At 46.0% G+C, this 61,489-nt stretch overlaps 2 protein-coding genes and 1 long non-coding RNA gene across 3 annotated transcripts in view; 1 reads left to right on the forward strand and 2 right to left on the reverse strand.

Annotated features, from left to right (window-relative positions):
• Positions 1 to 11,168, reverse strand: part of PIWIL1 (piwi like RNA-mediated gene silencing 1) — a 15,122-nt gene extending 3,954 nt beyond the window's left edge. The window contains exons 1-16 of the mRNA XM_083373880.1: positions 11,070 to 11,168; positions 10,689 to 10,812; positions 9,326 to 9,451; positions 8,345 to 8,559; positions 7,506 to 7,627; positions 6,891 to 6,971; positions 6,266 to 6,463; positions 5,566 to 5,677; positions 4,858 to 4,984; positions 3,871 to 3,988; positions 3,509 to 3,623; positions 3,176 to 3,363; positions 2,440 to 2,512; positions 1,519 to 1,719; positions 993 to 1,096; positions 154 to 224 (exon numbers count right to left, since the gene is read on the reverse strand). Coding sequence (XP_083230006.1) covers positions 154 to 224; positions 993 to 1,096; positions 1,519 to 1,719; positions 2,440 to 2,512; positions 3,176 to 3,363; positions 3,509 to 3,623; positions 3,871 to 3,988; positions 4,858 to 4,984; positions 5,566 to 5,677; positions 6,266 to 6,463; positions 6,891 to 6,971; positions 7,506 to 7,627; positions 8,345 to 8,559; positions 9,326 to 9,451; positions 10,689 to 10,812; positions 11,070 to 11,150 — 2,056 coding nt within the window. The 5' untranslated portion in view covers positions 11,151 to 11,168. The remainder of the gene's footprint in view (positions 1 to 153; positions 225 to 992; positions 1,097 to 1,518; positions 1,720 to 2,439; positions 2,513 to 3,175; positions 3,364 to 3,508; positions 3,624 to 3,870; positions 3,989 to 4,857; positions 4,985 to 5,565; positions 5,678 to 6,265; positions 6,464 to 6,890; positions 6,972 to 7,505; positions 7,628 to 8,344; positions 8,560 to 9,325; positions 9,452 to 10,688; positions 10,813 to 11,069) is intronic.
• Positions 11,169 to 30,856: 19,688 nt separating this feature from the next.
• LOC310646686 lies at positions 30,857 to 43,363 on the forward strand. Its single transcript, XR_014493744.1, has 3 exons — positions 30,857 to 30,918; positions 37,026 to 37,108; positions 43,244 to 43,363. It is a non-coding gene; the product is annotated as an uncharacterized lncRNA (long non-coding RNA).
• FZD10 (frizzled class receptor 10) lies at positions 38,579 to 40,345 on the reverse strand (the record flags this gene model as incomplete). Its single annotated transcript, XM_083373625.1, has 1 exon — positions 38,579 to 40,345. One exon carries the CDS (start codon positions 40,343 to 40,345, stop codon positions 38,579 to 38,581), a length of 1,767 nt encoding a protein of 588 aa, XP_083229751.1.
• Positions 43,364 to 61,489: the final 18,126 nt, after the last annotated feature.

The raw sequence follows: 61,489 nt of genomic DNA on the forward strand, positions 1-61,489 counted from the left end.
CCGGATCCCCAACTCAAAGAGCTCAGCCTTACCATCCCTAGACCCCCCCAAAAGCCAGTTTTTATCAAGACGGTCGTGTTTCAAATGTAGAACTGTTGTTTCTTTAGACGTGTAAAACGCCCAAGCGTTGGCACGTTGTCGCGGTGATTTTACCTTGTAGGCACACTTTGAGTCCATCCACAATTTCTTGCCCACGATCTTGAAGCACACAGCGTGAATACCAACTGTCAAGGGAAGACAAAAAGGCTCAGATCCCCAGAGACGTCCTCTGTCCTTCTGCCAATGACTTACAACCAAAATTGGGACCAGAATTCTGACCTTAAGTGAGAAGCACCTATGTGACTGGACTTGATTTTACAGTGGTTACTGAGCAAATAATGTGGTTGTTAAGTCCGAATCACCTAGTCGTAAGTCCGATATGCCATAGGCTCCTTGGCACAGAATGGGACAACTCGCCCTGAGACAATTTAACAATTCAATTTAATTGCTTAAACTAAATTTTTTTAAAAAAATTGTTGTCATGCACACTTCACTCTGTCCCTCCTTTGGCATCTTTTAATGACTCTATTCTGTTCCACCATTTCCTTGATACTGTCCCACAGCAATTCGGCACTGGTGAGTTGGCCGTGACGAATCATCTCTCTCTCCTCTAAAGCAGCAAAAACTGTTGCAAATTAGTCACGTGACCACAGGATGCTGCAACCGGTCATACGTGTGAACCAGTGCCCAGAAGAGGGCCATGTGATTGCAGGGCGGGAGGCTGGACATTTTACAACAGCCGGAAGTGCTTTTATACTTGCCAAGCACCCTTTCTGAGGCCGTTGTAACTCTGGATGGTCGCTAAATGATTAGTTGTACAGTAAGTTGAGGACGGCCTGAACACAGCAAAGCCATCCCCGAATGGCAACGCAGCCATTTGTGTGGATCACGTTTACAGTACGTTTTCCTAAAAGGACGATGTGTAGCTCTTGAAAATGTCTTAGCAATCCTACCGGGTCATTCCATGATTCAAACTCGCAACAAATGCCGCCACTGATCGCCGTCCAGCCGAGATGTCATGGTAACAGTCGATTCCCACAATCATGAGTTGTTTCATCTGGAATATTGGAGGAAGAAAAAGTGAGCTATTCTTATGAGAGAGCTGGTCTGGTCTACTGGTTAAGGCACCAGGCTAGAAAACGGCAGGCTGCGAGTTCTAGTCCTGCCTTAGCCTTGAAAACTGGCTGGGTGACCTTGGGCGGCTCCCTCTCTCTCAGCCCAACCCACCTCACAGGGTTGTTGTTGCGGGGGGAAATAGGAGGAGGAAGGTGGGTTCGCCACCTTGAGTTATTTGCAAAAAAATAAAGGCGGGGTATTAATTAGTAAGTCAACACAACTTGTCAATGAACTGGGGCAAAACACAAGGCATCCCAAAACAAGCTAAATTAAACTTTCATGTGGGTTTTTTTTAACAGGGCTGCTAAGCTAAACACCGCTGGAAGGGGGAAAAAGAAAAAAGAAAAAGAAAAAGCTACTTACTGGGATTTCAACACTCCAGAGTTCGCCCCCCATTTTACAGTTCATCTGTAAGGCAATTTTGGTGGCTATCGCCATGACAGTTTGCGGCTTGCTCAAGGTGCGGGCCAGGACACACTGGCTGGGAGTGGGACAATCGGTACACAAGTATTTCTTGATTGCATCGTATTTGTCTTTACGGTTACTGGACAGGAGACAGACCACCTTGAAGGAGAAGACATTTTTTTAAAAAAAAATCCCATTTATATCCCGCCCTTCTCCGAAGACTCAGGGCGGCTTACAATCTAAAGCACAAATCAATGTGCTTAGCATTCGATGCATCCCAGTTTTTACTGAAAACCTCAAGCGTCTCTGTTCTAGCTTGTTGGGAATCCCATCACAGGCTACGTTAAGCAGAGCTACCGTAGAGAAGCCTGCGTCATCTTTCACCTTTTACACGGGGGTGTTAAGACAACTAAATCTGGGACGTGCTGGATGACCTTTGCTGTGCTACCTTTCCATCCTTTCAAAGACGATTCAGATGCTCCAGTTAGAGAATGTCATCCTATTAGCATTTAAGGAAAGAGCAAAGTCCTGATTTCTGGGGGTTTCCTGAGGCTGCTCATAGGCCTTCTAGAGGAATCACCCCCCCCCACTCCATTTCCCAACCATCTTCACAGGCGCCCTCCGAATCTTACAGATCATATTTAATCCTGATCTTGGCACGAGGTATCAACTGGTAAGAACAGTGGGACCTGTCAGGGTTGCTGCCCCATTTATTCCTAGAAGCCAAACTCCAGAGGGTGGTTTAACCACTGGCACAAGGGTTTAAACCAGAGCCAACTTGTGGTTCCCTACATCCTGCGCTCAATGGATAATCCTGGGTAGTACGGGATCAGACAAACCACGATAGCATTCCAGTTCACGGGAACACATTGTCCATACCATCTGAGTATCGGAGGTAATCTTCTGCTTCAAGGTTCTCAGGTACGCCTCTGTTCGGTCCTCAACTTCAGCCCTACAAAGAAAGGCCATTTCACTGTAGAAATTGACGTTTTCTCAACCTGGACAACCTGAAGGCGTGCAGGGAAATTTGGGAGCTGAAGTCCACAAATCTTTAAAGTTGCCTAGGTTGAGAAACAGGTAGATCCTTGACTTTTGACCTGCAGCTGGCACTAGAACTCCTGCCATTAAGTGATGGGCTCATTAAGTGAGACTTGCCTGATTTTACAACACTCTTTTGCTGTGGTCACTAAATGAATCTAGCTCCCTCCCACCCCACCCCCGTTGGTGGGAACTGGCTGGAAAGGTTTCAAAGGCTGCTCATGTGACCCTGCCACCCGAATTTTGATCACATGACTGTGGGGCTGCAGCAATGGCCATAAATGCGAGGACCGGTTATAAGATGCTTTTCTGAATGTAGCTGTCACTTCAAATGACCGTTAACCGAAGGCTTGTAAGCTGAGGACTACCTTTCTTCGTTAGCTGCCAACCTGGCTACTCTAGACAAAAGTTACAAACCCCACCTCCAAAACACGGCACTCCTCTCCGAGAACTAGCTTCAGCTGGGAATTCCCAGAGGGGAAGGGGAAACCGAGTCGCGGTTTAAATTGGCGGCTTTCCGTTTCTGAAGCCCCTGCTGCTGCTTCTGGCGAAGAACCCGGGACCGGGCGGTGCTTACATGATGGCTTTGTTCATTCTTATGCCCATGGCGGGGGTGACTTTGAAAAGGTTTTGGACCAGAACGTTAGCAGCGTCGTAATTTCGGCGGGTGTAGATCAGCAGCCAGTTATCCAGGGGTTTCACACTGGTCAGGGTAGCGCCCCTCGTTTCCCTGGACCAGTCGGCCAGATGTGGGTTGTAGTCAAACTGAAAGGAAACAATCCAGAGCTCAGCACTTAGGAACTGGCAAAATCTCTCTCTCTCTCTTTTTAAAAATCTATCACGTTTAACCTGCCTGTATTTGAGGGGGGGAGTTTGTTTTAACGCGCTTGAGGAAGGAAGGGTTACCTACCATTTTCCCTCCCTGACGAATTTTTTCGGATTGGACCACTCGCCCCGAAAAGGAAAGCAGTTTAGATTCAAAGCTTAGCCCCCAATCCCGTAGCTCTTTCTGAACATTGTCATCTCTGCAAAAAATAAAAATAAAAATGGAGCTGGTAGATCAGGGGTGTCCAATGTGGGCAGCCTGGAATCGTCAACTCCCTGAATTGAAGTCCACAAGTCTTAAATGTTGCCCATGTTCGACTCCCCTGCAGGAGATGGTTGTTTATTCATACAGACTCTGGTTTATGCCACCTTTTCCCATCTTGATTCCTTCCCTTACAGATTTTTTTTTTGGGGAGGGGGGTTTTTTGCGAGATTCTGGCAACCTACTTATTAATGTAATTGATGAGCCGTCCAACTTCACGCATTCTTTGTTCTGGCGCAAGCCTTGTGTGAACAGACAGATCTTTCATTACGTTAAAATCGCTTCGCATCTTGTTAGTCAGGCCTACAAAGAGGAAAAAGTAAAACGCCCAGAGGGAGTGGGGGGGAGAAACATACAATAAAATCAATTTCTGTCACCAGCACTCAGACCCAACTCATTTATTATCCCCCAAAAAGAACTATTCTAAAAGTTAAAACATTCCCCTTTTTATAATTGTCAAGGCGGCAGCAGCTGGAGATATAATGATCATTTTCGTTAGAGAACTCTCGGCGTTACATTAGGTAAAAAGAAACTGCCTCATTTCCAAATAGGAAGCTGAAAAGGACCATAGAGTTGATAATAATAATAATAAGAGTTGGAGGTCTTCCAGTCCAACCCCCTGCTCAGGCAGGAAACCCTACACCATTCCAGACAAAACGTCGTCCAGTCTCTTCTTAAAAACTTCCAGTGTTGGAGCTCCCACAGATTCTGGAGTCAAGTCGTTCCACGGGTTAATTGTTCTCACTGTCAGGAAGTTTCTCCTTAGTTCTAGGTTGCTTCTCTCCTTGATTACTTTCCATCTGTTGCTTCTTCTCCTGCTTTCTGGTTCTTTGAATAGGTTGACCTTCCTCTCCGTTGTGGCAGCCCCCGAGTTAGAAGAGGGGGGTCAAGCTATTCTCCAAAGTACCTGAAGGCAGGAGAAGAAGCAACGGATGGAAACCAACCAAGGAGAGAAGCAACCTGGAACGAAGGAGGAATTTCCTGACAGTGAGAACAATTAATTAGCGGAACGACCTGCCTTCAAGTTCAACCCCTTGCCCACCCCAGAGATTGTCCAAACTTTTCTTGAAAAGCCTCCAGCAATGGAGTGCCACCACTCCAGGAGGCAGGCCAAATTCCGTCGACCAAGTACCCACTATAGGAGAAGAAAGGCAGTTTTTGAACGATCAGACCTGTAAGGTAGCAGAGTTCAGGGATGAGTATCAGTGGTCCTGCCAAGGCACCAGACGGGCCTCTTGCCCTCTTGGGTTGGCTAATCAGAACAGGCTGGCTCAAGTCGGTGATTTCTTGAGTGTATTGCTGTTTTGAAAAGCAGAGAAACACTGTTCTGAGATCCGACACACAGAAGGCAGAAAGAGGCTTCCTGTTGCAAATCTTAAGGCAAGAAGCAGCTTTGTGAGAGAGGAAAGCGGGTTTTTTTTTGTAAATTGCAAAGAAAAATTTGCTTTGGGAAAGGAAGATCGACTCTGTGCTTCAACCATGCCCTTGATCTAGGTCCCCCTTTCCCTTTCTGGGACCCCTTTTCAATGAGGTCGCATGGCAAGATTTTTGTGGGGGAGAGGGTAGGAGGAGCAACTATGCTTTTAAAGCATTTTTGGGGTGCCTGGAGGTTTAAGCCCTGCAATTCAGTTTCAACAACTGTACAACCTGGTAATCGAACAGAGAGCATTGCCAAGCCATTTAACATTTCAAATTCCCCGCGGGCCGTTTTGAATTACAAATTCAAATGATGAATGGGCTGATCAATGCCTTTGACTGAGCAAAAACCTAGCCTTGGCATTAACACATTAGGGATCTGGCCCACTTAAAAAAGGGGTGGGGAGGGGAAACCCCACAACCAGATCCTTTTCATTCCCACCAAAACCTCAGCTGCTCCGTACCATCTTGTAGTAGTCCACAAAGCTGATCATGCTTCCGTCTGATTTTTTGAAGGAACTTCGAGGATTCGACTCCCAATCGATATCGTCCACCCGGTAGGTTTTGTTGTTATACCTGGGCAGAGGGTTGGACAGCTTCGTTGTTCTCAATTACCTTAAGTCTCAATCTGAGTTTCTTGACCGCTCTGCTCGCAGCCTCCCCGGGTCGCCCCATCGCCACTGGCGACCTCCTCAGCTGGCTTCCAACAGGTCGAGTCAGTGGGGGGAAGCTAGATTTGCTTAAAGACCGCGTGACTCACTTAACAACCTGCAGTGACTGCCTGAACCGTCGTGGCCAGAGAGATGGCAAAATCAGGAAAGGCTCACTTAATGATCACCTTGCGTAGCGATGGAAATGTTGATTTCCCCCCCTGGCCCTTTCCCACTGTGGTTGTAAATCGAGGACTAACCGGGAAAGCAAAAAGTTTTGATCTACACCAGAGGTCCCCAACCTTTCAGGCACTGGGGACCCATTACGTGGAAAGAGGTTTTTCCACGGACCAGAGAGGGTGTGGTTTTGTGTGCTGCCTGCATCCCACAGATGGGGCTTTCTTTGTTTGTGTGGACCAGTTGTTGGCAAGCCATGGCCCGGTACCGGTCCATGGACCGAGGGTTGGGGACCCCCTGCTCTACACCATTAAAGTCAAAAATTCATCGACTTTACCGGGTAAGGACAATCACACCGATGAGTTCCTTCGTGCAGATTTCTCGGAACCGCTCTTCTCCAACCTGATCGTACAAGGTGTACATAAAATCCAGGACGGTCTCGCTCCGGAGGACCTTGTGACTCACGTCTGTGCAAAGCATGATGCTGGTCTCGTATTGCAGAATGGAAGTGGTGAAGCCGGGCCAGATCATCAGCCTGTGGGAGAGAGGGAAGAAATTCAGATTTAACCTTGCAACGCCCCGTGGCTCTCTTTGAAGCAAACAGCAAACTCCTCGCTCATCGGAAACAATTCCTGCCACGCATCGGTCTGCCAAGTCCCAGGCAGAAATCCCTTTTAAGTTGGCGGTCGGTTGGCTTATGAGACCAACATCCATGCGCGGGGCTTGTCCCCTTAAAAGTAATTATTTCAAGACACACTAAGGAAAATCAGCTTACTCGGGTTTGTAATCCCAGACCTTTTAAATACAAAAATGCTGCGGGCATCGGAATCATCACCTAAGGCAGAAATGAACGCTAATCTTTGTTAGGAGAGGCAGAATGTAATATCTAGAAGTTTCCAAAAGAAATAAGGGATTGAGTCTGGTCCCAACTGTGGTCATAAAGGCATTTCCAGGTTTGTTACCTGTGCTTAGGAATGCTGATTGGGTCACTTGGGTTGTAGTAATTCCGCCCAATCTGCTGCAAGTTCATTATTTTCAACAATCTGAGGAAAAAAAGCAGAAATGGAAAAGTAAGATCGTACACGGGGCTCTTAGCAGGAAATGAGTCTGATTTTGGCAATGGAGGATGGCTTTATTTTCTTCTCCTCTACCACGGGGAAGAAATCATCTTAATTACAATTGGAGGAATCACACCCAAATTTGAGCTCAGGTGCTCGTTTCAGATGATCGATCAACAAATTCCACGCCCATCCCCAAAACCCTCCAATTAACCAGGATGGGGCACGGCAGCAGCGTTAGAGAAAATGTGTCAGACTAAAAAAAGCTTGTCTGGACCAACTGGGACAACCCTAACCCCCTCAAAAAAAATAATAAAAAAAAGTGAAAGCCAAAATGTTTGCAGACCCTTCCCCACATTAATGAATTCTAGAAATTGTCTAGTAGAAATGTAACTGATTCCTCATACACTTAACAAAAAAAAAAGTCCTGGGTCTCTTATGCACAGATCCTAGTAATCCCAGCTCTAAAAGAAAAGAGAAGAAAAAAGCCATCAAATGCTTTTTGAAGTAAAGGCTAACCTTCTAAATATAATATTGTAGAACTGTAGGCAAGTTGGCGAAGTTGATGGAAGCTCATTGGTTAAAGTGATGGTGATCTTCACAGTCTCTCCCTGCCGTGTCTGGCTTAACACCTCCGTCACCTAAGAGAATCACCAAGAGTTATATTTTTTAGGCTGGGGTGATTTTAAACTCCAGAAGCCTTACGAAAACTGACTAGAATCAAAAAATGGACAAGAATACTTCCTAATTTCTAAATGCTTCTCATTCTATCTGCAATTACCATCCTCAATGCCACCACAACCGTGGTGGCCCAGTGGCTAAAATGCAGTATTGCAGGCTAACTCTGCCCACTGCCAGCAGTTCAGTGTTGACCGGCTCAAGGTTGACTCAGCCTTCCATCCTTCCGAGGTTGGTAAAATGAGGACCCAGATTCTTGGAGGCAATATGCTGACTCTGTAAACCGCTAAAGAGAGGGCTGGAAAGCACTGTGAAGCAGTATGTAAGTCTTAAGTGCTATTGGTAAGTGGGAAGGGAAGGGAAGGGCTGTAGTGGCGCAGTGGTTAGAGTGCAGTATCGCAGGCTAACTTTGCCAACTGCCAGCAGTTTCATCCTGACCAGCTCAAGGTTGACTCAGCGTTCCATCCTTCCAAAGTCAGTAAAATGAAGACCCAGATTGTTGGGGGCAACAGGCTGACTCTGTAAACCGCTTAGAGAGGGTTGTAAAGCATTATGAAGCGGCATGAGAGTCCAAGGGCTATTGCTCAATCTCAAAGACTCGATCTCCATAATTCTAAATTGCCACAGCCAGTAGAGGCTGTATCTGAACTATTCAGACTATGACAGAATATTGCCGGTACCTTATTTTCCAACTTCTTGGGTAAGAACAAAATGGACCCATCGAAAGCATGTGTCTTGCCAACCAAGTTCTCATGTTGTAACAGCAAGGCTGCCCGAAGACGACGGGCTTCCATCTGTGGGTTGTAGTCAATGTGGTACTGGTATAAAGCCCACTGTGGACGAGAAGTCAGCCGGAAGTGGTTGGCGCTTAATCTGATTACACTCCCCGACATACCTGTGGAAAGGTATCCATTTCTGTCAGCCATTTATTAACAAAACAGAATCACAGAGTTGGAAGGAACCTTGGAGGTCTTCTACTCCAGCCCCCTGCTCAGACAGGAAACCCTATATCATTCCAGACAAATGGCTGTCCAATCTCTTCTTAAAAACCTCGTGTTGGAGCATTCACAACTTCTGGAGGAAAGATATTCCACTGGTTTACTGTCCTCACTGTTAGGAACTTCCTCCTTAGTTCCAGGTTGCTTCTCTCTTTGATTAGCTTCCATCTGTTGCTTCTTGCCCTGCCTTCAGGTGCTTTGGAGAATGGGTTGACCCCCTCTTCTTTGTGGCAACCCCTGAGATATTGGAAGACTGCTATCATGTCATCCCTGGGGCCTGACTAGAAGACCTCCAAGGTCCCTTCCAGATTCTATTCTATTCTATTCTATTCTATTCTATTCTATTCTATTCTATTCTTATTCCTTTTCATTAAACTAGACATAGCCAATTCCAGCAACCATTCTTTAACAAGGATTTATTAAACAAGCATTTTCAACAGGTCTGCCACAGACTGCCGTACATTCAAACCATTAACAGTAAGAGCACATCAACTGCTAAGGGTGGGAAACCTGCATTTCCTCATGGAGGATTAACACATTGTTGGATGTTGTTACAACTGGAAGGGGCTGGAAGCATGCTTCTCCCAATAAAATGCCTCAAGCGTGACAGAAAGGGCACTCAAGAAAAACATGGGCAGTTTTCCTAAGGATCCCCTACAGTACCTGTTTTGGATTCTCTAACATGTTCCATTAAGTAACGGGTGTTTACACCAAGGTCATGGTAGTCTCTGCGGCGTCCACCTCGTTCTCCCAAACTCATTTCTTGAAAGCCTGTTGAAATCTGAAATTCTGTAAAGTAGAGGAGGGAAAAAATAGTCATAATCTGCATTTGTGCTTAATTCTGGACAATCTGCACCCTGATCGGGCAAGTGAGCTGCTGCTGCTAAAGGAGATCTAAAGCAGGGGTCTTGAAACTTGGCCCTTTTATGACTTGTGGACTTACCTGGCTGAGGAATTCTGGGAGTTGAAGTCCACAAGTCATAAAAGGGCCAAGTTTCAAGACCCCTGATCTAAAGTGACCCACTGGGGATGACACAGAAGTTAAGAAACCCTCAACAACGTGATCACAAGACTTGCCACTTTGCAACCCAGAGACAAAGCACCATATCAATTCCATGGCTGGTTAGGTCAGCGCCTACAGCTGCTTTTTTTAATAGGGAGGCATTAATGAAGAACTCAACAAATCATTTATAAGATTATCATCACTGAAAGGAGAGGTATGCGACTCCTACCAGATTAGGGTTTGGTTTTTATAAAAAAAAAAAGAGTGCACTAAGATTGAGAGAAGAGAATATTTGTAGCTCAGGGCTGAACTGTGGGGTCCTTGGTGCCGAATTGGATGGCTTTCTTCAAGACGTTTCATTACCCACCTAGGCAATACCATCAATGCTAGAAGGGAGTGGGATCAGCAAGCAAAAGAGGAGGAGGAGGAGGAGGAGGAGGAGGAGGAGGAGGAGGAGGAGGAAGACTTGAGCTCCTTGGTGCTCTCTGAGCCTGGCTGTATTCCTGCAGATGTTTCATTACCAAAGCAGGCAGTGCATCATGGCTAAGACTCCAGTAGGAATGCATACAGCGACCCAGGCAGCAGATCAAAGAAACAGCTGCACTCCCCCCACCTTATTTCTACTTCAGCAGCGCAAATTCAAAAGAGCCTTGGTGGAGCAGTGGGCTAATGCCTCCTTAAGTAACACCAGCTGCCTGCAATTAGTGCAGGTTCGAGTCCCACCAGGCTCAAGGTTGACTCAGCCTCCCATCCTTCCGAGGTAGGTAAAATGAGGACCCAGATTGTTGGGGGCAATAAGCTGACTTTGTAATAATGCCGCTTGGGGTATGTGTGTGAAAGCCCTAATAAGCAGGCATATACATAGAATGAAGGCTACTGCTAAGCTTGTAAGCCGCCCTGAGTCTTCGGAGAAGGGCGGGATATAAATGGAATTAAAATAAAAAAATAAAAATAAAAAAACTACGGTTCGACTCCAGGAACATGGAAGGGACCATATTCCTGCACTTGAGGCACCAAGCCTACCTTCCGATTTCAAAAGCGGGGCACCTTTTGGCTGGCCGATCCTAGCCTGAGCCCCATTTCCTCCTTCAGCTTGATGGGCTGGAGGCAGCTGGGGAGTTACTTGGCTGTATCCAGGCGCAGGAACCTGGAAGAGGCAAGGCTGGCTTAAAAAGGGGGCTGCTCAACGTTGAAAGACAACCCGCATTATGGTAAACGTCATGAACCACAGAGGCCACAGGTGACCCTCCAAAACCAGAACTATAATACTCATCATTCCACTGAACAGGCTAGCTGGGACTTCTTGGCTATGTAGTGTGGTGATTGGAGGAGCACCAGTAGCCCCGTCCTGCCGTCCAAGAGGTAAGTTTTTTTTAAAATTTCCTCATTTTTTTAAAAACTTACAGGAGCTGCTCCCACTGCAGATGCTTCCTGACCACGGGCTCGCCCTCTTGCCCGAGATCTTGCTCTTGCTCTCCCAGTCATTGTCTCACTGAACAAGCTGTAACGGCAGACAAACATGTTATTTTCATTCTCTTTTTTTCCCATTTCCAGGGATAAAAGAAATACAGCCTGCTTTAAACTTGAACCCGTTTCCAGTACATATTTTCCGGCAATGCGATTAATACATCAGGGGAATCTTCCCCATGGTTAGAAAATAATAATAATAATAATTTAATTTGTATACCGCCCTTCTCCCGAAGGACTCAGGGTGGTGAACAGGGCAATACATAATAAAAAACCAGGATACAAAAATTAAAAAGTAATTAAACTACAATGCCCGTAATAAATTAATACATATTAAAAGTTAAAACCGATTATAAAACCCAGCCCCAACCCATCAGACCAGGCCAGATTGTTCAAATAAATAGGTTTTTAAATCGCGCCGGAAGGAGCGAAGGTCGGGGGCCGTCCGGAGCTCAACCGGCAAGCGGTTCCAAAGGTCTGGCGCGCCCACAGAGAACGCTCTCCCCCTGGGGGCCACCAGTCGACATTCTCTGATCGGTGGCACCCTGAGGAGGCCCTCTCTGTGGGAGCGCACTGGACGGAGGGAAGTTGACGCCGGCCGCAGGTGTTGCCGTAGGTAATCCGGACCCATGCCATGTAGGGCTTTGTAAGTCATCACTAACACCTTGAACCTCACCCGGAGAGCAACCGGCAGCCAATGCAGCTCGCGGAGCAAAGGTGTAGCATGGGAGTATCGGGAAGCCCCCAGCACAACTCGCGCGGCTGCATTCTGCACCAGTTGGAGTCTCCGAGTGGACTTCAAGGGCAGCCCCATGTAGAGAGCATTACAGTAGTCTAGACGAGAAGTCACGAGCGCATGAGTGACTGTACGCAAGGCATCCCGGTCTAGATAGGGTCGCAACTGGCGCACCAGGCGAACCTGGGCAAAGCCCGCCCTAGTCACAGCTCCAATATGCTCTTCTAAAGAGAGCTGTGAATCTAGAAGGACCCCCAAGTTGTGCGCCCTATCTACGGGGGGTAATAGCTCACCCCCCCATGGTCAGAGATGGAATAACCGGAATTTCCCGGGATGCTAACATGACCTCAAAGGTGTCCTTCTTAGCCCAGAAGTAGAAGCCAGGATTTGAGGCTTATGGTTCCCTTGTTGTTTACTGCAAGCCCCAACTAATCCACGGGATTCCAGAATTGACCCAGCAAGATCCAAAGCAGTTTTTATGCAAGCTAAAATTCCAAGGTGGGTTTTTGAAGCTGCAAACCCCGAGGGGCTCCCACTGTTCAAGCTAGATTCAATCTACAGCATATATTTATGCTCATATCAGATGTTTGATTTGATGTGAGCCAATCTGGAGATATCAATCCAGACATCCATAAAGGATAGGAAATAAATAGGAAACAGTCCCAGTTGAATGGCAATATGGACTTTTGCATTCCAGATACGGCAATTCTAATAGGGATCACTCAGACACAGAAACAAAACCCTGGAACACCCCAACCAACATTCTTCCCTATTTTGGACTACAACGCACCTCATTCCCAAACAACTAGGATAGCTCATCTATTTTTTAAACAATGCTTTCCATTGGTCTTATGATATACCCCATGATGAAGTCTTATTATCTCAGTAGGAGGAAGACCTATCCTTACAAAGAAACTTTAAATAAATTCTTCACTGCAGTCACAGGTAAACGAAGTCTGTTTTCAAAAATACACACAAAATAGTTAACAATGATAACCTCTCCAAAGAGAATAACAATTGTTAGTAAGTAGGAACTACCACTAGTAGCTTATAGCATTCTTCCCAATGATTTGTAATGGGGGGGGGGTGTTTGTTCCCACTTTTCTCACCTCTTTTACAAAGATATAGACCCAATTTAAGATTATTCTGGATGAACCTACTTTGATACATTTAATAAACCTAGTTTGATTCATTTAAGCCACTCATTAATGACATAATATTGATGACTGAGTTAATATTTTAATTATTCTAGTGTTTTCAAGACTTTCTATAGACTCATTAATGACATAATGAGTCTATAGAAAGTCTTGAAAACACTAGAATAATTAAAATATTAACTCAGTCATCAATGACCCATTGAATTACACAATGAACTAATGAATTTTAGATTTTAGGATCATTGTAAACTGCTCATTTATTTTTTAATAAGTCTATTGTTAACAAAGTCTTAAAAACACTAGATTAAGATATCAAGTCACTCATTAATGACCCATTAACTAACAAACTAATGAATTTTATATTTTAGGAGTTATAAATTATTTGCTCATTGACTAATCATTTTTCCACTTTTTTTCTGTTATGAGATTATTTTTTAACAAATAGAAACCTAGTCTTGAAAACACCAATATTCCATTTGCAAGCGTTTTCGGTTTTTTTTTTCTCCACTTCATTTTGTACACACAAGTTGCATACACATTTTTTACTCTTTTTTAAAATTTAAGTTCGGCTTAACTGAAGGCATTTTATGGGAAATAAGTCTAGCAACCTTTTTAATTATAACGTAAAAGACATTAGAAAAAATATATCTCTCTCTGCTCCCAGCCTTGCAACTTCATTAAACACGAGCAATTAATTTTCGATATATCCACATTCATGGCACAAATTCTTAGCCATTCTTAAGTCAATTGAGTACTATGAATAAAATAGTAAAAAAAAAAATGGGTCACTAAAAGCAAGCACCAGCTAAGGAATAAAGAGAGCAATACTGCAGCAGACTTTTTAACAAAATAATATTGAATTCAAACAAGCACTAACCAAAGAAAGCTTCAAATTAAAAAAAAAAGAAGGAATAATAAACTCGTTTATTTTAAACGGCGCTGGCTTTTCCCTCCAACGGTGAAAAGCCGCCTCACCCGGAAGGATCACTCCGCGCTCTGTGCCACGTGACACGGCTTGTTTTCTAAGCCGAGGCGCCGGAACTAATTTCTCTCCCGCTCTCGGAGGAAGACGGCACGATGCGTCCCTCGTGACCGTTGCTTCCAAGAGCGCGCTGGGCTCCCATTGGCGGAGCGGCGTCTCGTGTCCTCCCTCCCCCCTCCTCCTTTTTTTCCGGACGGACCCGAAAAAGGCCGAAGCTCCCGAGATTCGGAAGCTTTCCGAAGAAGCCCGAAAACTCCCGAAGGCTTCTTCAAAAGCCAAGGTGGGAAAACTTTTGCTTTACAAATTTGCTTCTGAAGAATTTTTTGGGATGCGCGGATGAGGCGGGATTGGATTCCCTGAGGAGATATTTGTAGCTTTTGGAATAAAAAGGTAACTTAGGCTGGACCATTTACGATGGGCTTGACAGGATGAAGTGGAAAATACTTCAGGGATGCTGGCTTGTCATTAACTAGGTTAATGACTGGTAGTCCCTGACTTACGACCACAACTGAGCCCGACATTCATGTTAAGTGAGACATTCGTTAGGTGAGCTTTGCCCTGGTTTACGACCTTTCTTCCCACCGTCGTTAAGCGAATCCCTGCAGTTACCCATTTAGTGACTGGGTCGTTAAGTGAATCCCATTGACCATGCTTGTCAGAAGGTCGCAAAAGGGGGACATGTGACATCCCGGGACACGGCAACCGTCGCAAGTACATGCCAGTTGCCTAGCGTCTGAATTTTGATCACGTGACCAGGGGGAGGCTGCAACGGTCATAGCTGTGAAGAACGGTCATTAAATGAGCTGTTGTCAAGTCGAGGACTATCTGTATTGCCAATTTGGGTGGCAACCTCCAATTTTTATTCCCACTATTATTCATTTCAGTCTTTCCGTCCTCACAATAGACAGGGGGTCCCTACGATCGCAGTTGAGCCCCAAACTTTCTGCCGCTAAGCGAGACACTTGTTCCAGGGAGTTTTTGTCCCGTTTTAAGACCTTTCCTCCCACCGTTGTTAAGTGAATCACTGCAGTTAGCGACACGGTTGTTAAGCGAATCTGGCCTCCCCCCATTGACTGCTGGTTAGTAGGTCGCAAAAGGGGATCACGTGACCCCGGGACGCTGTGAACGTCATAAATACGAGTCTCTGAATTTGGATCGCGTGACCCTGGGGAGGCTGCAACGGTTGTAAGTGGGAGACACGGTCCAAAGTCCCTTTTTTTCCAGTGTTGTTGTGACTTTGAAGAGTCACTAAATGAATTGTTAAGTTGAGGACGGCTTGCACAAGTGTTTTAGGCTACTTTGTAGGTTGGTGTTATTTTGCCATCGTGCGTGGCGTCATTTTTTGTAAATTTAGAGAGAGAGGTTATTTACAAAGTCTCGTCATCTCTGCACTGAAAGACATTTTTTTGGTTTGGTGTGCTTTTTCTGCACTTGAATTGGTTCAAGTTGCCTTTTCTCAGTTTGTATTTTAAGGTTTTGGGTTGTTTTTTTTGTATAAAGTTTTTATTGCTATTTTTTCTTCTCTACATACATATGTTAGTTTTTTCAAACAGCGTGCGAGCTGGGTTCGTAACACGCCTCAAAACACTCCTATTCCACCAGGCTGACCTGGACTGACAGGCATTTTAATTAATTATATTGACAATTTTGAATTTATTTTTAGTTTTTAATTTTAATTTATTGCACAGATGATTTTAATTTTATTTTTATCGTAATTTCTGTACTTATTATATGTTTTGTTGTTAGCCGCCCTGAGTCCTTCGGGAGATAGGGCGGGATATAAATCCCATCAATCAATCAATCAATAAATAAATAATACATATACAAATTCTACTCTTTGGTTCTCTCTTCCAACCATTTATAAAATAGATCCCAGCTTTTAATAGTATTCTATTTCTTCTTTGTCTTTTAATCTCATAGTTAATCTGTCCATCTCTGCGCATTCCAATATATCTTCTTTATTACCTCTTCTTCTGACGGTATTTGTTCATTTTGCCAGCATTGCGCATAACTTATTCTTGCTGCAGTTAGAATATGTAAAACCAAGTCTAATTTTTTTTTGTACTATTATTTTATTATTATTTTATTATACCTAATAAAAAAAATTCAGGATTAAATGCTACATGTTCTCCTAATATTTTCTAGCCAAGCATGTATTTTTTCCCCCAATAAGCCTTTACTTTATCACATGTCCACCAAACATGATAATATGTACCTAAGTTATGTTTACATTTCCAACATTTGCCTGATACATTTTTAAACATTTTTGCTAATCTAGCTGGAGGTAAATGCCATCTATAAAACATTTTATACAAATTTTCTTTGTATACAGTTGACATTGTCAGTTTATAATGTCAGTTTATAATTTATAAATAAATAAATAATAATTTCTCTCCCACAATTTTTGCCATTCTTCTAGTTCTATGTTATAACCAAAGTTCTCCGCCCACCTTATCATTGTCCCTTTAATTTGTTCACTTTCCATCTCTAAAGTTAACAAAAAATTATACAATTTTTAGATTAATTTCTCATCAGAAGTTAATAATATTTTATCAAACACATTTTGTTCTTTATAAAAGCCATACATTTTCATATCTTTTTCATATCTGTTTTGTATTTGTAAGCATGACATGTTGATGCCCTGATGTTCCAGCTCTTGTTTCGATTTTAATGTCCCATCGATATTTAAAATGTCTCTATACCCCCAAGTTTTTTCAAAATCTAACAAGTTTACATGTGAAAAAGCTTCAATTGTTGATAACCACCCTGGAATTTTTACATATATTTTCATTTTACTTTTCCCCCATACTGTTATCAAAGCATTTCTAATACAATGGTTTTGAAAATATCCATGAATTTTGTTTTTCCCATACCACAAAAACGCATGCCATCCCAGCTGTAAGTCATGTCCCTCCAAGCATAACAACCTTTTATTCCTAAGCATTATCCATTCTTTCACCCATGTCAATACAGATGGCTTGATAGTACAAAGCCCACTCAGGTAAACCAAAACCTCCATTTTCTTTAGAATCTTGCAAACTTTTCCTCTTTATTCTAGCTTTTTTTTTCCTTGCGATACAAACTTCAAAACTAAAGAATTCAACTCTTTCAAAAAAAATTCCCCCAAGTTTTATCGGAATTGTCTGAAACAGAAATAAAATCTTAGGCAATATATTCATTTTAATTGTAGCTATCCTTCCTAATGGAGACAATTTTAAATTCTTCCATTTTTTTCCAGGTCTGACTTTATTTGTTTCAAGAACCTTGTATAGTTATCTTCTTTTGATGTTGAGCATTGTATTTTAAGGTTTGATGTTGTGGTAATTCTACACCAGTGAAAAGTCCTCTGTAACGCCCAAATGTCTTAACTTCTTTATTTACCTAAGTAGATCATTCCTGATCATAATAAAGGATGCTAGCTGGACAAATTATACAGTATGATAAATAGCTGGACAATTAATAAAGTATAATTAGCGGGATAGGTTAATATAAATTATGAGCAATTGTGGACGTTCCATCACTGGAGGCTTTTAAGAGACTGCACTGTCATTTGTCTGAAATGGTCCAGGGTCTCCTGCCTGAGCAGGGGGTTGGACTAGAAGACCTCCAAGGTCCCTTCCAGCTCTATTCTGATTCTGATTCATTGATTGATTGATTCAGTCATTCATTGATTGATTGAAATATTCTGGGTCTCCTGCTTGAGCAGGGGGTTGGACTATTTTGATTGATTGATTGATTCATTGATTGATCGAAATGGTCTGGGTCTTCTTCCTGAGCAGGGGTTGGACTAGAAGACCTCCAAGGTCCCTTCTAACTCTATTCTGATTGATTGATCGATTGATTGATTCATTGATTGATCGAAAGGGTCTGGGTCTCCTGCCTGAGCAGGGGGCTGGACTAGAAGACCTCCAAGGTCCCTTCCAACCCTGTTATTCTATGTTCTATAATTATGGGGGTAGATCAACATAAATTATGATAATTAGATGGGTCAACACCATAGGTTATGAGAATTCGCTGGGTTTCCTGACTTTGTCAGTGTAGTTTTGGGATAGTTTAAAAAACCTTGTGAACCGCCCTGAGTCCTACGGGAGAAGGGCGGTATATAAATCTAATAAAATAAAATAAAATAAATAAAATAAATAGTTTGAATAGCTGAATCTCGGTTCTCTTGTGCTGCTTAAGACCTGCAATAAAGTCCAGAATAAAGTCACTTCTGTCCAGCCGGACAGGTCCATGGGTCTCCCAGCAGAGGGCAGAAAATCTCCAGAAATCTTTCTTGCAAGCTGGAAACCTCAGAAACCTCAGGATACTGGTCTTTGCTGTTCCTGGATTTGGGGGACAGTGGGTCCCCCAAATCAGCTTTTCATTTGCTGGTCAGCTGCCCCCTTCGGAGCTGGCCAGATGCTTATTCCAAGGGCATCTCTTCAGCCCCTCCCTTTGCAGTTTCCTTTCCCAGTTCTAAAATTAAACCTTTCATTTTTAGGAAACAGCAACCTGCAAGGAAGGAAGGACCAGCTTCCCTGCAGCCCACCACTTCAAATTAGGGCTGGGCTCTGCACTTTCCCCCCCCCAAAAAAAAATTCCTGGCAATGGTCCTTCCCCAAGATTTGGAGCAATTTTTAGGGGGCGATGGGAAAGAAACAGATGTGGAAGCCTTCCTTCCAAAGCTCAGTATGTTTGTTTCTTTGTTTGCATCCTGCCTTTATTATTTTTAGAAATAACTCAAGACACAAATATATTCAACACTCTTTCCTCCTGATATTTCCCCCCCCCCCCACAACGACAGCCCTACGAGGTGGGTCAGGCTGAGAGCTACAAATTGCATAAGACCTCTTGGGCGGCACAATATTCTTGAGTTTTTGCATTCCCGGCTGTCAGTTCATCCTGTTTATAAACTTTTCGAAGTTTGGCTTTATCTTATTGTCAGGATTTCCAGGTTTCTTAACATTCCCCCTTGCTTGGTTTTCCTTTCTTTCTTCCCCTTCCCTTTCCCCCCCCCTCTTACGCCTTCTCTTTCATCCTGTCTGCTGATGATAACAGAATAACAAGAGTTGGAAGGGACCTTGGAGGTCTTCTAGTCCAACCCCTACTCAAGCATTCTGGACAAGTGGCTGTCCAGTCTCTTCCTAAAAGCCTCCAGTCATGGAGCACCCGCAATTTATCATAATTTATCTTGATTTATCCAGCTAATTATAGGACATAGAATAACGGAAGGGACTCTGGAGGTCTTCTAGTCCAGCCCCCTGCTCAAGCATTCTGGACAAGTGGCTGTCCAGTCTTTTCCTAAAAGCCTCCAGTGATGGAGCACCCGCAATTTATCATAATTTATCTTGATTTATCCAGCTAATTATAGGACATAGAATAATGGAAGGGACTCTGGAGGTCTTCTAGTCCAGCCCCCTGCTCAAGCATTCTGGACAAGTGGCTGTCCCGTCTTTTCCTAAAAGCCTCCAGTGATGGAGCACCCGCAATTTATCATGATTTATCTTGATTTATCCAGCTAATTATAGGACATAGAATAATGGAAGGGACCCTGGAGGTCTTCTAGTCCAGCCCCCTGCTCAAGCATTCTGGACAAGTTTACTGTCCAGTCTCTTCCTAAAAGCCTCCAGTGATGGAGCACCCACAATTTATCATAATTTATCTTGATTTATCCAGCTAATTATAGGACATAGAATAACAGAGTGGGAAGGGACCTTGGAGGTCTTCTAGTCCAGCCCCCTGCTCAAGCGGGAGAAAGCCAGGAGAACCTCAGGAAAAGTCAGGTTTGTAAACTGGTTTCTCGTGATTTGCTCCCTCTGGGGTTCATTTTTAGTCCTGCTTTTTACAATCTTTTGATCTCCATGCTTTTAAACTGTTCGGTGCCAAAAGGTTTTATTTACGTGTTTATTAATTAAATTTATACACTGGCCATCTCGCTGTTGCCTTGACTCTGGGTGGCTTCCAAAATGATAAGCAACTTCCTGGAAGTGGCATTATGGGGTTGAGCGTGCAAATATCAAAGCAAAAAAAAAACAAAGCTGGATTTTTTTTTTCTCCACAGGATACATGGGATAAATTTATCCCTAATGCTGGATTTCTGCCAAATTCTTTACTTTGGGAGCTGGATTCCCAGATTAGCCCCAGATCTAATCCTAGAATAAATTGTGATCATTTTATTTCCTATAATAAATTTTGTAAAGGATGCTTTGCTTGCTCTGGTTTCTATGCCCACCTTCAGGAATTTATAAACATAGATTCCATGGGTGAGATAATGGCTGTTGAAGGGCATTTGTCAAAACAGTTGTGTAAAGCACAGGAAGGCTGTTGTTTAAACAATTTTGAAAACAAAACCTTTGTTCCCATATCTTTATTTGCAGAGTCGAGGGCGCAAGGGTGGATCTGAACAGCAGCCTGGTTTAAGAGAATTTTAAATCTGTTTTCAGTCCAGATTTATTAACTGGATTCTCGTGATGTGCTCCCGGGAGATTCATTTTTAGTTCTGGTTTTATCACCTTTTTATCAATAGCTCTTAAAAACAGTCTGGTTCCTATACTCTTAACTGTGAGCTGCCAAAAGCTTGTTTTATTTACGCATTTATTTAATGCACATGCTGCCCGTCTCATTCAGTGACTCTGGGTTGCGTACCAAAGGATCCAAAGATACCACTGAACAATTGAAATTAAAGGTGAAAGAATTACGATTAAAATTAAGAAAGATTTCAGGCTTTGGAGGGTTTTCTTGCCATTTTTTTTTTTTTTAAAAATGTCCTTTTGCAGAGTTTGTACTCTTTGCTGATCTTTCATTGTCTCATTGGTCTTGGGCTGTCAATCAATACAGATCGTGGTTTTTAATCCAGGGATTGGATTAAATTTTTCTGGGTTCTTTCTTTTGCAGGAGACCCAGACTCTGGCGCTAACCCTGCAAAGCAGGATGATATAAGTTGCTAAGCTACGGTTGGCTGGGTTTTTTTTTTTTTGAGTCAAAGCATCAAGATAAACGTGGGGCAGTGCCTTTTGTCAAGTAATGTTGAGCTTTTAATTTGCACCTGAAAATTCAGTCAGTTCCCCCCCCACCTCTGGTTTTTTTCCCCCCCTCCTTTGGGATCTTCCCCGGAGACAAAGAAAGAGCATCAAAGGAAGACAGCACAGCAGGACGGTCGTAAGCCTGAAGTTATAACTTAGGCATGCAGCTTTAAAAAAGAAAAAATATATATATATATATATATTGGTCTCTCTCTCTCTCTGTCTCTCTGCTATGAGTCGCCTCTAGTAATTAAGAATTTGATGCCTGCTGTTTTATCATCTCATTAGCAAAAGGGGCAGGGAAGGGGGTGGGGGGGGGAGAGTGACTTTTATCCTGGCTTGCTAGGAATCCAGCCTACCTCAAGATGATCACTTCATGAAAAGGAAAGTTAAATTTCAAAATAAACCAAAGTGGCTTGGTTGACAATGCTTTTGCTTTGCTTTGCTTTGCTTTCTCTCTCTTTTCCTTGCCTTCCCTTCCCTTCCTCCTTCTCCCCTCCCTTTCCTTCCTTTCCCTTTCCCTTCCTTTCCTTCCTCTCCCTTCCCCCTTTCCTTTCCTTCCTCTTTTCCTTTCCTTTCCTCCTTCTCCCCTCCCTCTCTTTTCCTTTCCTTTCCTTTCCTTTCCTTTCCTTTCCTTTCCTTTCCTTTCCTTTCCTTTCCTTTCCTTTCCTTTCCTTTCCTTTCCTTTCCTTTCCTCTTCCTTCCTTCCTTCCTTCCCTCCTTCCTTCCTTCCTTCCTTCCTTCCCCCTTTCCTTTCCTTTCCTTTCCCTTCCTTCCTTCCTTCCTTCCTTCCTTCCTTCCTTCCTTCCTTCCTTCCTTCCTTCCTTCCTTCCTTCCTTCCTCCTTTCCTTTCCTTTCCTTTCCTTTCCTTTCCTTTCCTTTCCTTTCCTTTCCTTTCCTTTCCTTTCCTTTCCTTTCCTTTCCTTTCCTTTCCTTTCCTTCTTTCCTCTCTCTCTTCCTGTCCTTTCCATTTCCATTTCCTCATTCACTTATTCTCTTTCCCATCCTTTTACGCCCTCTCCCCGCCCCTTCCAAATTTTGATCACGTGTCCATGGGGATGCTCTCCACAGCACGACCCCGACAACTGCAACCGTCATAAATAAGAACCAGTTGCCAAGGGTCCCAATTTTTTTTATTGATAAGTTTTACAATACATTTTTTAAAAAGACAAAACCCCTCCCAACCCCCTCCCCTCTCCCCAAACCTCCCTAACTCTTCCCTCCCCTCCCCCCTCCCCAACTTCCCAGAGCTCAATACAGGGTATAAAAATACAAACAATCATAGTCTACCTTATGCAAACAACAATAAAATATTAAGATCTATCGCACTTTAACTCTTATTAAAATAACTACAAGTAATTTATATATCACATCAATACTTATTCAAATGGTAGGTGAAACTTTTTAGTCCCATATTTATTCTGGATGTCATCAATCCATCAAAATCCAATTTTGATGACGTGACCCTGGGGATGCTGCAAGGGACGTAAGCGTAAGACACGGCCCTAAGCCCCTTTTTTTCCAGCGCCGTCGTAACTCCGAAGGGTCGCTAACCAAACGGCTGCAAGCCGAGGACTACCTGTAAATAACCAGGTCAAAGAACCCTGCCCGGTTTTGAATTCCAACCCGGAGCAGGCTTCCCAAACATCCCAATTTCTCGGGCAGCCTCCCACCGACCCAGTCAAACATTTCTTGACTTTTGAACCAAGCATTCCTACCCTTGTCATCTCTCCCAGTTTTTTCCTAGGTTTTTTTTTCCTTCTTCCTCTTTAAGTCCCCCAAGGTTGCTTTGTTCAAGAGGAAAAAGAAATTCAGAGGAGGAGGAGGAGGCGGAGGCGAAGAAAGCCCTTATGTAAACTACCGTCTGGTTCCGTGCCAACATATTAACTAATTTCTTGCAGAGCCTTTGAAGTTAGCAGGGGGTTCCCCCGCTTATGGAGCAGAGAAAGAAAGGACACTTTAAGTGATTCTTTTTCATCCCGTTAGCTTAATGAAAGATTAATAACCTTGTTATTTTCCGGGTCTGCTCTATTTTCTTTTCAAGTGGGGGGGGAGAGGCTGTTTCAACACTTGCTCAAACCTTCATCTCCCTTATCGTGATGATGGCACGGGCCACCGGCGGGCTAATTTTGATATAATAGGCTGCGGGTCGCAAAGCTGGCCTGTTATGCGTCAACTCCCTTTAGCAGGGGTCTTCAAACTTGGCCCTTTGATGACTTGTGGACTTCAACTCCCAGAATTCCTCAGCCAGGCACGCCTGGCTGAGGGATTCTGGGAGTTGAAGTCCACAAGTCATCAAAGGGCCAAGTTTGAAGACCCCTGCCCTTTAGCATCGCTGATATTGGAGATTTCAGAGGGTTAACTCCTGGCTTGGTCTCAGGAAAATATTGATCTAGGGCAGACATGTCAAACACAAGGCCCGGGGGCCAGATCCGGCCCGCGAAGTGGTTTCATGCGTCCCGCGAAGCCATCCTGGAAACAGTGAGGGAACGGCCCCCACTGCCTTGGCCCTGGCCTAGAGACCCTCCTTCTGCCAGAGACCCCCAGATCTGTCCCACTCCTGCCCAGGCCTCCATAGGCACCCTTGATGCGAACGATGGAGAGCTGGCCACGCCCACCCAGTAGGCCATACGCACTCTAGCCACGCCCACCCAGTAGGCCACGCCCACCCGGCCCCTTGAGGGCAACGGCAATGCTGATGTGGCCCTCAATGAAATTGAGTTTGACACCCCTGATCTAGGGCTTAGGTGCCTCCTGGATGCAGGGAAGCTAGCACCTGCCCTGGTTTCACCTGCAAAGGTGGTTGGATGCTGGCTTGGAGCTTGCTACGGGTGACTGACGACCACAGTACAGCCCAAACTTTCTGCCCCGTTTTATAACCTTTCTTGCCACAGTTGTTAAGTAAAACGCTGCACATTGTTAGTCCCACGGTTAAGTGGATCCGGCTTCCCCACTGACTTTAGAATAGAATAGAGCTGGAAGGGACCTTGGAGGTCTTCTAGTCCAGCCCTCTGCTCGAGCAGGAGAACCTAAGAAGAAACTTAATTAAGGAGAAACTTCCTAAGAGTGAGGACAATCTACCAGTGGAACAGCTTGCCACCAGAAATTGTGGGCGCTCCGTCAGTGGAGAGTTTTAAGAAGAGACTGGACAGTCACTTGTCTGAGATGGTATAGGTTCTCCTGCTTGAGCAGGGGGCTGGATTAGAAGACCTCCAAGATCCCTTCCAGATTCTATTCTATTCTATTCTATTCTATTCTATTCTATTCTATTCTATTCTATTCTATTCTATTCTATTCTATTCTATTCTATTCTATTCTATCCTATCCCATCCCATCCCATCCCATCCCATCCCATCCCATCCCATCCCATCTATTCTATTCTATTCTATTCTATTCTATTCTATTCTATTCTATTCTATTCTATTCTATTCTATTCTATTCTATTCTATTCTATTCTATTCTATTCTATTCTATTCTATCCCATCCCATCCCATCCCATCCCATCCCATCCCATCCCATCCCATCCCATCCCATCCCATCTATTCTATTCTATTCTATTCTATTCTATTCTATTCTATTCTATTCTATTCTATTCTATTCTATTCTATTCTATTCTATTCTATTCCATTCCATTCCATTCCATTCCATTCCATTCCATTCCATTCCATTCCATTCCATTCCATTCCATTCCATTCCATTCTAGACGGTGACTGTCTAGTCTCTTCTTAAAAACTTTGCTTGTGAGAAGGTCGCAAAAGGGGATCACATGACCCTGGGATATTGCAACCGTCATAAATATGAGTCAGTCGTCAGTCATCTGAATTTTGATCATGTGACCATGGAATGCTAGTACAACAGTTGTAAGTTGTGAAAAACGGCCATAAGTCACTTTTCCCAGTGCCTTTGTGACTTTGAATGGTCACTAAATGAACTTGAATGTTTCACTTAGGGACGGAAATTTTGCACTGAATTGTGGCCGTAAATTGAGGAGCACCTGTAATTAACTTCAGTAATTTGGGGGCTGAAGGCTGCTCGCATTGTACAACAGAGACGCTTGCTAACCGGTCCATGGCAGATCCAAAAGTCAGAGCTTGGGTAATACAGTGGAAATTAAAACAGAATTTTCCTGCCATTATCCCAAACAGCCTACTTAATAAGTTGGGTAATGAAAAAGAATAATTTATTACGGACTTGTGAGTTTTGACAGTTCTAAAAAGATATCCTTAGAGTTTTCTCCCAAAGGAAATTGAGATGAAGCGAATTGCCAGGGTTTGCTATAATTTTTCTGTCTGTAGAATTTTGTTTAGGGGAAATGTTTTTACGTCTTCCCAGACCTTCGGCCCTGCAACATAACCTATTTTAGACTGGGATGCTCGGAATAATGTTCTTTTCCAACCCTCTTCACAAAAGGTTTCATTCCCTTCATATATACGTAGTCAATCAGTCAGAATAGAGCTGGAAGGGACCTTGGAGGTCTTCTAGTCCAACCCCTTGCTCAAAGCAGGAGACCCTATACCAAGGGTCGGCAACCTCGGCTCTTTTATGACTCGTGGACTTCAACTCCCAGAGCCGAGGTTCCCGACCCCTGCCCTATACCATTTCAGACAGGTGGCTGTCCCGTCTCTTCTTAAAAAACCCCACAATGTCTGGTGGCAAGCTGTTCCACTGGTTAATTGTCCTTGCTGTCAGGAAGTTTCTCCTTAATTCCAGGATGCTTCTCTCTTTGGTCAGTTTCCAACCGTTGTTTCTTGTCCTTCCCTCTGGTGCTTTAAAGAATAAGTTGATCCCCTCTTCTTGGTGGCAGCCCCTCAAGTACTGGAACACTGCTTATCATGTCACCCCTATTTCTTCTTTTCTTTTGACTCGCCAGACCCAACTCTTGCAGCCGTTCTTCCTATGTTTTGGTCTCCAGGCCTCTGATCCTCTTAGTTGCACTTCTCTGAATTTTTTCCAAACTCTTAACATCTTTTCTGTGATACTGTGACCAAAATTGGCTGCAGTATTCCAGGTGTGGCCTTAAGTAAAGATTTATAAAGCCGGACTAATACCTCGCGTGATCTTGATTCTACGCCTCTGTTTATGCAACCCAGGATTGTATTGGCTTTTTTGGCTGCTGCTGCACATTGCTGGCTCATGGTTAAGAGATCATCTTCGGCTTACAACCAGAACTGAGGTCAAAATTTATTAAACAAGGTAGTTATTAAGTGATTTGTGCCTCATTTCACGGTCTTTTTTGCCACTGTTGTTGAGTGAATCACTGCAATTGTTAAGTGAATCATGCGGTCGTTAAGCAAATCCGGCTTTCCCCATTGACTTTGTTTGTTGGAAGCTGGCTGGGAAGGTTACAAATGGGGATCACGTGACCCCAGGACACTGCAACAGTCATAAGTACATGCCAGTTGCCAAGTGCCTGAATTTTGATCATGTGACCATAGAGATGCTGCGACGGTCATAAGTGTGCAACCAGTCATTAATCATTTTTTTCAGTACTGTTGTAACTTTGGTAACTAACAAATCAAGGACTAGATAGATAGATTAGATAGATAGATGGATGATAGGTAGGTAGATAGATAGATAGATAGATAGATAGATAGATAGATAGATAGATAGATAGATAGATAATTTTGCATAAATGGATTAAACTGGTACAATAAATGCATTTTTCTAACTGGTTTCTGATCAGTTAAAAGGCTCCACAACCTCATTTTAGTATGACTGGAAGGGAGAAGAAAGTGTAAACAGTTTTAAAAATATTTCATTTTTAAGTTCATTTTTCCCAGACGTGGAACTTAGAGTATGTAAGAACAGGTAGTCTTTGACTTACGACCACAATTGACCCAATTTCTGTATCTAAATGAGACAATTGATCAGTGAATTTTGAGCGAAAGAGAGAACGAGAGAGAGAGAGAGAGAGAAAGGGAGAGAGAGAGAAGAGAGAGAGAAAGAGTGGGAAAGAGAGAGAGAGAGGAAGAGAGAAACAGATGCCAGATAGGAGGCAATGAATCCCAACATCTGGGGGTGGATTTTCAAACAATACACACAGAGAAAATGGTGCCCCTGCTGTTCTGCTTCCCTTTAAGTTATAAAAGTTCTGTTTTCACTTTGAAAATAGCTTTTTTTTTCAAACAACACAATCAAAGCAGCATCAACTTTAAAAAGCGTGCTGAAACATCTTGCGCACTTTCTCAAAAAAAAGACGCTGTAACATTGCCCGCAGGAACTGAGTGATGGGCATGCCACAGCCTCCTGGGACTTGAAAGGTTGCAGCAGATACCAAAACAGGACAGGTGAGATTTTGTGCACAGATCGACAAAAAAAGGAGGACGCTCTCTTTGATATTGGGAAAGGAAGCGATTGAAGAGCGAGCTGTCCCCCCCGGGGAGAATCTTCATGCTCTCGTTGGCTTTGATTCAAAAGCAGCACATTTTTAGACCTGATGGATGGTGACGACCAACTTGGGAACATCTAACCGGCACTCGAACGGGTGAAAAATTGGGGGTTAAAGGCCGTTGCCTCTGAATCAGGGCTGTCTCGAATATATATATCACGGGGTCACCTCATTTTGAACACACTTCTACATTCCCATAAGATCTTTAGATTTTAGAGACGTGGTGGCATCTACCTGGGCTTCATCGACCCTGAAAAAGCTCCAAAAAGGGAAAACCAAATCCCGTGGAGTTCACCAGGAGATGGATTCAACTTGAGGACATTTTTATTGCTTTGATGGGAGCAGCTGAGCACCAGAGGAAGACCATAGAACATTTGGGACCCCAGAAATATCTGAAAAGAAGGCTACTCGAAGCCTTTCCCTAACACTCCCCCCCAAAATCAAGGATGTGATGGGTCCATGAATTCCTAAGAAGCTGAACAGGAGGAGTAAATGGCAGCCTTGTCTTACTGTGCAATGTGAACTCAGTCCCAAAGCTGCTTTTTTTCAAAAGGCAACTGGGCTTTCTTTGTTTTTCTTTGAAGACATTTCACTTCTCATCCAAGAAGATTCTTCAGTTCTGGCTTTGTTCAAGGGGAAAATCCCAGTGGCCTCTTGCAAAAAAAAAAGGCGCCTTTGGGACAACCGTGACCTGGATGACTGAGAAACAACAGTGGCTCACAAGCCCTGATTGATAGGCTAATTATCCATCCGTGGTTGGTGTCTGCCCTGAGCTGTGACTGGCAAACCATAGCGGTTTAAGCGTTGAGTTGTTAAAGGTAAAGGTAAAGGTTCCCCCGCACACGCGTGCTAGTCATTTCCGACTCTAGGGGCCGGTGCTCATCTCCGTTTCAAAGCCGAAGAAGCCAGCGCTTGTCCGAGGACGTCTCCGTGGCCATGTGGCCGGCATGACTAGACACCAAAGGCGCACGGAACGCTGTCACCTTCCCACCGGAGTGGTCCCTATTTTTCTACTTGCATTTTTACGTGCTTTCGAACTGCTAGGTTGGCAGAAGCTGGGACGAGTAACAGGCGCTCACTCTGTTACGCGGCACTCGGGATCCGACCCGCCAAACTGCCGACCTTCCGATCAACAAGCTCAGCGTCCTAACCCACTGAGCCACCGTGTCCCCTGCCTTGAGCCGTGACTGGCAAACCATAGCGGTTTAAGCGTTGTTGAGTTGGTTGTGTTAACCAGTCCTTATTGTACACAAAAGAGATGTTTCTTCAACTTCCAAATCTCGTTTAAGATGTTCCTATGCTGCAATTATCTTTATTGTACACCTGCAATAATTTTACTACTTCCGCATCCCATCCTCTGCTTCTTACCCCACCCCCCTCCACTAGCTATCATTATGTAAAGCCAACCTGAACAGGTGGAGTTCTTTCTCTCCTACTTTAAGCATCCCTGGAAAGGTGACACAATTGCCGTCGTTCCACTCACCTGTTTCATTTGAAATCTTTTTTTTTTAACAAAAGCAAACCAGTTTGGTGAGATACTTCCTATCAGGTTTTTTTGGGGGGGAAACACGGCTTAAACAAATGCAAGCATCTCTTTTTCTCACCACCAGCTCTGCTCCCTCCCTTCCCACTGATCTGTGAGAGAATAGCCAGAAACTATTGTATGGGGTTACTCTCTGTTGCCTGAGAAAAACTGAAGGAAGGAAGGGAAATTTCTCTTTGTAGTTAAGCAAGGAAGCAACAATGCAACAGCTGGACCGCCGGTCTCCTGGGATGTGAGTTACCCGTAAGGAATGAGCATCCGTCTTTATGGATTATGATGGCTTTGCGGATGTCGTAGAAACGTTCCTTGGGGCCCAATTGGTCCTGATCAGCTGAAGACCTCCAGGATTTGAGAATTAGGGGTGACATGATAGCAGCCTTCCAAAATATCAGGGGCTGCCACAGAGAAGATGGGGTCAACCTAACCTCTGAAGCATCAGAGGGCAGGACAAGAAGCAACGGATGGAAACTGACCAAGGAGAGAAGCAACCTGGAATTAAGGAGGATTTCCTGACAGTGAGGACAATTAACCAGTGGAACAGCTTGCCACCAGAAATCGTGGGCGCTCCATCACTGGAGGTTTTTAAGAAGAGATTGAACAACCCGTTGTCTGAAATGGTATAGGGCTTCATGCCTGAGCAGGGGGTTGGTCTAGAAGACCTCCAAGGTCCCTTCCAACTCTGTTGCTCCATTCTACATAGCATTCTCTTGGTTACCAGTGTCTCAGATTTCATTCTTAATTTCCAAGCTCCCTAAATTTTGCTCACATGACCGTGGGGATGCTGCAGCAGTCATCAGGGCGAGGACTAACCGTCAGGCACCGCTCAGTGTTGCTGTCGCTTTGAACCGTTGTAAGTGTGAGGACCTGTTCTAAGTCACTTTTTTCCCCCAGTGCCGCTCTAACTTCGAATGTCACAAATGTGAGGGCTTGAGTTGTTTTTAAGTCCGGGGTTCGCAACTAGGGGTTGCGAGACGATATTCCAGGGGGTGCGAAAACTCAAATTTTCCAAATTATAGTTACGTGCATAATCCGTGGCCCTTATTTTGAACTTTTGTAAGGGGTGCGAGAAGGTATCAGAAGCGTTCCAGGGGCCCGGGGTATAGACAACGTTGGGAACCGCTGGTCTAGGAGATCTCTATGCCAAGGCAAGACTTGATCCCTAGCTCCTGGCGAAGCACCACCATGCTAAAGGTTAACCCAGGGGTCTTCCAACTTGGCCCTCTTATGACTTGTGGACTTCAACTCCCAGAATTCCTCAGCCGGGCACACTGGCTGAGGAATTCTGGGAGTTGAAGTCCACAAGTCATCAAAGGGCCAAGTTGGAAGACCTCTGGGTTAAACCAAGAGCTGTGTGGATTACAGAAGGCTAAAAGGAAAGAGATTTGGCTGTCCAAAATTACTGCACCCGTGCGTGCATTTTGGGGTGTGTGTGTGTGTGGAGGAGACGTGGGACCCCCCCTCCGCAGCCAAACATCACTACCCCCCCCCAGCGTGCTTTTGGTTCACTTCGGTGCCGCCTCCGTTTCTCCCTCCTTGCAGCATTGTTCATACTTACTCACTTGTAGCCCAGAGACAAGGGACTAGTGACTCGTTCATAGCTAGCGGAGCCTGGCTGATTTAATTCTCTCTCTGTCCTCTCCCCGCCCCCCCAGAATCCAATTGCAGGATTAGGATGGAGGGGGGTTGGGGGGGTTGAGAAGAGAGCCCTAGCAAAGGGTGGTGGGAGAAGGAAGCTTAGCTGGGGAGCCCCTTGCAAAGTGGGGGCTGCTTCCCTTTTCTGCTTTCAGATGCATCTTCAAAGGGTTTCCTGCAGCCTTCTGGCCTTCGGACCTCAGGAGGAGGAGGAGGAGGAGGAGGAGGAGGAGGAGGAGGAGGAGGAGGAGGAGGAGGAGGAGGAGGAGGAGGAAGGATAAGAAGAGGGGAAAGAGAATGACTATGGAGCTTGTTTTCTTGCAGACATTTCATGACCCAACTAGGTAACACCATTAGTATGAGAAGGGAGTGGGGTTTGCAGGGAGGAGGAGGAGGAGGAGGAGGAGGAGGAGGAGGAGGAAGGAGTGGAGGGGGAAGGGGGGAGGAGAAAGGGGAAGAAGAGGAGGAGGAGATGAGGGAGAAGAAGAAAAAGACGAAGAAGAGGAGGAGAAAAAAGGGGAAGAGGAGGAAGGAAAAGAGGAGAAATAATAATAATAATAAACCTTTATTGTCAAAGTAGGGGAGGGGAAAGGGGAGAAAGGAGAAAGAAGAGGGGAGGGGGAAGGGGGAGGAGAGGAGGGAGAAGGAGAAAAAGGGAGAGAAAAAAGGAAGAAGAGGAAGAAAAAAAGGAGGAACAGGAAGGGGAGGAGGAGAAAGAAGAAGAGGAGAAAAAAGAGGAAGGGGGAAGAAAAAGAAGAGAAAGAGGGGAGGGGGAAGGGGAGAAAGGAGAAAGAGGGGAGGGGGAAGGGGGGAGGAGAAGGAGGAAGAGGAGGAGGAGATGAGGGAGAAGAAGAAAAAGAGGAAGAAGAGGAAGAGGAGAAAAAAGAGGAAGAGGAGGAAGAAAAAAAGGAGAAACAGGAGGAGAGGGGGAAGGGGACGAGGAGAAAGAAGAAGAGAAAAAAGAGGAAGAGGGGAAGAAAAAGAGGAGAAATAGGGGAGGGAGCAGCGGAGGAGGAGGAGGAGGAGGAGGAGGAGGAGGAGGAGGAGGAAGAAAGTTTCTTTGAAATGACTCATCTGAATACTTAGCATTTCAAACAACCCATCTTGGCTTTTTTTTAGCAAGCTAATCAGGGTCAGTGTTGGTCAGTGGTTGGATGGGGAACCACTTGGAGATCTCCAAGCTGTAGGCCGGATCAGCGAGTAGAAAAAGGAAAGGAAAAAAAAAACACATGTCACTTTCTGGGAGGCTCCTTCCAAGCTTTCCCCTCCCTTGCCGAGTCGCTTGGGCGGTGCGCTTCTCTTTTAAAGCCAGCCAAGAAGCCATCCGGAACTTCATGAGGTCATGCACCTTGCGACATCTGCTAGAAGATGGGCCGGGAGCCAGGGAGTCTCTGCAGCGTCTCTGCAGCATCGCCGATGATCCCTGGCTTGTCTTAAAATACCTCCAGCCCAAAAGGTCTGATGCTGTCGGTTTCAAAGCAGGTGCAGCGAGGTTTGGAAGGGTGTACTTAGGCATGAAAAGGAGATAATTGGGGGTGGAGGCCCATAATTGCGGTGTGAATTAACCAGCCTCCCCCTCCCCCCCTCTCCCTTGTACCTTCCCCTGTGCTAGGGGGCAAAAAGGACCAGCGTTCCTTCATCTTCCATCTAACAGAACAGAATAACAGAGTCGGAAGGGACCTTGGAGGTCATCTAGTCCAACCCTCCGCTCAGGCAGCAGACCCTATGCCATTTCACGCAATGGGCTGTTCCAATTTCTTCTTGAAAACGTCTAGTGATGCAGCACCCACAACTTCTGGAGGCAAAAGCTGTTCCACTGATTAATATTCTCACTGGGAGGAAATTCCTTCTTCGTTCCAGGTTGCTTCTCTGCTTGATGAGTTTCCAATCTGTTGCTTCTTGTCCTGCCTGCGGGCGCTTTGGAGAATAGCTTGACTCCCTCTTCTTTGGGGCAGCCCCTGAGATACTGGAATGCTGCTATCATGTCCCCCCCTCGTCCTTCTCTTCATTAGACTAGACCAGGGGTAGGCAACCTCGCCTCTTTTATGACTCATGGACTTCAAATCCCAGAATTCCTGAGTCAGCTATGCTGACTCAGGAATTCTGGGAGTTGAAGTCCATGAGTCATAAAAGAGCTGAGGTTGCCTACCCCTGGACTAGACATGCCCAATTCCAGCAACCGTTCCTTATATGTTTTAGCCTCCAGTCCCCTGATCATCTTGGTTGCTCTTCTCTGCACTCTTTCCGGAGTCTCAACAACTTTTTGGTTTTATATTGTGGCAATTTTGTTGGTCTGCTGTTTGCTTGGTGAGCCCTGAAAAATGCAGGGGTTCCCCAGCACTACGATTGCCCAACTATTTTTCCAGGCACCGTCTGATTCTAGGCCAGCACTTTCTCCAATGTGTGAGAGAGAGAAACTGGGCCGTTGACGCATCTTCCTTTATTCAGCTTCTGCTCCGGCTTGCTCAGAGTGATTTACCTTTCTTAGGCCGCCGGACCTTCCTATGGTGTGAAGCAAATCACGATTTTGTTAGGTTTATATGCAGCCATCTTCAGAGGCAGGGACCGAATGAGGAGATTGTTAAGAGTGTGCCTCTGCGTGAGTTCCTTTTCCAGCCTTTTCCGTCATGGCTACCTCTGCAATATTCTTAAACATGGAAGGGAGGGAGGAATATCCATCCCTCCATCCATTGTATCTATCTTTCTGTCTTTCATATCTAGTAACTTATCTACCTGTCTGTCTCTTTCATATCTATGTATAATATCTATTGTATCTACCTATCTACTATATCTATAATATCTTTTTATCGCTGTCATTCATATCTATGTCTGTCTGTCTATCTACATCTATTTATCCATTCATCCATTGTCTGTCTGTCTGTCTGTCTGTCTGTCTGTCTGTCTATCTATCTGTCTGTCTGTCTGTCTATCTATCTATCTATCTATCTATCTATCTATCTATCTATCTATCTATCATCTATCTATCTATCTATCTATCTATCTATCTATCTATCTATCATCTATCTTCTTTCTTTCTTATCTATCTTATTCTATCATCTATCCATCTATCCATTATCTGCTTGCCTGCCTACCTACCTACCTACCTACCTATCTCTATCATATATCAACTATATATTTATCAATTATCTATCTATCTATCTATCTATCTATCTATCTATCTATCTATCTATTTATCATTCTATCATCTATCTTTTCTTTCTTATCTATCATCATTCATCTATCCATCATCTATCTGTCTATCCATCATCTATCCATCCATCTATTATCTGCCTACCTACCTACCTACCTATCTCTATCATATATCAACTATCTATCAATTATCTGTCTGTCTGTCTGTCTGTCTGTCTATCTATCTATCTATCTATCTATCTATCTATCTATCTATCTATCTCTATCTATCTATCTATCTATCTATCTATCTATCTATCTATCTATCTATCTATCTATCTATCTATCTATCATCTATCTAGCTTTCTCTCTGTCTTTCATATCTAGTTATTTATCATTTCTATCTTTCTGTCGCTCTGTCTTTAATATCTACCTATCATATCTAGCTATATTTTCTATCTTTCGTGTCTATCATGTCTACAGGTAAATCCTCAACTTAGACAACTGCGTTTGGTGATCGTTCAAAGTTACAACGGCAGTGAAAAAAATGACCGTTTTTCACACTTACCACCATCGCAGCATCCATTCCCCCGTGGTCACGTGATCAAAATTCAGAGGCTTGGCAGCTGACTCATATTTATGACGGTTTGCAGTGTCCCAGGTGTGTGTGTGTGTCACATGATCCCCTTTTGTGACCCACTGACAAGCAAAAATCAATGGGGAAGCTGGATTCATTTAACAACCAGGTTACCAACTGAAGTGCAATGATTCATTTAGCGACTGTGCCAGGTAAGGTCATAAAATGGGGCAAAATTCACTTAACAGGTGTCTCACTTAGCAACAGAAATTTTGGACTCAGTTGAGGACTACCAGTATTTTTCTATCTCTCCATCTTTCATATCCAGCTATCTCTATCATATCTGGCTATCAAGCATATCTCTCTCTCTCTCTCTCTCTCTCTCCCTCCCTCCCTCCCTCCCTCCCTCTCTCCCTCCCTCCCTCCCTCCCTCTTTCCCTCTCTCTCCCTCTCTCTTCCTCCCTTCCTCCCTCTTTCCCTCCCTCCCTCCCTCCCTCCCTCCCTCCCTCTTTCCCTCTCTCTCTCTCTCTCTCCCTCCCTTCCTCTAGTTTAAAATTGTTTTGTGGTTGATCAGGGAAAAAGGAAAAAGACGCTGGCATCAGATGTCCAAAGTTTAAAAAGTTCTAAGGTAGACTCTGAACACAAGCTGAGGGCCATTATTGCCCCCAGCTTCCCCCATTCTCTCTCTGTTGTGTGTGTGTTTGTGTGTGTGTTCCCTGCTCTCAGTTCCTCTCCCATTGGCAACAGAGAGGATTGTGCAGTTTCTAAAGCTCTGGCCTTGTTCTGAGAACTAAGGACCTTTTTGTGATGCAAATGAAATTAACTCACTCCTTGTTAGATTCCCCCCCCCTCTCTCTCTCTCTCTCTCTCTTCTTTCTTTCTTTCTTTCTTTCTTTCTTTCTTTCTTTCTTTCTTTCTTTCTTTCTTTCTTTCTTTCTTTCTTTCTCTGCACCCTAATCCACTTTGGCGTGCAAGAGGGAGGGAATTGCAGGCACAAACTACATAGAGGAACCTCAGAGCAGAGGGGGATTTTTGTTCCAGAAGAGGAAATGAGATTCTCTTCTTTTTAAGGACCCTTTTTATCCCTGACAAAAAAGAAATTGTCAAAGTGGGGGTGACCTCTCTCATCGTACACACCAAAAATAGCGATTTTTTTTTATCATTTAAAAATCTCCCAAACATATTCAAGGAAACAGTCAAGAATCAGGAAAAGTACTTTTCCTATCTACAGTATATTATTTCATACTATTTGATATGATGCATATCATATATTTCACTCATACACACACATATACTATGGGGAGGCTGCAACAAGTCCTAAGTGTGAAAAATGGTCATGGGTCACTTTTTTTCAAGGCTGTTGTAACTCTGAATGGTCACTAAATGAATTATTTCGTTATAAGTTGAGGACATATAACTTATTTAGTCATAAGTCGAGGACTACCTGTATATCAAATTTAGAGACCACCCATCTCACTCCAGAGTGATTCTTGGTGGTGTAAACGATTTAAAAAGTTTCTTCCTGAGAATTTCCAATCACAGGGAGAGTTACCGTACTTTCACTTTGAAACTCCTGCCTAAGTTTCAACTTCCTGACCAACTCCAGAACAGTTGAAAAGTCCTCCTTTAACCACTACACCAGACTGTTTGAATGCTAGAGTTGCCAAATGTAGTGTTATTCAGATGTGCATCAGCTGTCCTACCAGCTCTTTTTCTCCCCTGCACCCAGAGCTGTTCTAGTACCATTTTATAAAGCCTTAGTAAGACCACCCTTGGAATATTGCATCCATTTTTGGACACCACAATATAAAAAATTTGTTGAGGCTCTAGAAAGAGTGCAGAGAAGAGCAACAAAGATGATTAGGGGGCTGGAGGCTAAAGCATATAAAGAACAGTTGCAAGGAATTGGGTATGTCTAGTTTAATGACAAGGACTAGGGGGTGACTTAATAGCAGTGTTACAATATCTCAGGGATTGCCACAAAGAAGAGGGGGCCATGCTATTCTCCAAAGCACCTGAAGGCAAGAGGAGAAACAATGGATGGAAACTGATCAAAGAGAGAAGCAACCTGAAATTAAGGAGAAACTTACTAACAGTCAAGACAGTTAACCAGTGGAACAGCTTTGCCTCCAGAGCTTTGCAGGTGCTTCATCACTGGAGGCTTTTAAGAAAAGACAAGACAACCACTTGTCTGAAATGGTATAGGGTCTCCTGCTTGAGTGGGGGGCTGGCCTAGGAGACCTCCAAGATCCCTTCCAGCTCTATTCTGTTTGAGAACAAACAACCAGTGGAAGGACTTGCCTCCAGAAGTTGTGCGTGCTCTAACACTGGAACTCTTTAAGAAGGGAAGCAACGGATGGAAACTCATCAAGGAGAGAAGCAGTGTAGAAGTAAGGAGAAATTTCCTGACAGGGAGAACAATTAATCAGTGGAACAACCTGCCTCCAGAAGTGGTGAATGCTCCAACACTGGAGGTTTTTCAAAAGAGATTGGATGTCTATTTGTCTGGAATGGTGTAGGGCAGGGGTCTTCAAACTTGGCCCTTTTGTGACTTGTGGACTTCAACTCCCAGAATTCCTTAGCTAGCATGCCTGGCTGAGGAATTCTGGGAGTTGAAGTCCACAAGTCATAAAAGGGCCAAGTTTGATGACCCCTGGTGTAGGGTTTCCTGCCTGAGCAAGGGGGTTGAGCTAGATGACCTCCAAGGTCCCTTCTAATTCTGTTACTCTGTTTTGTTCTCCAAAGCACCAGAAGGCAGGAGAAGCAGCAACGGATGGAAACTAATGAAGGAGAAAAGCAACCTAGAACGAAGGAGAAACTCCCTAAAGGTGAGAACTCTTAACCAACGGAACAACTTGCCTCCAGAAATTGAGGTTGCTCCAGACATTTTCTTCCTTCCTTTAAAAGAGCTGTATGGCAGTCCGGCTACTTCACCACCCTGGCATGCTCTGTATGCCAGCAAACTGGTGCCAACCTGCTTTGGCATTCACCTGGTCACCCAAAACTCATTCACCCCCCCCAGCCCCAGCCCCCCCCCACCGCCTTCCCAAAATGATAGAATGCTTTATCAAACTAAAAGTCATTTTATTTCTCTCTCGACATGTTTTAATAAAATAGGGCATGAAAAATAGCTGCCTATTACAAATAGAGAAAGCTAGATATACACACAGAGCAGGCGCACACCCATGTGCCCTGCTTTCCCTTTGGGGATGGAGCGGGTGGAGGAAAATGGGAGTATTTCCTTGATCTATTCATGGATAGAATCTATTTAACAATGGAAAAGAGTCAATAAGCTCCTTTGGATTCTTTTCACTGGCTGGCCCTCCCTCCCTCCTTTTCCAAACGTGTCCGATTTCCATTAAAAAGCCACAAAGTGTAACTCTGAAGGGTTCCTAGGGACTAGAACCCCTCTGTTCTTTTGTTAAAGATTCCCTTCTGTTGCTTTTATGTCTGGAAACTTGTTTCGTATTTCAAGGCATGGGTCTGGGTTGTGGGGGAGGGAACAAAGGGGCGAAAAGCAGGAAAAACTATTGCACATTATTTTTTGTGGAAGAGACCATTTTAAGAGACCATCTTGCATGTAAAAGGCTTTTAAAAAAAAATAGTAATAATAATAATGATCTGCTTTGGAAAGATTCCAGGGTGAATGCAAACTTCTTTTTCTCTCTGATCCGGTTGCTTCCCTAACATTCTCTTTCAAGTTTTCTCTTTTCTTAAAAAAATAGTTCTACAAATACAGTACTTATATCTAAAAGGTTAGATATCTAAAAGCAAACCATATTCCAATATTTACAAGTCAGAACACCAAGTTTTTCAACCACAGAAGGCTGGCCAAACAATCAACAGAGGAAGGAAGGAAGGAAGGAAGGAAGGAAGGAAGGAAGGAAGGAAGGAAGGAAGGAAGGAAGGAAGGAAAGAGGAAGTTTTTTATTAAAGTTTTTCAAAGCATGTAAAAACTAGCAAACTAAGAGAGAAAAGAAAAAAGAAAGAAAAGATAGATAGATGGATGGATGGATAGATAGATAGATAGATAGATAGGTAGGTAGATAGATAGGTAGATAGATAGATAGATGTGCTTATGTTTATTTAACATTCGAGGCACTAATTTTTCCCACCGTCTCCTGATCTTGAATTTTAAGATTTCAACTCTCTTAATTGCTGTTTGTTAAGACAACAGAGGTTCTAAAAACATTTTTTTTAAAAAAAAAGTAGTCCTGAATGCTATGGCGATTGGGAATCTCTCTGTTGCTTTCCAAATATTCTGAGTCTTATTATTATGAAGTTGTGGTCCACTGTGGTCAAACACAGGTTGGAGGTTGCAAAGCCGGCTCGTACTTTGCATGATGAACTTTGGGCAAAGGCTGGGACTTTTTGTAAAGACCCCCACTTGCCACCATGCTGGCAGACTTCCTCCGAGTCCGGTTCTTGATCCTCCGGCTACAAACCCCTTGCCAGGATTGCAGCGTTTTGGATGTCCAAATCCAGACCCCGCTGGTGATGCCCACCACCAGCAACATAAAGATTTTAACCATAAAGATCTCCACGGCTGGAACAGAGTCGCTCATGGTGCAGTCCAGATGCTTGGTGTGATTGTTGACCTTGCATTTTTGCTGGGTGGCCAAAAGCTTCCAGTAATCCATGTTCAACCTTTCGTAAAAGTAGCAAGCGATGACACAAGTGGCCGGCACGGTATACAAGACGGAGAAGACACCGATCCTCACCATGAGCTTCTCCAGTTTGTCGGTGTTTTCCCCGCCGGTTTTCATCACCTTCCTGATGTGGAAGAGGGCCACAAAGCCTGAAAGGATGAAGGAGGTCCCCAGAACGAGATAGCAAGCCAGAGGGACCAGCACAAAGCCGGTCAGCGCATTGACGTCCAAGCTGCCCACATAGCACAAGCCCGTCAACTCATCGCCTGCCACCCGGCGCATGACTAGGATCATAATAGTCTTAACCGCAGGGATGGCCCACGCCACTAAGTGGAAGTAGCTGCTGTTGGCTTCAATGGCCTCGTGGCCCCATTTCTTCCCGGCGGCCAGGAACCAGGTCAAAGTCAGGATCACCCACCACAAGGAGCTGGCCATGCCGAAGTAGTAGAGGATCAGGAAGACCAAGGTACACCCCGTGCTCTCCAGACCTTCTTGAATGACGTAGAGTTGGCCACTGTCTCGGTTGCAGGCGATGTTTTCCGCCCCGGAGAAGAGGCGGACGATGTAGCCCACAGAGTAGACGCAGTAGCACATGGACAGGAAGATGATGGGCCTCTCGGGGTACTTGAAGCGCTGGGGGTCGATCAGGAAGGTCAGGACGGTGAAGGCGCTGGAGAAGAAGCAGAGGATGGACCAGACCGCCATCCAGATGACGGCAAACTGCTTGTCCTCCCAGCTCCAGTAGACGTCCACCCCGGGGGTGCAGAGCGGGGCACAGGAAGCGCTCTTCTCCACGTGGTGGAACTTCCCGGGATTCTCGCAGGAGAGACGGCCCAGCCCGTCGTCCTTCTGCTGGGTCAGCTCGTGGCCCGCGCTGTGGGGCCTCTGGGGCCAGAGCATGGGAGGGAGCATGCTGGATCCCCGGGGCGGCTCCTCGGAGCCGTTGCTGGGGGCTTCCATGCACAGATAATTGGGGTCGTTTTTGTTGGGCAGCTTGCTGCAATCCAGGGAATCCGGCCACCTGAAGTTGAACTGCTCCATAATGGGGGAGCACTTGAGCCGGGCCTGCTCGCACATCACCCGGCAGGCCGGGATGGGCGTGGACACCTGCTCGGTGCACATGGGGGCGTAGAGGGAGCAGAGGAAGAATTTGAGGTGGCCGTGGCAGCCGTACTCCACCAAGGGGGCGAACTCGTGCAGCTGGATGGCCGCGTCCTGCTGGTCCTCGTGGCCCATTAAGTTGGGCATCCGGGTCATGTTGTAGCCAATGTCTTTGCACATGGGGATCTCGATGGCTTGGCACCGGCCGTCCCCCGGTCGGTCGATATCGATGGAGCTGATGCCGAAACAGGAGCAGACCAGGTGCAGCACCACCCCCAAGGTCGGTCTGGAGCTCGGCCGCCGCCTGGAGCTCATGTTGGCCAACTCGGAAGCTGCTCCGCGGAAACAACCCCCCCCTTCCCAAGTTCTGCTGGTGCTGATGGTGGAGGGGAGACGCAGGAGCGGTCAGATGCCAGGCACCCCGGGCCTCCAGCTCTCCCCCGAAGCCCCCTTCCGAAAGGGCTGAATCCGCATCGAGTCCGGCTCCATGGCGATCGCTGCTGCGCCTTCGAATCCCACCCGAAAACCACGCTTCGAAAAGCCCGCTCGCTGCCACCCAAAGCGTGGCGTTCCCACGCTCGTCCGGCTCCGCCGCCCGGGTTGGGGTGGGGGGGTCTCAAGCTCCGTCAAGCCGGGAGGGCGAGGAAACGGACCTGAGCCTCTCGCGGCGCTCCACGCACGGGGTGACTTGCACAGCCTTTTAGCTCGGCACGCCGGGGGACCGTTTCCCAAAATCTTTCACGGCAGCCGGGGAAGCTGGGTGCGAATTTCCCTGGCTCCTCTTCTCTGCAGATCTCGGGGGGCGGGGGTCGCTAGAGGGGATCCCCTGCCCTCGCGCTGGCCAGCTCCTTCGCTTTTCCCGGACCGGCTGCGCAGGTCCTCTCCAGCTGGCTTCTGCTGAGCTTCTGCTCCGAGAAGTCAGGCGCGCTCCGCTGACTTTGCGTCTCCGCCTCTCTCGGTTGGAGAAGGAGGGCTTGGCCCAGGCTGGGTGGGGAAAGAGAGTGAAGGGAGGGAGGGCAGAGAAAGTGGCCAGCCGGAGGGAAGGGAGAGGAGCCAGGGCCGCCTTCTGCGGCCGGGTGGCGGCGGAGCGCTGAGTAGCCAAGGCGCGCGTAAAAACGCAGCGCCCTCTCCAAAAAGCGCTCGCTTTCTCCAGGGCGCTCGCTCGCCCAAAAGTAAGTCTAGGGGCAGGGGTAGGCAGCAACCTCGGCTCTTTTAGGACTCGTGGACTTCAACTCCCAGAATTCCTGAGTCAGCTACGCTGACTCAGGAATTCTGGGAGTTGAAGTCCACGAGTCCTAAAAGAGCCGAGGTTGCTGCCTACCCCTGGTCTAGGGCAGGGGTCTTCAAACTCGGCCCTTTTGTGACTTATGGACTTCAACTCCCAGAATTCCTCAGCCAGGCACGCTGGCTGAGGAATTCTGGGAGTTGAAGTCCATAAGTCACGAAAGGGCCGAGTTTGAAGACCCCTGGTCTAGGGCTTTGCAAGTCAGAAGAGAAGGGGAAGAGAGAGGGAGGGAGGGAGGGAGGGAGGGGGGGTTAGGAGGCGGGAGCAGCAGCAACAGATCGCGATGCGGAACCGCGCACGCGCACAGATCCCTCCATAACCCCCCCTCCTCTTATTTCCCTCCTCCCCCCCCCCGCACCCTTTCCCCTGGGCTCCCGTCCGCCTCCTTTGCGCGCCTCTCTCGTTTTGCATGAGAAAAGAGGCGAAGCCGGCTGTCCCTTTTGCGCCGGCACCTACGGGGCGCCTTGGAGCTGAAGAAAAGAAGCCGGGGTGGCGGGGGTGGGGGGGGTGAGGGAGGGGTTGGGGGGGGGAAAGAGAGAGAGAGAACAAAAAAAAGGGAGAAGCCCTTGATCGGCGCGCGGGTTCCCAAAGCTTCCCTCGCTTCCTCCTCCCCTTCATCCGCTCTAAGGCTTTCTCAACTTTCTCCCTGGATCCTTGCAAGTAGGAAAAAAATAAAAATAAAGCGCTGTTGTAAGGAAGGAGTAAAAGAGGAGGAAGGGCCGTCCTAGTGGTGTCTGTTTGATTTATGTGAGGGTTGTAATTTTCCTTTCTCCCCCACCCCCCAGAATGTGTCCTGGGGTTATCCCTAAAATGACTCCTCGGTGGGCTGAGAATCTGGTCCCCATCACTCAGCAAGCCTCCCTCGGAAGTCCCTGATCTGATCTGCCTCTTTCTTTCTTTCTTTCTTTCTTTCTTTCTTTCTTTCTTTCTTTCTTTCTTTCTTTCTTTCTTTCTTTCTTTCTTTCTTTCTTCCTTTCTTTCTTTCTTTCTTTCTTTCTTTCTTTCTTTCTTCCTTTCTTTCTTTCTTTCTTTCTTTCTTTCTTTCTTTCATTCTCTTTCTTTCTTTCTTTCACTTTCTTTCTTTCTTTCTTTCTTTCTTTCTTTCTCTTTCATTCTCTCTCTTTCTTTCATTTTCTTTCTTTCTTTCTTTCTTTCTTTCTTTCTTTCTTTCTTTCTTTCTTTCTTTCTTTCTTTCTTTCTTTCTTTCTTTCTTTCTTTCTTTCTTTCTTTCTTTCTTTCTTTCTTTCTTTCTTTCCTGACTTGTATGCTGCCCTATCTCCCGAAGGACTCAGGGTGGCTAACAACAATAAAATACAAATATTAGAAAAGAATTAAATTGTGTCAAAGTCCCACTAAAACCAATAAAAACATTTAGAATCATAATTAAAAACCCCATTATCATCAGTCCAGGTCGGCCTGTTGGAAAAGATATGTCTTAAGGTCACGGTGAAAGGACCAAAGGTCTGGGGCCATCCAGAGCTCCCGGGGGAGTTGATTCCACCAAGCAGGTGCCCCAACAGAGAAGGCCTTCCCCCTGGGGGTCGCCAGCCGACATTGTCTGGCCGACGGCACCCTGAGGAGGCCACCATCATCACCATCATAATTCCACTTTTGCTTCCAAGAAGCAGAAGTTCCTCCATGCCCCTTTTTGACCCATCCTCATGTCATTGTTAGAGGCTGCCAACCACGCAGATTTCTCATCTAATGATGGATTTTGCAACAGGGATTCTGGAACACAACTGTTTGAACCCTCCTTGGTGAGCCTTGCCAGCTTTTAAGATGTGTGGATTTCAACTCCCATAGTTTCCCAGGCGACCTCCGGAGGCAAATTTCGTGAAGCATGGCTGACTGGGGAATTCTGGGCATTGAGGTCTGCCCTCTTGGTGCAGTCAATAATTCCTAGGTTTTTTTGTTTTTTTTTTCCCCAGGGTGGAGGACCACATTTGATTTTGGAATGGTTTGCCAGCAGAAGCTTGCTCTCCGAGCCCCAAATCTCCTTTTAATTACATTTAATTAGGATTAAAATGACACGACAATGACTCAACATCTGATAACCTCCAGCAAATGACACAATTTATTCCAGATCCTTTCCAAATGACAAGTTGGTGTCAACTTCGAGAGGCTAGAAATCGCAGCAACCTGTGGAGAATCAAATCTAAGGGATTTTAGGCCGGGTTGGGTTCATACCCATAATAGGCCTTTCCAACTTCAGGCTGAGGAATACAGCTAGCTCCCTTCCCAGCTAACCAACATCTCTGTTGCTGCCTCTAACGCCACAAAAACAGGGTTGTAAAACCTCTTACGATTCAACCTGGCCAGCCATTATTTCTGCACCGTTCCAGAGAAAGAAAGAAAGAAAGAGAGGATTTGTTTCAAACCAACGGTGGAGGCACTTTTCAAAAGGGATTGTGTGTTTTGAATGCCTTTTATTGCCTGGGCAATAAAGGCCTGGCTCAAACGCTCATAAAAATGGAGTTTGCCTCTGAGGTTTTGGTGGTCCATCTGTTTGTGGAAGGGAAGCTTTGATGGCAAACCGGAGAAAGGTTCCTTCCAAACCTGATCCCAAAAAAACTGCTTTTTCACCAGGCGACTGGACTTTCTTGTTGTTTTTCTCTTTGAAGGCCTTTCGCTTCTCATCCAAGAAGCTTCCTCAGCTCTGACTGGATGGTGGGGAATGGAAGGAAAGAAAAACAAGAAAGTCTAGTTGCCTGGTGAAAAAGCATATTTGGGAGAACTATGACCACGATGACTCAGACTCCCCATAAACACCCCAGACTTGAGCAACTCAACGTTAGAAGTCTAGGCCTTTTGTGGGGAGCTAAAGACGCGGTGGCTCAGTGGGTTAGGATGCTGAGCTTGTCGATCAGATGGCCGGCAGTTTGGCGGGTCGAATCCCGAGTGCCACGTAAGAGAGTGAGCGCCTGTTACTCGTCCCAGCTTCTGCCAACCTAGCAGTTCGAAAGCACGTAAAAATGCAAGTAGAAAAATAGGGACCGCTCCAGTGGGAAGGTAACAGCGTTCCGTGCGCCTTTGGCGTCTAGTCATGCCGGCCACATGACCACGGAGACGTCCTCGGACAAGCACTGGCTCTTCGGCTTTGAAAGGGAGATGAGCACCGGCCCCTAGAGTCGGAAACGACTAGCACGCATGTGCGGGGGAACCTTTACCTTTACCTTAAAGAACTTAACAAGAGGGAGATAAAGTGAAAATTCTCTGGAGAGTGAGACAGAGAAATATTGCATTTCTTCTTCCCCAACTCTTGGACCATGGGCCATTCATAACCGGGCAACGGAAATGGCAGGCGAGCACATCCTCACTTGTGTGGGCAGTGGGCGATCATGCATGTGTGTGAAACTCCCATTTACGTGTGTGGTGGGCTCGCATGCCTACCACTTGCGTAAATGGAGCTGCATGCATGTGTGCTTGCCTACCTCCTACACAGAACCATTCCTTCTCTCCCCCCCCCCCCGCCAATCTTCAAAGCAAGAAAGCTTGGGGACTGCCCGATCTTGGGGGGAAAAAAATCACGGAGGAAATGAATCACTGCAGTTCTTAAATTAGTCAGAGGAATTGTTAAGAGGCTTCCCAATAGATTTACTTGTCAGAAGGTCGCAAAAGGGGCGCGCCGACCATCATAAATACGAGCCAGTGGCCAAGCCTCCGAATTTTGATCACGGGGAGGCTGCAACAGTCGTAAGGGTAAAAACGGATCACTTTTTTCCAGTGCTGTTGTAATCTCTCTTTTTTGTATATTTTATTAATTTTTGTAGGGCTAAGGTTTAGGGTTAGGGTTAAACATTCTTAATGTTTAGCCAACAGCATATTGTCTGGGTTTGTGTACTTAAAAAGCAATAAGTCAGAGTTCATTTCTATATTGTCACAATACGTTAGTTAATCGCTCAATCGTCTTTTTCTTACTAGGATATATTCAATGTTACACAGCACATATCATGTTCCTTCCTCTCTAACTTGTGCTGTGGTAACCTTGAACGGTCCCTAAACAAACGGTTGTTAAATCGAGGACCGCCTGTATTAAAAATGCAGCTAATGCAGATGATAGTTTTTCAGAATGTACGAACTGGATTCTGAGTCCCTGTATACCCGCAGTGGGTGCGTATATGTATGGGTGATTTATATCTTTATTTTTGAATGGAGCTGGTTGCATTCCTGGGCATTGGTAGAGGTCTTAGCTACACACATTTATTTATTTAGCGTACGGCTGGTCACACACAGAATTAAAAGCACTTCATATTTACAAGTTAGAACAGTTAAAACAAAAATTTTTTTTTTTAAAAAAGAAGCAATTATAAAACCTAGGAGGAAAACAGAAATAACATTTCAGACTTTAATGTCCAGTTTGGAGATCCAGTCAGTAGCTGCCGTTGTTACGCAGAGGAAGTCCTTAAAATCTCCTGGGTATCTTCTATTAGTGCATTCCCTCACTATATGTTGGATCAGGGGTCTTCAAAGTTGGCCCTTTTATGACTTGTGGACTTCAACTCCCAAAATTCCTCAGCCAGGCACGCTGGCTGAGGAATTCTGGGAGTTGAAGTCCAAAAGTCATAAAAGGGCCAACTTTGAAGACCCCTGTGTTGGATAGTCTGTTGGGGAGCCCCGCAATCACATTGTGCTGAAGGTGTCTTTCCCCATTTATACAGAGAATCGGCTACACACATACACACACACACACACTCACACACACACACAGAGAGAGAGAGAGAGAGAGAGAGACAGTCACAAAAATCTATTTATGTGCTCCAAAGACTTCAGACCTCTTTCTCTGATTCAGCCTAAAGCTGCCCTGTCTGAAAGTGGATTAATAAAAGAATTTCTATTCTCTCTGAAAGCAAGTTTGTTTTTCTTAGCGTTTGTATGCACTGTAGCTCTTTCTATGTGCCACTCGGTTGGGGGGGTCATGGAAGAAAAAAAGAAGATTCATACAGTGGGAAATTCATTAAAAAACCCTTTCTCTTTCTGAACAGGGTTGAAGTGACATTTGGCTAAAAATGTCCTGCGCACCCACCCCGTTCTGCTTCTCTGGCCAACGCAAACAAGTTTTTAAAGAAACTCTTTAAAGCTGGAGGGAAACTTCCTTCTTTTCCGAAATACGTTCCCCTTTGCCTTCATCTTTCCTGGGAGGGATGGGTGGGTGAAGTGAAATATAAAACAGTCACCTGTAAACATCATAAACATCCTCCCGTAGAAGCCCTGTCTGTCAACGGATCTGATCTCTCCTGTGGAAGGGAAGGCTTATTCATCCACTTTGGATAATTTGCTAGTCCCTGATTTACTTACTTACTTTTTCATTTCATTTCTTTTTTTAAAAACGGTGGTGATGGGAATTAAAACAGCCACTTTCTTGAATTAGCTTTCATTTTAGTATGGCTGCTTTAAAGTAGAGGGTTGGAGGGAAAAGAAGGAAGGAAGGAAGGAAGGAAGGATGGATGCGGCGGAGGGAGGGAGGGAGGAAGGAAGGAAGGAAGGAAAGAAGGATGCAGGGGAGGGAGCGAGGGAGGAAGGAAAGGAAGGAAGGAAGGATGTGGGGGAGGGAGCGAGGAAGGAAGGAAAGAAAGATGCAGGGGAGGGAGGGAGGAAGGAAGGAAGGAAAGATGCAGGGGAGGGAGGGAGGGAGGAAGGAAGGAAAGATGCAGGGGAGGGAGGGAGGAAGGAAGGAAGGAAAGATGCAGGGGAGGGAGGGAGGGAGGAAGGAAGGAAAGAAAGATGCAGGGGAGGGAGCGAGGAAGGAAGGAAGGAAAGATGCAGGGGAGGGAGCGAGGAAGGAAGGAAGGAAAGATGCAGGGGAGGGAGGGAGGGAGGAAGGAAGGAAAGAAAGATGCAGGGGATGGAGGGAGGAAGGAAGGAAGGAAGGAAGGATGGATGGATGCAGGGGAGGGAGGAAGGAAGGGAAGGAAGGATGGATGGATGGATGGATGGATGCAGGGGAGGGAGGGAGGAAGGAAGGAAGGAAGGAAGGAGATAAAGCAAGAAAGAGCGAGAAGGAAGCGAAGGGAGGGAGGGAGGGAAAAGGAAAGGAAGGGGAAAAAAAGCATAAAGAAAACAGACAAGGAAGGACAGAAAGAAGGAAAGGAAAGGGAAAAAAGGGAAAAAAGACAGAAAGAAGAAATGAAAGAGAAAGAAAGAAAAAGGAAGGAGGGGAGGAAGGAAGGATAGATAAAGAAAGCGAGAAAGAGAAGCAAAGGAAGAAGGACAAAGAAAGGAAGAGAAGGAAGCAAGGAAAGGAAGATAAAAGAATAGAAAGATCAACTGGAAAAGCAGTAATAATTAAAAGAGACCCTTGTCATGGCTGCTGCTGCTGCAGGAAATATATTTTATATACGTATTTCTTTAAAAGGACCTTTCCCACCGCAGCCAATGAGTCTTATGTGGCCCGGTGGGCACCCCCGCTGGGAGACTTTTTCTGGACTTGGCCTTCCCCCCCCCCGAAGCCCCCTCCCCTTCTGGGCAAATGTTATATAGAGAACTGGGAGAGAATTTTCTGCTTGTCTGTTTCCTCCTGCCTTGTTTTCTTCGCCTTTTGTCTTCTTTGAAGAATGACTTTAGACGTTTTATTTACATATTTAACCATGGATGAAAGCGGAGGGTGGGGCCTGAGGGAAGCCGAAAGCTTGTGCATCTATTTTTATTTATATTTTTATTTAATTTAATTTTATTTAATTTTATTTATATTTCTGGTGGAAATAGCAAGATCTTGAAATGGATGGGAATGGGGGTGGGGGGGGCAGGAGACATTGGAAGCCAAGGGTGGGGGTTTTTTTTTGTTTTTTTTTTAATGAAACTTGGTAACTAAACAGGATTTCAAATAACGGGCCCACTTCAGCCTTGGAGATATATTTTAGCCCAGGGGTGTCAAACTCAATTTCACTGAGGGCCGCATCAGCATTGCGGTTGCCCTCAGGGGGCCGGGTGGGTATGGCCAGGGTAGGCGTGGCCTACTGGGTGGGCGTGGCTAGAGTGCGTATGGCCTACTGGGTGGGCATGGCCAGCTCCACATCGTTGGCATCAAGGGTGCCTATGGGGGCCTGGGCAGGAGTGGGACAGATCTGAGGGTCTCTGGCAGAAGGAGGGTCTCTGGGCCAGGGCCAAGGCAGCGGGGGCCGTTCCCTCACTGTTTCCAGGATGGCTTTGCGGGCCGCATGAAACCACTTTGCGGGCCGGATCCGGCCCCCGGGCCTTGTGTTTGACATGTCTGTTTTAGCCCATTGCCCTAACTCTGCCCTCTTATATATTCTCCCCAATTTCCCTTCCAAACGACACATGGAATCATAGAATCCCTCCTAGCGTTGATGACGTTACCTAGTTGGGTAACGAAACGTCTGCAAGAAAATAACCAGGCTCAGAGACCCGCGAGTCCTCCTCTTTCCCCTCTCTGCAAAACCCACACTTTTAGCGCTGATGATGTTACCTAATTTTATTTATTTTATTTTTTATTTTAATTCCATTTATATCCCACCCTTCTCCGAAGACTCAGGGCAGCTTACAAGCTTAGCAGTAGCCTTCATTCTATGTATATGCCTGCTTATTAGGGCTTTCACACACACCCCAAGCGGCATTATTACAAAGTCAGCTTAATTGCCCCCAACAATCTGGGTCCTCATTTTACCTACCTCGGAAGGATGGAAGGCTGAGTAATGGGTAATGAAACATCTGCAAGGAAAGAAGCAAGCTCGGAGAGCACCAAGGAGCACCCAATCCTTTTTCTCCATTCTGTAAACCTCACTCCATTCTAGCACTGATGATGTTTCCTGGATAGGTCATGAAATGTCTGCAAGAAAACAATCAGGCTCAGAGAGCACCAAGGACCCCACAGTTCTCCTCCTCCTCCTCCTCCTCCTCTTCTTCCTCCTCCTCCTCCTCCTCCTCCTCCTCCTCCTCCTCCTCCTCCTCCTCCTCCTCGCAAACCACACTCCCTTCTAGCACTGATGATGTTACCTAGTTGGGTCATGAAATGTCTGCAAGAACATAACCAAGCTCAGAGAGCACCAACGACCCTCATTTCAACTCTGAGTGAGAAATATTCTCCTCTAACAGAATCATAGAATCATAGAGCCGGAAGGGACCTTGGAGGACGTCTAGTCTGACCCGCTGCTCAAGGCAGGAGACTGCATGCATCTTAAAAGTCCCCTTCCTCAAGCAGAGGCATCTTGCCACTCGGAGAGCAATGAAGACTTTTTTGCAACTAGCATGTGGGTTGGGGCGTGTGCACTTCAGCCCCGGAAGGATCGTAACAGATTTGGTGGCGTTTAACTGCAAAAGAGGATTCAACTCTTTGATCCACGTGATCTTCCACAGAGGCAGGAGGAGAGGAAAGGTTTGAAAATCCTTTGCGGTTAATTGGGAAGCCAGAAACCACCCCTCTGCGTCTTCAGATGTGAGCAGGAAAAACAAGATAAAAAAAGGTAAAGGTAAAGGTTCCCCCGCACATGCGTGCTAGTCGTTTCCGACTCTAGGGGCCAGTGCTCATCTCTGTTTCAAAACCGAAGAGCCAGCGCTTGTCCGAGGACGTCTCCGTGGTCATGTGGCCGGCATGACTAGACGCCAAAGGCGCACGGAACGCTGTTACCTTCCCACCGGAGTGGTCCCTATTTTTCTACTTGCATTTTTACGTGCTTTCGAACTGCTAGGTTGGCAGAAGCTGGGACGAATAACAGGCGCTCACTCTGTTACGCGGCACTCGGGATTCGACCCGCCAAACTGCCGACCTTCTGATCGACAAGCTCAGCGTCCTAACCCACTGAGCCACCGCGTCCCTAAAAACAAGATAGGGGAAAGCAAAAAAAAAAAAATCATCTTCAAAAATCTAGATAACGCTGCCGCAAGATCTTGAACGGGCTTCCTTCAACTTCCCACGCAGCAGCAGTGACACGCTCCGCTCTCCAAGCCACAAAATCGTTTTTCCCCCCCTTTAAACCAAAGCCAATCATTGCTTTTGAGCCCCAAATTTTTGTTGCCAAGAGAGACCTTTGCTAAGTGAGTTTTGCCCCGTTTCCCATCTTTTCTTGCTACCGTTAAGTTGTCAAGTTAGTATTTATTTATTTATTTATTTATTTATTTATTTATTTATTTATTTATTTATTTATTTATTTAATATTTCTATACCGCCCTTCTCCCGAAGGACTCAGGGCGGTGAACAGGGCAAAAATAAAAATACAGAATTACAAAAATTAAAAAAGGATTAAATACATGCCCACTAAAAACAATCAATACCATATTAAAACCCCAATAAAACAACAGTAAAAAAAAAAAAAAACCACCAATCCCCCCTCAGGCCAGGCCGGCTTGCTCGAACAAGTATGTTTTTAGATCGCGGCGAACGGAGCGAAGGTCGGGCGCCATCCGGAGCTCAACCGGTAACCGATTCCATAGCTCCGGGGCGCCCACAGAGAAAGATCTCCCCCTGGGGGCCACCAATCGACATTCTCTGACCGGTGGCACCCTGAGGAGACCCTCTCTGTGGGAACGCACAGGGCGGAGGGAGGTCGATGCCGGCAGCAGGTGTTCCCTAAGGTACTCCGGACCCATGCCATGTAGGGCCTTAAACACCATTACTAGTACCTTGAATCTCACCCGGAAGACAACTGGCAACCAATGCAGCTCACGGAGCAGAGGTGTAACATGGGAGTATCGGGAGACTCCCAACACAACTCTCGCGGCTGCCTTCTGGACCAGTTGGAGCCTCCGGGTGGTCCTCAAGGGCAGCCCCGTGTAGAGAGCGTTGCAGTAGTCCAGACGAGAGGTCACAGTTGTGAGATGAATCGAGTTTCCCCGTTGTCTTTGCTTGTCGGAAGGTTGCAAAAAGGGATCGCGGGGACCCCGCAACCCTCACGAATCTGAGTCGGTTGCCAAGCGTCTGAATGTTGATCACGTGGCTGGAGCGTTGTAAGTGTGAAAAACGGTCCTAAGTGTATATTTTTTTTCCTTCCGGCGCCGTTCTAGCCGAGCCGTCACTAAATGAATGGTTGCTAGTTGAGGACTCGCTGCCTTATGGCTTTCATTCCTTCCCCCAGTCCCCAATATTTGCAAAACATCTAGGCAGAATGGAAGCTTCCTTCGTCCTATTCCTCCCAATGGAGGGTCAAAAAGAAACACCGGAGGTCAGGATGCACCTGGCTTTATATCTTTCCTTCCCCGCTTTCAGGGCGGCCTTAATATTATGGCCCCCACAGATCCATTTTTTTAAGGCAACCTTGTTCCAAACCGTGGGCGCCAGCAAGGTCACCATCATCAAAAGCTCCGGGTTTGCCGGTCGCACTTTTAAAGCTGAATTGCAAACCTACCATCTTCTTCACTCAGCTTCAGTCTGACATGATTCAAAGAGAAAGTTGGTTTGGCTGAAAGAAAACCCCCAAAGGAATCAATCATAATGGAGCTGGGAGGGACCCTGGAGGTCTTCCAATCCAGCCCCTTACTCAAGCAGGAGAACCTATACCATCCCAGACAGGTGAATGTCCAGTCTCTTCTTAAAAACCTCGAGTGATGGAGCAGCCACGATTTCTGGAGGGAAGCTGTTCCATGGGTTAATTGTCCTCGCTGTTGGGAAGTTTCTCCTTAATTCCAGGCTGCTTCTCTCCTTGATTAGAAACTTAACAGAATAACAGAGTTGGAAGGGACTTTGGAGGTCATCTAGTCCAACCCCCTGCTCAAGCAGGAAAACTTACACCATTTCAGACAGTTGGCTGTCCAGTCTTTTCTCAAAAACCTCTAGTGATAAAGCACCCACGACTTCTGGAGCCAAAGTGGTTAATTGTCCTCCCTGTTAGGAAGTTTCTCCTTAGTTCTAAGTTGGTTCTCTCCTTGATATGTTTCCATCCGTTGCTTCTTTTCCTGCCTTCTGGTGCTTTGGAGAATAATTTGACCCCCCCTTCTTCGTGGCAGCCCCTCAAATACTGGAACACTGCTATCATGTCCCCCCAGTCCTTCTTTTCTCTAGACTAAAGGTCAAGGTTCCCCCGCACATGCGTGCTAGTCGTTTCCGACTCTAGGGGCCGGTGCTCATCTCCATTTCAAAGCCCAAGAGCCAGCGCTTGTCCGAGGATGTCTCCGTGGTCACGTGGCCGGCATGACTAGACGCCAAAGGCGCACGGAACACCGTTACCTTCCCACCGGAGCGGTCCTTATTTTTCTACTTGCATTTTTATGTGCTTTCGAACTGCTAGGTTGGCAGAAGCTGGGACGAGTAACAGGCGCTCACTCTGTTACGTGGCACTCGGGATTCGACCTGCCAGACTGCCGACCTTCTGATCGACAAGCTCAGCGTCCTAACCCGCTGAGCCACCGCGTCCCTTTTCTCTAGACTAGCCAAACCCAAATTCTGCAACCCTTCTTCATATGTTTTAGTCTCCAGGCCTTTAATCATCTTGGTTGCTCTTCTTTGCGCTTTTCCCCAAAGTCTCAACATCTTTTCTGTCATGTGGTGGCCAAAACCCGGATGCAGGATTCCAGGCGTGGCCTTACTAAGGCTTTATAAAATGGTGCTAATATGAGCGATATGATAACAATGGGAATGAAGCCCCCCCCTCTTTTTCTTTTTCTTTTTTTCCCACCAACTTGGGGCCTTTGAGCAGAAGAACGTCCAAAGGACGCTTTGCGGCTTTAAAAGATTTCCCCCTGACATTGTGGAACTTCAGAAGCAGATCCCAAAATTTATTTATTTATTTATTTAATAAAATTTTTATACCGCCCTATTCCCGAAGGACTCAGGGCGGTTTACAGGGCAACATAAAATATGATATAAAAATAGTATAAATTAAAATAGATTAAATTACATAAGCCCAACAATTAAAACAATATTAAAAGCTAAAACCCCTTCAGTCCATGCCTTTTTTTTAACCAGCTTTTTTTTAAAAAAAATAAAAATAAATCCACCCCCAGCAAACAAAGTGACGCCCTCTTCTCTTCCCCTCCCATCCGTCTTTTGGCCGTATTTCGTATTGTTTTGAGTTTTTTTGTTTTTTTTTTAAAAAAGCAGTCTTTCTCCTCTGGGACAAAGTTTGAAATATTACTGCCTGTCCCCAGGGTGCCAGTGTATGAAATGCACATCTGAGCGTCCTTTTTAATCCTTTTCTTAGCCTCCCTTTGGATCAGGGACGGCCGGAGGGACGCCCCGCTGTTTCTGGCTGCAGAGAGAGAATTTGCTCTTCCTGATCTTTCCATTCCCACAGTCTGGAAAACAACACCCGGGGCGGACCCCCTCCAACCAAATTAGATTAAGCTCCATCTCTTTCCCAGCCTGATTGCCTTTTCACTGTCCAAATTTCAGCGATTCAGCTTCCTGCTCATTTAAAGACGCAGGCCTCTTCTCCTGCTGCTCCAGAATGGGGTGCACTGCGAAGGGGCGGGGGGGGGGGGGCGGGGGCGGGGAAAAAATAAAATAAAATAAGAAAAACTTCTGCCGTTCTTTTAAAAAATGATAATAAAAAGGGTGGGTTGCTAATTTTGCAGCTTCAACACCTTCCTGTTGCCCTACAAGGAGACAACAGCTCAGCTTTGCTCGGAAGGAGAGACGGACAGGCGTAACAGAATAACAGAGTTTTGAAGGGACCTTGGAGGTCTTCTAGTCCAACCCCTCGTCCAGACAGGCAGCCCTCTACCATTTCAGACAAAGAGTTGTCCGATCACTTTTTAAAAATCTCCAGGGTTGGAGGACCCACCACTTTTGGAGGCAAGCCGTTCCACTGAAATAATAGAATAATGGGGTTGGAAGGGACCTTGGAGGTAATCTAGTCCAACCCCCTGCTCAAGCAGGAAACCCTATACCATTTCAAGGAAACGGTTGTCCAGTCTTCTTAAAAAATCTCCAGTGTTGGGAGCACCCACAACTTCTGGAGGCAACTTCTGTTCCACTGGTTAATTGTTCTCACGGTCAGGAAATTTCCCCTTACTTTTAGGTTGCTCCTCTCCTTGATTAATTTCCATCCGTTGCTTCTTCTCCTACCTTTAAGCGCTTTGGAAAATAGGTTGAAAACCCCCTCCCCTCTTCTTTCTGGCAGCCCTCAAGTACTGGAAGGCTATTATGTCAGCCCTAGTCCTTCTCTTCTAAACTTTTCCAGTGTACAGAATGGCAGAGTTGGGAGGGACCATGGAGGTCTTCTAGTCTGACCCCCTGCACAGGCAGGACACCCTCTACCACTCCAGACAAACGGTTGTCCCTAAACCCTCCAGTGTCGGAGCATCCAAAAGAAGTTTTCTTTTTCCACCCCCTTTTAAAAAAAATAATTCATGACACGCTTTCCAAATCAAGCGAGAAAAAGAAACAAGTAGGAACTCAGAGCTGGATATTTTCCTGTTGAAGAAAGAGGGAGATGTATGCATTGCAACCCCCCCCCAAAAAAAAAAAACCCAGAAAAGAAAAAAAAGAAACCCAGAAAGACTTGAACTGTCCCGAATGAAAAAAAGACAAAAGCGGAAGCAGCTTTTCACCAAACATGCCTTTCTGCACAGAGGATGCAAATGAGAGGAAAATCTGTGTAATTCATCTAAGAGATAAAAGCCACGTCATCAGAGGCAGAAGCTGGCGACTTGTGAGTCTGCTGTAAATTATCTTGTTTTACCTGTTGATGGTTAAAAAGATTTCTGCTGTTCTCCGATTGAATCTTGGGCTGGGCTGTTTTCAAACGGAGAATTTGTCTCCAATGCTTGCTAAACAACCACCGACTTTCATCTTATTTAATTTATTTATTCAGCATAGGGCATAGAGTGCGTGGATAATAGTGGTCGAAATATATAGAGAAGGAGCACACAACCTTATGGCACACACACGAGGGAGAATATTGTATTCTCTGGGTCACATAGTATATGTGGGCACATGCAGAATTCTGTATTTATTTTGGGCATATTTATGTAGTGTATGAGGGACGCGGCGGTGGCTCAGTGGGTTAGGACGCTGAGCTTGTCGATCGGAAGGTCGGCAGTTTGGCGGGTCGAATCCCGAGTGCCGTGTAACAGAGTGAGCGCCTGTTACTCGTCCCAGCTTCTGCCAACCTAGCAGTTCGAAAGCACGTAAAAATGCAAGTAGAAAAATAGGGACCACTACGGTGGGAAGGTAACAGCGTTCCGTGCGCCTTTGGCGTCTAGTCATGCCGGCCACATGACCACGGAGACGTCCTCGGACAAGCGCTGGCTCTTCGGCTTTGAAACGGAGATGAGCACCGGCCCCTAGAGTCGGAAACGACTAGCACGCATGTGCGGGGGAACCTTTACCTTTATGTAGTGTATATCTGAGTCCTTCGGGAGAAGGGCGGTATACAAATAAAATTAATAATAATAATAATAATAATAATAATAATAATAATAATAATAATAATAATAATAATAATAATAATAATAATAATATATCGGAGGTAGTGACCCTTTGAAGGCTGCGTGCAACGAAATTTCACTTTAATGTACGCCGATTAGTGTACATTCAAAGTGCCCATAAAGTTATTCCTCTATTCTGAGGTTCATTTTGTAAGGTATGAGGAAGCCAAAAAAGTTAAAAGTTCTCGATTGACGAGCACAACGGCGCCCAAAATCCCTGTCGTTAAGCGAGACATTTCTTAAGCGAGTTTCGCCCCGTTTTACAATCTTTCTTGGCCCAGTTTTTCCGTGAACATCCTACAGTTGTTAAGTTGGTAATGTGGTTGTTAAATGAATCTGGCTTCAGTTGACCCCGGGGAGAGTGCGACCGTCATAAATACGAACCAGTTGCCAAGCGGCCGAATTTTTATCACGTGACCCTGGGGAGGCTGCAACGGTCGTAAGTGTGAAAAACGGTCCCTTTTCCCCCCCTCATTTGTAACAGTTAGTTACGACCGTTTTTCCACACTTACGACCGTTGCAGCCTCCCCGTGGTCAGGTGATCAAAATTCGGCCGCTTGGCAACTGACTCGTATTTATGACGGTTGCAGCGTCCCGGGGTCACGTGCCCCCCCTTTTGCGACCGAAGCCAGATTCACTTAACAGGCGTGTTACTAGCTTAACCACTGCAGTGATTCACCGGCCGACAAATGTCGTAAAATGGGGCAACAGTCCCTCAGCCAGAGAAATTTGGGGCTCAAGTGTGGTCGTCCGTTTGAGGACTGCCTGTACTGAGTTCGGATCTTGAGGCTCACGTTTCTCAAGATGGCGGCTCTTCACAATATAAGGGTGCTCCTGTTTTATGGGCACTCGCCGAGCGAAACACCAACTCCAGAAAACCAATTGTCTGGAGTCTTACCTTTTCCTCTGGACCGGATCCAGCATGGAGCTTAAAAAAAAAAGAAGCACCTGGCCAGGTGCAGGTATGACTCACCTGTCTTAACACACCTATCCCTCTCTTTCTTCTTAGGCAACCCCTTCCCCCCCCCCTCAGGGCTCTGGCAGGGCCTGGCTGGGGCTTCTGCTTCCCTGGATGCACCCAAATGTTTGTGCTTTTTTTGGGGGGGGGTTGCAATTTTTCAGAGTAGTGGTGGGGGGGCCTTGAAAGCCTCTCTTGATGCAACGCAGGCAGGGCTTGCAGAGATCAATGTTCACAAGTGCAAGGATTGACTTTCCTGCGCACTGTGGCTAGGGTTGCTTCCCTCCCCCCAAGGGAGCAGCATGATGGGTCAGTTTGTACCCTGAATATATCAGTCCAGAATCTTTCTGGCGTAAGCAAAGACCATTTTTCGATGATTTACACTCTGGAAGGACAGGTTTAATTTGACGGGGAAATGTGGTTCGATTGTGTAGTGAGTCGCTGTCGTGAATCGTCATGGCTTCTCCTCCTCCTGTCTTCCTTCCAACTTTCTCTACCTCCTTTTCTCTTTTGTCATTCTTTCTCCTTTCATTCTTCTCCTTCTTCCCTTCCCTTCTTCTTTTATTCCATCTATCCTTCTCCTCTCCCTTCCATCCTTCCTCCTCTCTTCCTTCCCACATTCTTCACGTCCTCTTTTCTTTTATCATTCCGTCTTCTCTTTTCCTTCTTTCCCTTTTTCTTCTTCTCCCCTTCCCTCCTCCTCCTTCTCTTCTTCCACCGGGCCTTCTCTTCCTTTCATCCCTCCTCCTCCTCCTCCTCCTCCCTTCCAACGTTCTCCACATCCTTTCGTCGTTCCTTCTTCTTCTTTCATTCTTTTCCTTCTCCGCCTTCTCTTTCCTTCCCTTCTTCCCTCTGTCCTTTTCATCCTTCCTCCTTCTTCTCCTCCTCCTCTCCTCTTCCTTCCAACGTTCTCCACGTCCTCTTCCTTTCGTCGTTCCTTCTCCTTTCATTCTTTCCCTTCTCCTCCTTCTCTTCTCCCATCCGTCCTTCTGCTCTCCCATTCACCCTTCCTTCTCCTCCCCCTTCTCCCCCCCTTTCCTCCTTCTCCTCCTTCCCCTTCCTTCTCTGGCTCTGCTTCCTCTTCCTCTTCCTCTTCCTCCCTCTATTCCTGACCCCCCTCAGGCTGTCTGGAGCGATGGTCTTTCAACCTTCCAGAAGTCACCAACTGGACCCCAAGGTGGTCCCTCCCCATCCCTTCATCTCCATCCTCACACCCTCAGCCTGCCCATTTGTTGGGCCCAACAAACAGGGCATCTCTCCAGCGCCTGAGAAATTCACAGCCCGGCATCTGTTGGCCTTTGAGGAGGTGTCCGCTTAAAAGAGGTTTGTCCAGGGTCCACGGGGGGGGGGGGGTGCAACTGCCTGGATTCTTGAAAGGAGGACACTGTCAAATTGTCTCATTTCAACGCTCCCCGTCTGTCACGGAGGGCGAGAAGCGAAGCCCTCCCTCGGTGGTGGCAAGTATTAATAAGGAGGCAGGAGACAAGCAGCTCGTCTTGCTTCCAGTTGAGTTAGGCCAGGCCTTTGATCTCAGCTGGGGAGGGGGGCTGGTGGTTAAGCACATAGCAAAGTCTTCCATTCTTTTGCAAGAAAAAAAAAGGGGGGGGAAAGGGGAAAAAAAAAAGATCGTAGAGGTATTTAGCACACTTGGGAAGCCCCCAAAATGAGGAGCTATGCTAATTCTGTAGCTATAAATGTTCAGCTCTATAAACCAACTTAATGCACAAACCAATTGGAGAATAGAACAGAGCTGGAAGGGACCTTGGAGGTCTTCTAGTCCAGCCCTCTGCTCAAGCAGGAGAACCTATACCAGGGTTAGGCAACCTCGGCTCTTTGATGACTCGTGGACTTCAACTCCCAGAATTCCTGAGCCAGCATGGCTCAGCTTGGAAACTTCTCCCCTTTCCCCTCAGCATGACTGGCTCAGGAATTCTGGAAGTTTATTTATTTATTTATTTTTTAATTCCATTTATATCCCGCCCTTCTCCAAAGACTCAGGGCGGCTTACAAGCTTAGCAGTAGCCTTCATTCTATGTATATGCCTGCTTGTTAGGGCTTTCACACACACCCCAAGTGGCATTATTACAAAGTCAGCTTAATTGCCCCCAAGAATCTGGGTCCTCATTTTACCGACCTCGGAAGGATGGAAGGCTGAGTCAACCTTGAGCCTGGTGAGTTGAAGTCCACGAGTCATGAAGGGGCCATAGTTCCCCCCATGCTGGCTCAGGAATTCTGGGAGTTGAAGTCCCCAAGACGTGAAGGGGCCAAAGTTCCCCCCATGCTGGCTCAGGAATTCTGGGAGTTGAAGTCCACGAGTCATGAAGGAGCCAAAGTTTCCCCCATGCTGGCTCAGGAATTCTGGGAGTTGAAGTCCACGAGTCATGAAGGAGCCAAGGTTGCCTACCCCTGACCTGTGCCATTTCATTGATGCCTTAAAGTCTGGGTTGGCTCATGGCAACTAGCTGGACAAGTCCCTGCGGCTACCTTGAAAGGGCTTTGGCCTTGCCTCCTTCTTAGGGCTTAGAGAGAAGGACTGGCCCAAGGTCACCCACGGACATCTGGGCTAGCATAGCATCTACGCCGGTGTCCCCGTTTCTAGGCTGGTCCGTCTATATAGGGAGTTGTCAACTTACAACAGTTCATTTAGGTCTCATTTAGAATCGAATAACACAGTTGGAAGGGACCACGTAAGTCATCTAGCCCAACCCCCCGTCCAAGCAGGAGACCCTACCCCCTTTCTGAGAGATGGCCGCCCAGTCTCTTCTTGAAAGCTTCCAGTGATGAAGCTCCCACAAGATCTGAAGGCCACTTCTGTTCCTTTGATTGATTGTTCTCACTGTCAGGAAATTTCTTCTTATTTCCAGGTTGAATCTCTCATTGACCAGTTTCCATCCGTTATTCCTTTTCTGGGTTTTGGAAAATAGGTTGCTCTTTCTGACAGCCCCTCAAAAATTGGAGCACTGCTATCATGTCTCTCCTGGTCCTTCTCTCCACTAGACTAGCCGTTACCCAGTTCCTGCAACCGTCCTTCGTATGTTTGCACAGATGTTCCTGGACACAATACCGGCTACTTAGTTGTGCCACTGAGTGCATGCCTGCATCTTACACCTGCCACTATGTGCTTATTTATTTATTTGCATCTTGTCATTATTATTTTTATAAATAAGTTAGTGGACACACCTTCTTCCTCCCTTTTGCTTCACAACAAGATGGGTTGGGGCTGGTTGGGTGGACTGGCCCAAAGTCACCCTTAGCTTTCATGGCTAAGGCAGGACTAGAACTCACCGTCTCCTGGTGATTGGCCCAAGGTCACCCAGCTAACTTTCATGCCTAAAGTGGGACTAGAACTCACCATCTCCTGGAGATTGGCCCAAGGTCACCCACATCTGGCCCAAAGTCACCCAGCTTACTTTCATGCCTAAAGCAAGACTAGAATTCACTGTCTCCTGGTAATTGGCCTATCTGGCTTTCATGCCTAAGGCAGGACTAGAACTCACCGTCTCCTGATGATTGGCCCAAAGTCACCCAGCTAACTTTAATGCCTAAAGTGGGACTAGAACTTACTGTCTCCTGGTGATTGGCCCAAGGTCACCAACATCTGGCCCAAAGTCACCCAGCTTACTTTCATGCCTAAAGCAAGACTAGAATTCACCGTCTCCTGGTAATTGGCCTATCTGGCTTTCATGCCTAAGGCAGGACTAGAACTCACCGTCTCCTGATGATTGGCCCAAAGTCACCCAGCTTACTTTCATGCCTAAAGCAAGACTAGAATTCACCGTCTCCTGGTAATTGGCCTATCTGGCTTTCATGCCTAAGGCAGGACTAGAACTCACCATCTCCTGATGATTGGCCCAAGGTCACCCAGCTAACTTTCATGCCTAAAGTGGGACTAGAACTCACCGTCTCCTGATGATTGGCCCAAAGTCACCCAGCTAACTTTCATGCCTAAGGCGGGACTAGAACTCACCATCTCCTGGAGATTGGCCCAAGGTCACCCACATCTGGCCCAAAGTCACCCAGCTTACTCTCATGCCTAAAGCAAGACTAGAATTCACCGGTCTCCTGGTAATTGGCCTCTCTGGCTTTCATGCCTAAGGCAGGACTAGAACTCACCGTCTCCTGATGATTGGCCCAAAGTCACCCAGCTTACTTTCATGCCTAAAGCAAGACTAGAATTCACTGTCTCCTGGTAATTGGCCTATCTGGCTTTCATGCCTAAGGCAGGACTAGAACTCACCGTCTCCTGATGATTGGCCCAAAGTCACCCAGCTAACTTTCATGCCTAAAGTGGGACTAGAACTCACCGTCTCCTGGAGATTGGCCCAAGGTCACCCACATCTGGCCCAAAGTCACCCAGCTTACTTTCATGCCTAAAGCAAGACTAGAATTCACTGTCTCCTGTAATTGGCCTATCTGGCTTTCATGCCTAAGGCAGGACTAGAACTCACCGTCTCCTGATGATTGGCCCAAGGTCTCCCAGCTAACTTTCATGCCTAAAGTGGGACTAGAACTCACCGTCTCCTGATGATTGGCCCAAAGTCACCCAGCTAACTTTCATGCCTAAGGCGGGACTACAACTCACCATCTCCTGGAGATTGGCCCAAGGTCACCCACATCTGGCCAAAGTCACCCAGCTTACTCTCATGCCTAAAGCAAGACTAGAATTCACTGTCTCCTGGTAATTGGCCTATCTGGCTTTCATGCCTAAGGCAGGACTAGAACTCACCGTCTCCTGATGATTGGCCCAAGGTCTCCCAGCTAACTTTCATGCCTAAAGTGGGACTAGAACTCACCGTCTCCTGATGATTGGCCAAAGTCACCCAGCTAACTTTCATGCCTAAGGCGGGACTACAACTCACCATCTCTGGAGATTGGCCCAAGGTCACCCACATCTGGCCCC

The sequence above is a fragment of the Vipera ursinii genome (genome assembly GCF_947247035.1).
Source record: "Vipera ursinii genome assembly, chromosome: 14".
Lineage (NCBI taxonomy): Eukaryota > Metazoa > Chordata > Lepidosauria > Squamata > Viperidae > Vipera > Vipera ursinii.